Source organism: Thermobia domestica, chromosome 5 (genome assembly GCF_964235325.1).
Source record: "Thermobia domestica chromosome 5, izTheDome1.hap1.1, whole genome shotgun sequence".
In the NCBI taxonomy this organism is placed as follows: domain Eukaryota; kingdom Metazoa; phylum Arthropoda; class Insecta; order Zygentoma; family Lepismatidae; genus Thermobia; species Thermobia domestica.
The window spans coordinates 70911052-70983140 of NC_137458.1; positions in this window are offsets into that span (position 1 = coordinate 70911052).

A 72089-nucleotide genomic window follows, 5' to 3' on the forward strand; every position below is an offset into this window, starting at 1 on the left:
CCGGACATCCAAATCAAATCTAGTTCATTCGATAAACCTAACAAAGATATGTTCATGCACAAAAAATTAGGTACCATGGACAAAGGAGTAAGTACCTGGGGACCATTAGCCCTGTTAGTAGAAAGAAGGTCGTACACTAGCAGTGAAATAGCTAATGCATCAACACTGTTCATTGGAAAGTCATGGATTATAGTTCATTCTCTTCAGCATGAAACAAGCTTTCCTGAGGTGCTATGACTGTACCAAGTTTTGTATTAATACATGGAATAGATATGAGGGAAAAGCTTAGATAACAATACACATTTTTCACTCATATTTTTGGGGCCGCGGTGGCTCAGTGGCAGTTCGTGGCTGGTAGCCGAGTGAGCTGGTTCTCGGCGTGGTTCGCTCGAGGTCACTGGTGTTTCTTTCGAGCAGCTACTACTGCTAGTGTAGTGTGTCGATTCCTCTTTCTTGTGTGTGTGTTATCTGACTGAATTTAATTGTACTTTTCACCTGTTCTTATTATTATCACATAGCATTTTTTTGTTTTGTTTTGTTCTTTTGGAATCCAGTTGTCTGACTTAAGTTCGATATGAACACGATTCGCCTCAATACACTTCGTATCAGTTTTCAAAGTGTGGTAAATGTGCCGACTTCTATTATTTTACATGAGTGGATTAGGGATACCTTTGGGTTACCGTTGGAAACTGTGCTCAGCATAGAAATGGATTTTCCACGTAAGCTATTATATATTAAATTAAAAACTCAGGAAGATTGTGAACGCATTTTAAATGAATTTACAGATACTGTTAAGTATTCTGATGCGGTAGGTTCGTATAACCTACCTATTGATTAGGCTTCATATTTGATTAAATTGGTCCGCATTCATGCGGTTCCAATGGAACTTTCCGATTTACACCTTAAACAAGTTTTTCTCTCCTATGGGGAAATTCTAAGTCTTACCGATGAACTCTACTCTACTGGACATTTTTACCCGGTGCGTACCGGGCGGAAATTACTTAAGATCGTCCTCGAAAAGAACATTCCGTCATATGTCACAGTTCATGGTCTTCGTTTATGGGTGACATATCCTGGACAAATTAAAACTTGTGCGCGATGTGATAGTGATCAGCATTTGATTTCGCAATGTGATAAACGACTGCCTAAACGTGCTCCTGTGACTGTTCCGGTTTTTGGAGGTTCTCGACTACCTTCCGAGTCAAATTCCCGCTTGGCTCCGCCTCCAGTGCAACTTAAAACTGTTCCAGATGTTACTAACTTCAGTGTTTTTCCTGTACTTTCTACTTCTTCCCTAGTCAAGACTATTAGTGCTGATGGTGATGTGGAAAATACCCCTCCCTCACTTAGTATCCCTGGAGCTCCTTCTTTAGAGAAATCTTCTGTAACTATTTCGCCTGCTGATGTTTCCAGCAAAGGTGTGATACTACCTTCTATTACTTTTGGATTGAATCAGGTAAGTTCGGATAATACTTTAGAGGCTGCTGCTGCGATGTCGTTAGTAGTGGACTCGTCTCTTTCAACGCCCTCAGTGAACGTTTCAAGTGACCACTCAGTACATGAACAACACTCTGCAGTATCTAGTCCAGAACTTGTTACCTCTCCTAGTGTTTCTGTTATTCCCACCACAAATTTGCCTAGTGTGATGAATGTTGAGATGGTACCTTTGGATACGTCGAAGAAAAAGAAACGCCCTCTCCTTGACAGTAAAGCTCCTAAAGTTCAGAAAGTGCTTGACTCATCTCTGTCTGATGAACCTAGTATTGCTCTCCGCACGCGATCTAAACAACTTTCGCAACCACAGGTGCCCCCTGCATCTAATGAACATTCCTTTTCGTCCAACCAAAATGCTGAAACGCCGTCTTAATTTTTGGTTAATTTTTTTGGAGTTTAAATTTTTGCGGTGTGGTAATTTATCTGCTTCATGCATAGGCTTTGCATTTTGTATATTACTCCCGTATGTTTTACATTTTTACTTTTCTATTTTCCATATTATGTATGGTGTTAGGATTGGTACTATAAACTTTAACGGACTTTCTTCCGCTACAAAACAGGATGCAGTTGCTGCCTTTATTAATGCTAGCTGATTGATATTTTGTTTGCCCAGGAGGTTAAAATTACTGATTTACACGGTTTATATAATTATACTTTTATTAGTAATGAAACTGTAGCAGGCACAGGTACTGCACTTATTTATCGCAATGATTTACACCTCGATCAGGTTTATAGTTATCCTGATGGTCGCATTATTACTGGCAATTTGGAAACTATACACCTTTGTAATTCCTATAGTCCATCTGGCTCGCAAAACCGTATTCAACGTAATATTTTTTTCAGCGATGACGTTGCTACTGAATTGCATGCTGGTACTCGCTCTATTATTTGGGGAGGTGATCACAATGAAGTTCCCGGTTCTCAAGATTCCTTACAGAACCGTACCCCTTCCACTAATTTGCTTCATGTTCTTACTCAATTTGGTCTCGTGGATGTTTGGCGTCATTTTCACCCTCACGACCCGGGTTATACGTATGTTCATTCTCAAGGAGCATCTCGCATCGATGCTTTTTTCATCTCTGCATCCTTGCTTCCTCATGTTCAAAGCATAGAACTGGTCCCAGTCTGTTTTTCTGATCATCATTCTGTTATTTTAACTGTTAATTTACCTGTAACACAATATCTACGAAAATCTTTTTTTTTGGCATCTTAATACTAGTATTTTGTCTGATCCATCCTTTCAAGCACTTCTTCGACAAAAACGGAATGAAATAAGTAAGCAATCTTTACGTAAGCGTAACATTATGCAGTGGTGGGACTCTCGGGGTAAACCTACCCTTAGACGTCTCTGTCGAGACTATTGTCGTGAGCGAAGTAAAAACTTTCATGAGCAGTATAATTATTATTACCGACTTTTGCATGAGTACCATCTTGCTTATCAACAAGGGGCTCCTGTTTTATCACAAATTAAACAGGTGAAAGCTTTTCTGTTATCATTACATCGCACCAAGTTATCCGGTATTAGTGTGAGGAGTAAACTTATTTCGAGTCAGCCCACTGAATCTCCCGGTCTGGTTCAAGTAACTGCTGAAAGACGTCGGGGCAAACAACGGCTAATCGGTAAGATTCAAGATGAGGATGGTCGTTTATGGTTGGGAACCAATGTTGCTCCTTGTTTTACCCGTTATTATACCCGTCTTTATAGCCGACATCCTTCTTCTCCGTGCCCTGATGATTTGTTTTCTGAGTTGACTCCCTTAGAACCTGCAGCTCAAGATGTTTTGAATGCCCCTTTTACTGAAAATGAAATCAAGCATGTTATAATGACCACGCCAAAACATAAATCTAGTGGTGTGGATGGATTTCCTTATGAATTTTATCAAACTTTTGCTGATATTTTTATTCCTTTTTTACCGAACTTTTTAATGATTTTCGTGTCAACTTACGTTTAGGGACCTCTCTTACGCATAGTATTATCGTTTTACTTCCGAAGCAGTCTCAGTCCCCTTGTGTCACTCAGTACCGGCCTATAAGTCTTACTTGCTGTGATTATAAACTTTTAACCAAGGTTCTTGCCTTTCGTTTACGTAATTTCCTCCCAAATATTTTACATTTTGCCCAATTTGGTCATGATGTCCAACACCCCCTGTATTTGGCACTAGCAAATATTCGTGACACCATCGCTTTTTTTGAGCGTTATCCTACTCGCGCCATAGCAATATTAAGTACTGACTTTTCCCAGGCGTTTGATAAAATTGATCATGACTATCTTTTCCGTGTTTTGGAAGCATTACATTTGGGCACCAGTTATTTTAATATGCTCCGTGCTCTTTATCGAGCTCGTACGGCACAATTGAAACTTAATGGAGCGCTTACTTCTTCATTTCGGCTTGAACGTGGTCTAATCCAAGGGTGTTCTTTATCCACCCTTTTGTATAGCATTGCAGTTATGCCTTTTATTAGTAAAATTTATCGTGAAATTGATGGCATTTGTCTTAATAAGGCGGTTCTCAAACTACAAACGTACGTTGATGATTTTAGCTTCTTTTTTCATTCTCAAAGTGACCTTGATACGATTCAATATAATTTGCACTTATTTAGTCAAGCCTCAGGTGCGACCCTCAATGTTGAAAAAAACAAATTGTTATGCCTTTCCGACCTAGCACATACGTGTTTTGTTTCCCCCTTCACATCTGTTTCTTGTCATAAAATTCTTGGTATTACCTGGTATCCATCCGTTAAACATACCATCTCGGTAAATTATAATCTTGTTGTTTCAAAGTTGGTTACTTTATTCTAAAACTTTTTATGTTGGTTACTTCAACAAAAAACAAGAAATCTTACCCTTTTTGAACGTGCCACTTTTATTCAGGTTTATGCTCTTAGTCTTTTATATTTTATTATGCAACTTTTCCCGCCCTCGGTTGCTATTCTTAACAAAGTAAACAAACATATGTTATATTTTCTTTGGTATCAACATACTCTTCGGGTAAATCGCCAGGTAGTTTGCAGTCGACCTTCTGTTGGAGGCCTTGGTATCAAGGACATTTCTTTACAGGCCAGATGTCTTTTTCTTCATAGAACCTGTAAACTGCTTTGTGTTTTTAGCAATTCCTTTTCGTCACAATACATCATGCGCTGCCTGAGTCACGTGACGCTTACTGCTCCTGTCTCCGTTCATGGATGGTCACAGACCTATCCTTATTTTAAAACGGTAGTTCTCGATATTGCATATGGCCTTATCGCACGGGCGCGGCTTGAAGATATGACCGTTTCACAATTATATCAATATTATGCTTCTCCCTCTTGCGTTCCGCTTATAGTACGTAAATTTCCTAATAATAACTGGCCTCAAATTTGGCGTAACATTGGTTCCCCAGTTTTATCTTCCCCCTTACGTTCGCTTTGGTATTTATTGGTGCATAACTTATTTTTAACAAATGCACGAGCTTATACCCTGGGCATCTCCCCTGCTTCCCTCTGTCATATTTGTGGACAAACTGATACCCTCTCACATCGTCTTCATACCTGTACTAGGATATACCCTCTTTGGCAAAAATATACTCAGATTCTTGCCAGAATCCTTCGCAATAGTACCGACTATATAACTTGTGTCAATATGATTTTGCGCCCCGATTTTCTTTTCTTCCCTCCAGTTAAACATAATTTTGTTGTGTGATTGACAATTACAACGGCTGATCTCTTTCTTCATCTTTCTACGGATTTCTCCCCGGATTTATACATTTCTTGGTTATCTTATTCTCTTTTGCGTATACCTGTTCCACAACGTCATCGCTGGTTTGCTCAGTATTATCAAGCGATCTATTAATTTTTTTTTGCTTTAACTACTGGTATGTTTATTTTTTGTATTTCTTGTTATTAGTTGCCTTTTTCTAATTGTTATTACTGTAACTATTATGTAAGTGCTCAATAAATACTATTAAAAAAGTGATAGAGCGTTCACCTCTGGTGCTAGGGGTCCCGGGTTCGATCCCAGCTCTCGCCAAGTGAACTTTGTGGTGGACAAACACCGTGTGCGTGGGTTTTCTCGGGGATCTCCCGTTTCCTCCCACTTTCTTCTCTCCACCATTTCATTCATCATTCATCATCACCGTCTTCTATAGCCTAACCGGCATAACCGTGGGACGTAAAACTCAAAGATTTCATTTCACTTATATTTTTACTTTTTATCAATACAAAACTTGGTACAATCATTTCCTAATCCCCATAGTACTTTTAGAGATACATTTGGATTGTGTGCTTTTACCCAAGGCCAGTCCAGAGGGGTCCAAAGTTGAAGGAAGGGATTTCTAGAGGGAGTTTTCCCAACATTATTCCAATTTTCCTTGTTCAAGTACGTTATGGGCCTCAATATATAGCACCTCTGGAAAGCTTGTTTCATGCTGAAGAGAATGAACTATAAACAATGACATTTTAATGAACAGTATTGATGAACAGTGAACTGATAGTACATTTCCGCCATTTGAGATATTAGTAAAGAAAAAAATGAAATGAAATCTTTGAGTTTTACGTTCCACGGTTATGCCGGTTAGGTTGAAAGAGACGGTGATTATGAGAAATGAGTGAAATGGTGGAATGAAGAAAGTGGAAGCAAACAGAAGAACTCCGAAAAAATGACACAAGCACGGTGTTTGTCCACCACAAAGTCCACATGACGCGACCTGTATTAGTAAAGGAGTTTGACTGGAGGTGCAACACATTCTTTGGATTCCTGGAACTGATTGCAGAAAATCTCTTTTCTTACTTATTACTGTTTTTATTTCGTAGCTCATGAACGAAGGCACGGTAGCTTAGTGATAGAGCGCTTACCTCTTATATGTGGGGTCCCTGGTTCAATTCCCGGCCAAGTTTATGGTGAACAACATCGTGTCCATAAATTTTCTCGAGATACGCCCATTTCCTCCCGGGTTGTCATTCTACCGATTCTTCCATCATCATTCACTTAACTTAATCCTTTGAATAATCCACCTCCCTTAGCCGAAAATGCATTCTGGTTTGAATAGAGGACCAAAAGAGCAAATGACTTTTTTCTCTGGGATAATGTATTTTTTAGAACGCTAAATCGATTTTAGGGAAAAGCTTCTCAATATCTAATTCACGTTTATGGTCTATAATGAACAACATTAAAACTGAAAAAGGTTGATTTCTAGCACTTCCGGTTTCAATAACAAGTATTAGAAACAACCTGACTCCTAACTTTTGATAGTTTACATCCTGATCAAAATTCGTGGTGATCCATTAAATAGTTCTTGACATTTTTGACTCCCGGTCGGAGGGACAGCACAAGGACAGAGTAAGTATATAAAGGAGTATATGGTAAACTAAACTGTTAAATAGTTAAGCACACACCTTGATGGGGAATCCCCGCTTTTGAAGATAAAATGTGACTCCTTGAGATTAGCTTTACACTAGGAGCTGTGCCTCCCTCTAGCTTCATTTTTTGATTATTTGTGCACATACATCGCGCCGTCTGTTTTCTATGAGTTATTGTTATTGAAAAGCCGTCATCGTGTGATTATGAGATTACTATCGTGTGTGGTTTTGTTCGTATCTTTTATGATCGTACTATACGTTTTGTACATATAATTGTGATCGAAATGGAGTACGAGGAAGAACAAAGAAGCGTTTTAGAATTATTTAGAAATGGTTGTAAAATGGTGCTCGAGGTTATGAGCAGAGGAAGCTTCAAAAGTTTGGGCAATCCCCGTCACTGCATGTGGTTTCGTTCGAGAAACTCTATGCAGTTGTTACAATTTCAGCTACCTCAGGTAATAAGGTTTTCCGCGCACCTACAGTAGAAATAAGAAACTTTTACGTCCTTAAGAAATAAATATATTAACATATCTGCAGCAAAAATGATTAAATAAACACATTTAAAGTAGAAAGTTAATGCCAGTTACTCTCAGATTGAAGGAATCCCAGTACCGCGAGTGGATTTGATGCAAATAGGGCGCGTGTGTCTGAGTATTAAAAGTGTGCAGCTAATGTAGCACAACTAACTACACAAGTTATCCAGCATGTGTAGAATGACCTGTCTCGACAGTCACAGTTCAACGAGAGCTCTATAACTTCAACATTTTGCGGTCAGGTTGTAACTTCGAAATCCCTGATCGCTACTGCTAACGCGGCAACACAAATAAATGAATTAAAACATAAACCATCGATAACTGGGAGAGTGGTCCGATAAGTCACTCTTCTCCTTGATTCTATCTAATAGTAAACCGGATTCATGTAGGGCGGACTCTCGAAGAGAAGGATTCTATGCGCTGTTTATTTCGAAGTGTTAAACATGGTGGCGGACCTTTGCTAGTGTTCCATTTGTCCTATTATTACTGTCAAAGAATAAATTATTCTAGTGATTATGACTTCATTTCATTTGCCTAAATGTAAACGTTATAAACGTCGTTCACCGACAAAGATGTAGACTTTCCAAAAATGAAACGAAATATTTCAGTGTAACATCCCATTATTATATCCTTTAGGCTAAGGGAAACGATGTTTAAGGCAGGGGTATGACAATGTAAGAATTGGTGGGATGAGAAAGTGGAAGGGAATGGGAGTACCCCGAGTAAACCCATGTACACGATATTATCGTAGACTATGAAGATAACAATCGGAAAAGGTACAGAGCCAGACCTGTTTAGATGTAACTTGAACATCAATATAAACTTTAATATCTTCTCTGGCTCGATCAGTTATCTGATTTGAACATTATTGAACATTGTTGTACATCAGAGACGTCATTCGGGACCAGAGGGGGAGGGTAATTGTATTCTGACTTAGAGATCTATAAATATTTTATCTAATAGTAATCATAAAAAACTTTACACTATACTTTTATCGAAGAGTTTATCCCCTCCAAGCTGCAAAGAAAAACCTAAAATGATGCCGCTGTTCTACTGTCACTTTTAGAACAGATATCGTAATCTGGCGTAGATATCCGTCCGGCGAAATATCATAATCCATAAACAGTGACTCGACTGTCTGCTACACTAAAAGAAAAAGAAAAAAAACAATACACATCATAATCTTCAGGACCTTCCTCGTAGATAGGCTGTTATCGTACGCACCTTTGTTGTGAGAGATCCGGGTTCGATTCTTAGCGGTTGTTCATATGGTTCGGATTCTATGTAAACTATAGGTTCATGTCTTTACATAGCCCCACTGCTGACAGGGACGCAGAAACCCAAAATCAAATAAAATCTCTTCTGAAAACGATTCATGAATTGTGTGCCTCAATTTTGAGTGAAGTACAGGCTATAATGCAGGTTAAATTTTTTTTACCGTTATTTTGATAATTATCTGTACTCTGAAAATGCGTAATACAGGATACTGACGTATTACGAAAATAGCAAAAGTATAAGATAACAATTGCATTACATTTTTATATTAAGGTATATTAACTATGCTCTTCATAGAGTGTGTGTATGCTTCTTAACAATCATCTAATATAAATATAGGCCTACTTAAAATATTAAATACAAATATACAGTAGTAATGAGACTATGGTAATGTGATTCATGAGTGACTATTTTTTATTTTATTTGGTGATTTGTTGAAAGAAATCAAGAACGCTCGTACTTTCGATTCAGAAAGCACATTGACTATATAAGGAAAGACCAACAGATTTAGATGACAGATTCTTTTTTGCATCAGCGATTCAAGATTTTTTTCGTGATTATCTTGTTCTTTCATATCTTTTATAACAAAGTCGTTCTAAGCTAACAATACATCCCATTAGAAATAAACTCTAATGGTGTCTGCCCTTTCTTCTGTAAACTAGAGGAAGAAAGAAAATCATCTAATCATACAATTCTGGAGTATGTTTCCAGTTAAAAGAGCTGGAGGGATACGCACTTAGTAGATTTTCCTTCTTTTTCACCCAACGAAACCCATTTCTGCCTCTGCATATTGCCTGAAGCTACTATGAATACGTTTTGTCTCCCTAGGAAGAAGATGAAATTAAAAAAAGAAAGAAAGAAAAATCTTGAGATGAACAAGACCTTTGCTTGGATGAACACAATATTATTTTTTATGCTCGTTCAAATCGTAATTTCATACATGGAGGATTTCCTCCGTTTGAAAGTTCGCCCTGTTTCTTTCCCTTCTTTTGATGCTCTAACTCTCCTCATCAGGTTATCTATCCTCGTTCCTCTGCAATTTTGCACAGTCTCTGTATTCAATTTCTCTTGCTAATCCTTCTTAGCCCTGTATCCACTCTTCACGTATTGTAGTATTTATTTTAAAGCTCAATCACATTATGAGCTTCTACTAGTGTTGAATTCCTACGCTTGTTTATGAAGTAGTACGTATCACTACCAGAGGTATGCACTTCATTAGTAGGAGTTTATATATCAGTGTTAGAAGCCGAACAACAATGAAAACAATTACATATATATATATATATATATATATATATATATATATATATATATATATATATATATATATATATATCATTTGAAGTACTCACAAACTACCTCTTTAAAAATTGTTGTAGAACTACAGCAGGATTCTGAAACATGGATATTTGGATAGGGCATATATTAGTTCCTAAGTGAAGTCTTGACCCGACTACGGTAGATCCCCCTCCCCCCTTCTCCTTTAGCCTAACCGGCATAACCGTGGGACGTAAAACTTAAAGATTTCATTTTTTACGGTAGATGCCATAGTTTTGGAGCTATGGACCTTTAAAGTTTATTTTTCGTGTTTTTGGCAGCCTATAACTCCGAAAGGAAGCATTTGTGCACCCAAGTTGGTATATACTTTTTGTCTTATCTTGGTGTGAGGAATCACCTCCCAATCGTTGTCGGTGTTGTTTTGAAACTCTCTCTCTCTCTCTATATATATATATATATATATATGTATATATATATATATATATATATATATATATATATATATATATATATATATATATATATATATATATATATATATATATCGGGTGTTCTAAAATGGCGCCCACGGACTACAGAGCACTAGTCTATAAGTCAAAATAAAGAAAGCGATATACTGTACCTTTCGGGTCCTCGTCTAGAGGTGCAAATTTCACTATGTGGTAACGTTGTAGGGAAATAACTATAGAGAAGATCCACCAATTCATCAAGTAGTTACATCGATTCTTTCCAGATGGAAGTTAAAGCCGATATACATTGTCACTAGTACCATTTATTAGCGTAACTGCTTATCGCTGTAACTGTTTGATGGATTCGTAGAGCAATGCAAACATGTGAATATCTCCATAACTACGAGCTATTGAGCTGAGCAGGTAATCATCATCTTAAACTTGTTACTCTATATTATCCACAAATACAGATTATATACTCTTTAAGTGGCAGCGCAAAGGATTTGCCTACAAGAAGTGCCATATTTCCGGATACTACAATAGGATAAGTGGGTCCTATTCATGACGTATGAAACTACTATCCAGCAAGTAACCGAAGTTCGTTGACAAAACATCCATATCAGGTAAGGACTTTTGGTTTGTTAACTATGGTTGTATAACTACAAAAGGGATTGATTGTAAGGATAAAATGGAATTTTTTTAAAAAAAATAGTCTCAGTTTAGTGACTCGTGGTCATGCCCTATGGGCTAGAAAGATGTATATTTATAATATTTAATGATTTGAACGAATTAACTCAATAATGATGTTCGAGAAAATGGAAGTATTTCCCGAAAAACATGGACACGGTATTTCCTACCGCAAACTCAGTTGGTTTGGGATCAAAAGTAGGATCACTTGCAGTAGAGAAGAACACTAGCTCATAAAAAAGACTGCTGGCAATGTGTGTTAGCCAATAACACGTAAAAAAAAAAAAAAAAGATTCTGTAACAAAAAAAGTTGAAACGAGTGTATTATGAAAGTAGAGTAAATGAACTTTCCTGACGGGTAATGGTAAAGGTAGTACTACAGAAATGCGATGATAGGCACCCCACAAAGGACCACAAGATGGACTGTTCAATTATGCTAAGATCAGACACGTGAAATGAGTCCACTGGCACCACTGTCTGACCTCTTTGAATTCCATTCTGTATAAGCCTCTGAATAATATTGCAAAGTTGAGTACCTGTCCGTTAGAAGTGAAATGAAAAACGTCTCAGATTCTGCTTTGAAACTTTTTGCCATTGACCTCAGTATACCGATGGCATCGAAAATCTCGTGTAGCCTTGTAGGATCAAAATATATCTAGTATTTCTGACATTACTGCAGCAATTACAATACCATAGGGGAAGAGGCCTTTGACTATTGTGATAGATGTTTCGTACGTTAAATGTTAAATCTCACCCCACACAATGAAATCCAAAGTAGTTTTGTCAAGTCAGTGTGGTGATCAAAGCACAGCTCTACCACTGCAATGCAACGCTCTATGAATATTTCATTGAGAAAGTTTCTTGCATCCACGTAAAAATGTGCTGGTACATCGTCGTGTTGGAAACACATTTCCTGCCTAATTGCTGATGACACACTGTAAAAATTCCGACAAGAAATCGTGTTGAAAGATAAGGCAATTGACATAACAAACACGGGTAGGCAACAAATAAGAACCTATGAAATGGTCCTTCAGTATAACACATCATACATTTAATAAAAACTTATGCTGGAGGTGTTCCAAAATAGTTCAGTGCAATTCGACAAAAAAGAGAAAAGCCTGACATCAAAAAACAAGACGAAACCTCCTCTAAAATGATCATCACACCCTATACAGCAACTCAGAGGAAGTCCCAAATATCCCGCGTCGGGTTTGGTCACTATGGCCGCCATATTGGATAGGCTATTTCCAATACCAAAAGTTTTCGAGGAGACCTAGCATTCATTTTAACTGACTATAATACAGGCTGAAAACACAGAAGAGATACGGAGCATACCTCGTTGAAAAGATATTTAATTAGTTGTTCCTACTCTGTAAAAATATGGAAGTTTTACATTTTTCCGAAAGGGCAAAAGGGAAATTCTACAAAATTTCCCAGAACAGAAGTGAAAAATTGAGTTTTGAGATTTTTTATCACAACATTGTAGGGAGAAGAAAGAAGAAAAAATCCAAAACCTTTTCTAAAATGATCATGATACTCTATTCAGTAACTCAGAGTAAGTACTTAAAAAATCCCTGGTCGGGTTTGGAAACTATGGCCACCATATTGGATAGCCTATTTCCAATTCGAAAGTTTTCGAGGAGACTTAGCATTCACTTTAACTGACTATAATACAGATTGTAAACACTGTAGAGATATGAATCATACCTCATTGAAAACATATTTAATTAGTTGTTGTTATTGTGTAAAAATTGAGGAAATTTACATTTTCCCAAAAGGGAAAAAGGAAAATTCTACAAAATTTCCCAGAACAGAAGTGAAAAAATGAGTTTTGAGATTTTTTATTACAACATTGTATGGAGAAGAAACATAAAATATGTATAAAGTTGTTGGCTACACCTTTCTTAGTAAAACATTAAAAATACATAATATATTATCTTCTAAAACCTGGAATTTTGAAGATTCATATAATGAATTAAATTCTCCCTTCATCCATATTGTAAGATTTTCACCTCTGCATCCACAAGTTTTGAGTGAAGTTATCAGTGGGTAGGTATTTGCAGAGACTTCAATAACCTCTACAAACTTAAATATTAGCTGGTTTGGAGAAAGGAAGAACAAGAAATTTCCGATAATTCCATGGAAATTTTAATATATAGTCTTTGCATGTAAGAATAGTCGGAAGAAATTAACATGTATCTCCAAACATTAGTTAATTCTTTTTCAATCCAATTCCCAGGTTGATAGTTTTTCTAGTGAGTGAAATATTGATAAGTTTTTAAATAGAGCATACTTATTCATCCACTTAGTCATCCTATAGAAGGCAATGACAAACCACAATGGGTTTACTTTGCCATAGGAACCTAAGAATTAAAGACCTGCATTCAAGCAGAACATTACATCGTAATTATCATCAATTCAGCTAATGATCCTGTAAAGCTAGAGTATATTTTACTAAAACAAGAACTCACGAAATTTGTAAAACAAAGTCACTTCATAGTTAGACAAAGTGAAAAGTTTTGGTGCTGAATTTGGAGTGACCTGACAATTGAACAGACTTTGATGAGAGCTATGAAAAGTAGTGGTAGCCTAACGTGGGGACAAGGAATCTCCTTATTATATGAAGGAGGTCTAATTAGAAAAGGTACAAAATCATCAACAATATCCGTTTTGCCCTGAACTTCGACCCAGAAAATAACAAGGGGTGACGCAAAACAGGGTGTATTCTACATAGTTGATGGTGAGTATCTCTTGCATCGTGTTGTATTGCAGTGTCCAGCCACGTTCAAAGAAATAGGTCAGCAATATACTGCATGCGTTGTTACACATTACAGAAAAAATCTCGTCGTTTTTTATGGAAATAACGAAGGGATAAGGACAAAAGATGAGGAGTATATGCGACATGCAGGAAAGACTTGCCACGTAGACATAGAATTAGAAGACAATATTACTGTTATTGAAGGGGAGACAAAATTTCTCCTATATCACGGCAACAAAATGAGATTCAGCCATCTTTGGAGTAAGTATCTCTACAAATCAAGATACATGGTACTCCAACGCCAAGGTAGATGTTGATATGCTGATTGCAGCCATGGCTATTATAGATGCTAAGAAAGGCCCTAAAGTTACTTTTATTGGTGAAGACAATGATTTATTTGTTCTTCTAGTTGCTCTTGCTCCACCTGACACATCTTTAAAAATGATTATGTACATGCTCCAACTGAAGATAAGGATGACAATATAAAAGACAGTTTTTACGAAGAAGTGGAACGGATATTTGACCAACTCCCGCGATACCATATGAAAATTCTAATAGAGGATTTAAAGGCGAAGATAGGACGAGAGGATATTTTCAAACCGACTATAGGGAACGAAAGTCTGCACAAGAAAAGTAATGACAACGGTGTTAGACTCGTGAACTTAGTAACATCCGAAAATCTAATCGTGAAGAGTACAAAATTCCCACATCGCGACGTTCATAAATACACTTGGACATCACCAGACGGAAAAACACATAATCAAATTGATCACGTTTTAATAGATAGAAGAAGGCAATCTAGCATAATTAATGTCCGGTCGTTTAGAGGGGCTGATTGTGACACTGATCACTACCTGGTAGCAGCAATAATACGAAAGAGATTATCGTTGAATAAAGGAAATATTCATTGACAGAAAACGGAGAGATTCAATTTAAAGAAATTAGAAGAGAGCCAGGTAAGAGAGGAATATCAGATTGAAGTTTTGAATAGATTCTCGGCTTTAGAAGATTTGGAGTGCACTAGTGTTGAGGATACCAGGATTGAAATTAGAGATAGCATTAAAATTTCAGCAAAAGAAAAATTGGGAAACGCAGAAATACGTAGGAACAAACCTTGGTTCGACCAGGAATGCATTAAACTAGCAGAGAAGAGAAAACAGGCAAAATTACGCTTGCTACAAAATCCGAATGAAATAACTACACAACATTTCGCAGATACCAGGCGGGAAACTTTTAAAACTTTTAGAACAAAGAAACGCGAATTTTTGAAAGCTAAAATTAAGGAACTTGAAGATAATAGTAAAAATAAAAACATCCGGGACATGTACAGGGTTTTCATAAAGTCTGGACGGATTTAATTTGCTTATAATTTTCATAAAAATGCTCATAATGAAATCAAATAAAGTGCAAACGGTAGCGGAAGGATTAAATTTTTAGTTGGGAACATTGTTAGATAAGCGGCAACTCTGAACACGTTGAGAGAGGGCAAGGAAGGGCAAGGGTCAGTTTCTTATGTTCTGTGGTACGCAATGTGTTCTGTGGTACGCAGAGCTAAAATAACCAATTCTGGTGTGTCGAAAGTTCACCAAAGAGTTCAAAAAGCCGGCTGAAAGCCGGCACCGACTGAGAGTACAATCCGAAAGTGGCATGCTAAGTTCTTGGAGACAGGAAGCGTCCTGGACCGTCCTCGAAGTGGGAGGCCGCCAACATTCCAGCGCCGCCTACGCGAATGTGTGGACGTAAATGGCGCCCAGTTGGAGATGTGACGGTGAATGAACATAGCTGGTGCCGATTACAGGTAAAAATTTAATCCTTCCGCTACCGTTTGCACTTTATTTGATTTCAATATGAGCATTTTTATGTAAATTATAAGCGAATTAAATCCGTCCATACTTAATGAAAACCCTGTATAAGAGGATCAGCGAATTTAAGAAAGGCTATCAACCTCGTGCTTATATATTAAAGAAATCTGACGGTACAGTTCTCACTGACACGGATAGCATCTTAAATAGATGGAAAGACTTCATTGGCGATTTGCTTAACAAGCAACCAACAACTAGTGTGCGTGGAGAAAAGGAGATACACACCGCAGAATCGTATATTCCAGAACCCAACTGAATAGCAGTAGATACCGCTATAAAGAAATTAAAGAAACACAGTCTCCAGGTGTAGATAAAATTCCGGGTGAGTTAATTTTAGCTGGAGGCGAAAAATTGTGGAACATGATACACAAACTCATTCTCCTTATCTGGAACAAGGAAGAGTTGCCACAAGAGTGGAAGGAACCAATCGTTATTCCAATTCACAAGAAAGGCGACAAAACTTACTGTAATAATTATCAAGGCATTTCTGTTCTGTCAACATCCTATAAAACCTTTCAAATATTCTATTAGCAAGACTGGCCCCATACGCAGATGAAAAAATTGGAGATTATCAGTGCGGATTTAGACGAAATCTATCAACTATCGACCAAATATTTACCATTCGCCAAATACTCGAAAAACAGTAGGAATACAGTAGCCCGGTACATCAACTATTTATTGATTTTAGAAAGGCTACGACTCACTTACGAGAGAGACACTATACAACGTTCTTATAGAACTTGGAATACCGAGAAAGCTAATTAGATTAATTAAGATATGTTTAAATGAATCCCAAAGTAAAGTCCGGGTAGGAAAATTTTTGTCCACAAGCTTTCACGTCGAGAATGGCCTGAAACAAGGAGATGCGTTGTCGCCATTATTATTTAACTTCGTTCTGGAATACGCTATAAGGAAAATCAAAGATAGCAACCAGGGCCTAGAGTTGAAAGGTATTCACCAGGTTATGGCATATGCTGATGATGTAAATTTAATAGAGATTATAGAAGAACGATAGAAAGAGATACAGAGATCTTAGTAAACGCTTGCAGTAACTTGTGTTTTGAAGTAAATGGAGAGAAAACTAAATACATGGAAGTGAGTCGGGACCGTAATACAGCAAATTATAAATGCGTTAAAATATTAAATAATACTTTTGATAAGTACGATTCCCGGCGGCAGCTCAAGTGGTTCCGCGTTAATCAGTAGGTCCACGTCTCATATAGCCTCGCTGCTGAACGGGACGTTAAACTCAAATCAACTCAACTCAATACTTTTGATAAAGTGGATAGTTTCAAATATCTATAATCAATATTAACAGAGGAAAATCATATCCACGAAGAAATTAAATGTCGGCTAAAAGCAGGGAATTCGTGTTACTATTAGGTTCAAAATCTCTTGTCGTCGCGAATTCATTCGAGGAATTTGAAGCTTAAAATATATAAATCTATAATCATGCCTGTTGTTCTATATGGATGCGAAACATGGTCACTTACTCTGAGGGAAGAACATACACTGAAACAATTTGAGAACAAAATCCTGAGACGAATATTCAGACCCGAGAGGAACGCGATTGGGGAATGGCGGAAACTTCATAACGAGGAACGTCATAATTTATACGGTTTACCCAACATTGTTAGGGTCGTCAAGTCTAGGAGTCTTAGGTGGGCAGGTCATGTAGCTAGAATGGAAGAAAGTAGAAACGCTTTCAAAGTCTTGAACGGAAGACCAATCGGAAAACGACCGTTAGGAAGACCGAGGCTCAGATGGGAGGACAATATTAAGATGGATCTCGCAGAGATAGGAATACAAAGTAGAAACTGGATGCAGTTAGCTAAGGACAGAAGTCAGTGGAGAGCTTTTGTGAACGCGGCATTGAACCTCCGGGTTCCATAGGCCATAGAGTTAGTTAGGTAGCTAGTTAGATGCCAGTCCAGTGAAGATTTGCCCAGACAAGATTCACCATATTGGAACTATTCAAGATGATATAGGTGATGTGAAGGACTTCCTTCTTATTGTACACGGCTTCACATGATGCGATTCAGTTTCGTCAATTTATCGAAAAGGCAAAATCTCTGCTTACAAATAGTTAAAGTAATAAGGAATCTAGAGAGAAACTAAGTATTTTCAATAATTCTCGAGTGTCAGCTGAAGCTGTGGCTCAAGCTGGTGAATCTTTCTTTCTGTCACTGTATGGGTCAAAAGATATCGGGAACTTGGACATTTTATGTCATCAACTATATGAGAAGACAATTGCCAAACAGCCTATAAATTTGCAGTTTAACTTAGTTGTACTTCCTCCTACAACAGGAGCCGCTCGTGATCATTCACCCCGAGTCTTTTGTCAAGTGCAACAATGGCGTGGTGTTAACATGGACACTTTACGCTAGGGTTTGAAGATAGTCAATAGTTATCTATGTCCCATACCAACTTCGAAGTCCGCTGCTCCTGAAGACTTTCTACATCTTACCTAATGTTTTTTTTTTTTTTTTTTTTTTTTTTTTACACTGACGTCTCTGAATGAAATTCTGAGTGCTGGAGAAGTATGTTAAAATATACTTTGTATGGCATGGAAGTACCAACTAAAACATAGAACATGAAGTTGAAATGGATGGAGATTTGCTAGTTCCCGCAAAGGATATCGAAGAAGAGATATCCCAAGTTGCCAAATATCCTCGTCTGGAATAGATTCAAGTAAACGTAAGTTACTTTCAAATCAAAATATCTAAGTTTGAAACCTTTCCATAATAAAGAATTACTTTTTATGCCTTTTCCAACCTCAAACATTACGAATTTTTATACGTTATTAGACATGATTTTTTTCTTCAAAAATTTTGTACACACTTTAAATTCTTTCGACTAATCTGGCTTGCTAAGAATAAAGCATTTTTCAAAAATCCCTCAAATTATTGGATTTTTCCCTTTTTCCCTTCCCCAAAACAGTCAACATCGGGTTTTATAAAAGATATTGCTTCTTTTTCAAATGCATATCCATTGATAAATTCAGTCAAAACTTGTGGATGGAAAGGTGAAAATTTTTCAATATTTGGACAAAGGAGGAATTTAACATGAATCTAAGTTTACAATCCCAGGTTTAGAAGGCAATTATGTTGTGTATTTTTAACGTTTTACTGAGAAAGATTTAGCCAACAATTTGCACATATTTTATGTTTCTTCTCCCTACAATATTGTATTATAATAAGGATAAAAAAACAAATTTTTCTCTTCTGTTTTGAGAAAGTATGTAGAATTTCGATTTTCCCTCTAGGGAAAGTGAAAATTTTCTCAATTTTCACACAATAAGAACAACTAGTTAAATATATTTTCAATGAGGTATAGTTTATATCTCTGCTGTGTTTCTAATGTGTATTATAGTCAGTTAAAATGAATGCTGGGTCTCCTCGAAAACTTTTGGAATTGGAAATTGGCCATCCAATATGCCGGCCATAGTGACCAAATCCAACGCGGGATTTTTTTGGACATTCTATGAGTTACTGAATAGAGTATCATGATCATTTTAGAAAAGGTCTCGGATTGTTTTTATGTTTCTTCTCCCTACAATGCAGTAATAAATGTCCAAAAACTCAATTTTTCGCTTCTGTTTGGAGTAATTTTGTAGAATTTCCCCTTTTTTCCTTTCGGGAAAATGTAAACTTCCAAACTTTTTACACAGAACAACTAATTAAATGTTTTCAATGAGGTACGGTTCATATCTCTACTGTGTTTACAACCTGTATTATAATCAGTTATAGTGAATGCTATGATTTCCACGAAAACTTTTGGTGTTGGAAATAGACTATCCAATATGGCGGCCATAGTGACCAAACCGGACGCCGGATCTTTTGGGACTTCCTCTGAGTTACTGTATAGAATATTTAATCATTTTAGAAAAGATTTCGATTTGTTTTTTGAATGTCCGGGTTGAGACCTAATTGCACTGTACTAAAAGAATAACATGAGGATATCGTCCCACCCATGACTGTTGTGCCTGTTGAACACATCTGTTTTCGTGTATATTGTCTCATCGATCCACAAAAACAAAGTTGGAAAGTCCGATATAGCAACAGCTTGCTGTAGAAACCATTATCATAATTCCTGACCATGGAAAAAGTCTTCCTTCGATAAATACTGTACCGTACACTACTTCAATGTGTGCAACTCTTCCTTATTGAGGGTGCGCTGAACATTGGTATCGTGAGTGTTTACCGCCCAGATTATAGTGCGTGTACTAGTATCAAAACGTGCCGCTTTCAAAGCAAGTATACTAGTATTCTTTTCAAACTGATCCGTGTGCATTGTACGAGGTCTAGTCGAAGCCGTAAAACAAATCTTGCCTTTCTCAAAGAAGAGCATCATATTGTTGAAAAAATACATGATACGGTAACCTTCGATTCTGGAACCGTTCATTGTACAGTCACTTCGCATTCAGGCTGTTACCTCGTTTCTCTCCATAAATGAAGTACAAGTCTGCCAGCTCAGACGTAGAGTAGTTCACCATTGTGACTAGTGTAGTAGATATACGTATTTTACAACAAGAGATCCAGAGGTGTGTGGTACTGTAACAATCAACAGAGATTCACTGAATGTCATTTTACTTCTTTTCACAAAACTACCTTAAAAAACTGTCCATAATACGTTGGCGTCCTTCTATGCTATTTAAACCACTCCACTACAAGAAAAAACTGACGTGAAGACACAGTCTTCAGACGGAAAGCTCCGGTGTACCTACATGTGTTTTGTACTGCTATAAACGTCCCGTAGTCGCAAAAGGAAGTGCTAAAGATAAACGTAATTAAGGTCTAGTTGTGGAAATATACATATGTTTAAATATTACTTTGTGAGACATAGTTCTATTTCCATGTCAGAGAATATTAATCAAAATTTTAAACTAGTGAAGAATTGTTTAAAAACCAATTTGAATAAACGGGGAATGAGATTGATGAAAAACTGCACATTGAAACACAAATACAACAAAAACTGCATATTAAAACATTAATGTAACAGACACTGCATATTGAAATACAAATGCAACAAAAAGTGCATATTAAAACACAAATGTAACATAAACTGCATATTGAAACACAAAAGCAAGAAAAAATGCATATTGAAATACAACGGAAAATGAAAGTTAGTGTGAAGTCTGAGAGAGATTTGGTTTCATTAAGCTACACAAATGATAAGCAGCAATAGTGAAGAAAGGTTATTACAAAAAAAGGGAAAAAAAGAAAAGAAAAGAAAAAGAAAAATCTGATGGGGATCGCTGGCAAGATGATATGATAGAAAAGGGTCGTGATATGAAATAGGTTGAGAAAACCTGCGTGATGGTACAATCAATTATCAAATAGGATTGGGTCAGAGGAGTGGTACCACTGAGCGAATTTATAAGAAAAGTATTATTGATATTTTAAAGGAAAAAAATTAAAAAATCATAGTATTGCAATACTGAAATTGGTGAAAACCTAGCTTTTATTGGTGAAATAAATCCAACATATTGTTAGTACATTTCTTGCATACACTTGTAATAAACTGTATTTATAAGTAAACTTTCCTGGGTGTATTTCATGTTTAACTTATGGTAATACAATTTAAATAAAAGTTATTATATATTATTTGGTTAATAATATTAGGAAAACTATACTCTGCTAAAGAAGTAAGGAAGATTACACGTATTTTGTCTGCTAGATGTTTTAATTTTGTCCTATAGATGTCCACCGCTTCCACCTAACGTTACAATGTGATACTGCTATCACTCTAGAATTCTACATCACCTTTGCTTCAATACAAATATTGGGATATGGTTGGTCACTATTAAAGTCACCTTTACCCGTGAACATGTTAAAGAATTGACTGCAGTTATTGTGTGCAGCATTGGACAGATGTTCTAACATTACACTGTAATTAAAGGCTCACTAGCATGATCCCAATAATAGATTCGAGTACAGTTTATTTTGACGCAGAGAAGGCATTATTATTATGTACTTGATTTTCTGAAAAGAAGTTTTATTTTCCTTGTTTAAAAATATCAAAGGTTACGCCTTATCGCAAGTCAGATTTGTAGGTATCACGAAATCTTTAAAGTATAATTGATTGATCACTTGGATAAGCATATTTTAGTGATAACTCTGATGAATTTCACAAACGCTTGTATTGGATTTTAAGTTTAGCGTCCCTTTCAGCGATGAGGCTATGTGAGACTTGGACCTACAGCTTAACGTGGAATCCGAAACACATCAGCTCCCGCCGGGAATCGAACCCGCGCCTCTCACGTCAAAGGTGTGTATGCTAAAACTACTACTTACACATGGGGAACTCATATACACTTGGATATACTTACATATCATCATCATCATCATAGCTATTCCGTCATTATTGGCAAGTCACTTGCCACAGCTGTGAAGCTTCCATGCTCCACAGTCTTCATCTAATCTATTTATCTTCACATACGATTTTTCTGTTTTGATATCATCCATTCATTTTAGTGTCCCTATCCCTCTCTTTCCTGCCACCATACACTCTAAAATGTCCTTCATGATACATTTCCTTCTTAACCAAGGTCCCAACTAGTTTCTCTTCCTCTTCTTAATAATATCTAAAATTATCCTTTTTTCCTCCACCATTTCTAACAACCTCACATTCGTTTTCAGCTAGACCCAGCTAATTCTCTCAACCCTTTTCCACACCCACATTTCGAAAGCTTTCAGTCGTCTTTAATCATTTTTGCGTAATGTCCAAGTTTCTGACACATACAGTATCTAATCATACAGTTAAGAATGATGTACTTATCTATGATCAATCTTAAATTGAAGCGCTACTTCAGAAATCATTGATTCCGAAAATAATGTATTTTAAAATTGTTAGAGAAATAAAAAAAGGAAAAAGAAAAGAAAAGAATGAAATTATTCCTCAGTGCGTTTACTTGAATAATTTTGTTACTTTTTTCTTCTCACGCATGACAACCTTAACATTTTAATTTCAAAATTACACATTATAGAGTCTACTCATTTCTACATGTATTGCACTTGAAAAGTAATAACATTCTCGTGAAATTTCTCATAGTTTTTGCAAAGAAATGAATGATTTTAAAAAATGAATTGTACCCTGGAAATATATATTGAACTAAGGTATCTGACTCGTTTACTTTCATCAATACGATGAGAATCTAAATAAGAGCTCATAATTTTAACACACACGTTGCTTATAGCTGGTGGAAGATAAATATAACTAATTAACATACTTGGGTATGGAAGTAATATTTTTTTGTTTGCTTTTGTTGTAACTTACAATGAAACATGAAGCTATGATTACTTTACACAATAACCAAAAATATTTCCTTTTTCCACTCTTCCTTGTTTTCATGCTGCTTCATTAGTTGACGTCATCAGTTACTCAATTCTGAGAACTTGATTCCAATTAATCCAATTAAGTTTCGTCAAGTCAGTAATTTCACACCATGTCTGTCATAATGTACTAATCAATTCAGCAAAACGCGAGAAAGATAGACTTAACATTCTTTTACCTAGTAAATGGATAACAATGTTTCAGTTGTAATTAAAACTACTGCTGTTTCTATATTGTCACTATCTATATTCATTAGTGTAAAGTCCCTTTAATACTAATTATTCAGAAAACTGGTATTATGTATTTATGCATATTCACATCAATATTAATTAATGTTTTAAGAGTTGAGTCTATATCCAGAACGTACTATAATCATAATATGTTCACTAGGAATGTACCAATATATCGGTATCGGTGATATCGGCCACTTTTGAAAGTATCGGTATCGGTATCGGCAAATAAACACCGATATTTACCGATTTATTTTCTGAACTATTTTCAATTTCTTGATATTAAGAGTGGCACTTATATTTTCTCATTTCTTTTAGACTTAATGTTGATCTAAATTATTATTGATAGTACAAACGATTTCTTTGTGCATGTGTATGCCTTTGATTTGCACTACTCGTACTCAACTGATATTTTTAGTCCCTCGATGCGAAAATACTGGTGAAGAAAAGACAAAGGTCATCAGTCAGGATAGCAGACTCAAGAAATGATAATCCTCTATCGTGATGAAAACAACATGCAAATTAGTTTTCCTTTAGGTGTACAGCTTGTGAAGAAATATTGTAGTGCTCCCACATCATCAGGTGAAAGTGAATGTCTCTTTAGTATTCGTGGACATATATATGATAATTTAAGAAGTAGAATGAAACGTGAAACAGCTGAAGCACTTATATTTCTTCATTATGATTTGCGTTTACTGAATTTCAACTACTACAAAATAGAGTTAGTGTAACAAGTGATGTAGCAAATTACTAAATAGTGTTCGAATATTTCGAAACTACTACAAATGAATAGAACTCTTAAGATAGACTTTTTAATTTGTATTTTTACTAACTTTTTTTATAAAAAACTTTAATATAATATATAATTTACTTCTTGTTATCTTTTATGTTAGTTTTTCAAAGTCATGCAGTTACAATCAAGTCGCTTGTTATATTTGCATTTACAAAAAAATATAATTTTACAATAACACTAATAACAGAATTAAAAGAAATTTTTTATCGGTTTTTTGGTATATCATTTCTAATGATATAGTTTTTATGCGAGACTGGTGTGTTACAGATTTCCTTGATATGATGAACAATCCTTTTGTAAAAACTATGAATTCCAAAAAGCGAACTGGAGGTTAAGAATTAATTCATAACAATGCATATAACTGTTGAAAATATGTAAAATTTTCACTGGTTAAATACAATTAGTTCTAAATTTGATAAATAGTTTTAGAGTTTTCGACTTCGCATAGATAACTCTCTTATTTTCTTATGATATACAGAGCAACATCTGATTCATCACGCATAATTTTGTAAACAACAAACGGTAGTGTCCGTTTTCATTATGTGTATGTAATAGGGACTAGTAAGTACAATGTAACTATCCAAGTACATTTTCACTCTAAACATCAATCACTGACTCTTTAATTAAATTTACTCTACAATTAAGTTTCCCTATTTGCTGATATTTAGTTCATTTCATGTGAGCTGAATTAAGTTGAGAGGAAATATATTTTTTGTGTGGAATATAAAATTCTGCTTTTTGTCTTTGTGTGCTAAATTTCGACCTTACGCTATTACGATTTTGATCAATTCATTATTCTGAAAATTCCTGATAATATGTAAGAAACGTGTCCAAAAATATCGGTATCGGCAGTATCGGTCTTTTCAGTATCAGTGTTGGTACCGGTATCGGTTATCGGTAAAAAAGTGGTATCGGTACACCCCTATCGTTTATTATGATCGAAATATTATGAACGAAATCATAATTTCAATCAAGTATTTCACAAATCTTTTGATTCAATCATAGTTTGAGTCTATAGCCAAAACTATGGTTGATTCCAAAGATATGTGAAATACTTGATTGAAGTTATGATTACGTCTTGACTATTATGACTTTATACTACGATCATACTTTCAAACAATTATTGTATCCAGATCTTTGTGCAATATTTGATATACTAGTAAATTGTCTTAAGAGCTATATGAAACATTTATGAAAAATCTATGATTGGTGCAAAATCTTTCGGAATATTTATTCAAATTCATGATTGAGTGTAGACCTCTGTGAAATATTTGACTTAACCGTGCATTGAATTTAATCGTTGTTTTATGATACTTATATAATTAAAATTAGACCTCCAAAATATTTGATTTTGTATGATTGGATTCCGATCTCTTTGAAACATTGATGGTAAAATTATGATTGAGTCTAAAGGTTTGTGAAATACTTGATTGGAATTACTTCATCTCGATCATTTTGCAATAGTTGATCCAAATGTATGGTAGAGTTGAGATCTTTGTGAAATATTTGGTCTAACTGTAGAATTAGATTCAGAATCCCTAAAAATGTCTATTCTAAATGTATATATAGATTTTGACGTCTGTGAAATATTTTATCTAAATCTGAGATTCTCTTCAGATTAAGATTGATATCAATGTGAATAGTGGTGTACTGTATATGAAAGTTTACAAAATTGGTGGTGAACTTCATGTAATTAACTAGATCTAAGACCACATACTCTATACTGATTTACGTTGCTTTTTTCACTTTGTGTAAAGGGAATTAGCAACTGAAAAACTTAGATATAAGTTCCATATAGATATAAGTTCCATAAAATTTAAACTTCGATCAATTGTAAGTTAATTTGGCAATACGATAGTCGAAGAGGTGAACAAATGATTAATCACGTGTTGAAACGTGATGCAACAATTTGCTTAAGTCAAAACACCAAATTCATGTCATTTTTATGCTGTTTCTAACGTTTAAGTTTAAAACCGTTGGTTGAAAAGTAACTTGCGAACAGATGACAATGAAAATACTTTTAGATTATTGACTATCCTTGGAATAAGTCTGAGAAATTTCACAAAGATAGTGATATCACAGGAACGAACTTTATTGCTTCAATTACACTTCCCTTATAATGCAAATTTATTTTGTATCAAACGGAAAGTTTGAAGCCAACATTGAAAAATATATGATTCTATTGCACTATTATTTAACAATACATTATTTACTAAACTTGCTTAAAACTTCACAAATTATGAAAGCAAAGGATAAAAAAACACATTTGATATAGATTGAACCATAAGACAAATATTCTTCCTTAACAGACCAAACATGTTTGACTGGAGACTATGGGATTGTAACGTTAATACCGCAATAGTAGTTTTTTTTTAAATTAAAGTGTTATTTATTTCGGGATAATGATGGATCTTTCCTATAATATAGTTTGCTTTCAAGGCTACAGAGTATTTATCGTGATCTAAAACAACTCTCGCGAGCTGAACAATGTCCTATTGTGGTGCTCGAAGAGCAGGCAATTTGTGTAACAGCTACGAACCTTTGAGCAATTAAAAATTATGGCGTTGGTATGCATCAATTAGAAGATGTAGTGGAAACAGTGTAATGCTATTGCAACCAGTTCCCCACACTACAGAAAAGAGTGTAGGAAAACAGGAGATCCTCGAGAAACCCCACAGACACGATATTGTCTTCTAGAAGCCAATTGAAGCTTGTAGTGACGGCAGGTGAGCTATTCTTCGAATGCGGCAGCGATTACAGATCTAGAGTTCGAATTAGGTGGGGAACTCAAAGCAGGCTTATTGAAAAATAACTCTAGCAAATGCAGCACCCTATTGAATGGTTATAGGTACGTCGTATGTAAACTCTTAAGCCCAGGTTCAGAAACCTTATCATAGAGCAGATCTTTTCTGTAGAGATGAAGAAAGGTTTGTTAGAGAGTAACAACAAGAGTGAAAAGCTAAGAAGAGGTTTTCTCATGAGGGATTTCATACTTCTCCTATTGGGTTATCTGTCATGTATATCTAACGTGAGAGTCGTCAGTATATTGTACCATATTGCAATCATCACATGATATTACAAATGAATCAGTAGTTTTGAAAGGTTATGAGTCAGAAAATGACAAGTTTCCATTGAGTACACTTTGCTACTAATTGCTCTTAACAAGTTGTTCATTTCGTACAATGGCTAGAAAACTACTTTTCTAAACAAACGTCTAGCAGAATTTTTGAAAACTAAACAGTTTTTTGATCGATTTTCTCATAACTTTACTTTTAAGATGCATGACCTTTTTAAAACACTACTGTTTCAAATAATCCTACGGCACAACAATTCTTCTTTGTACACAAAAATGTCATGAGTTTTCGTCATATCTCTTTCGTAATTGATACTATATGATAAAAGGTCTGAAGATTACAAAGATCAACCATCAAGAGGTTTATTACGTTCTGAATGTAACGAAGTACAATAACAAAGTGTATCTTATTTACAGTTTATAGGAGGAAAACAATATTACTATAATAATGAAGAACAAATATAGACAGATGCAAAAGACAATGGAAGGGAAGTGTAGGCGAATGTGTACAAACCACAACAATCATACATAGAAGAGCGGGTATCACATTTCTGCTTCTGCTTCATATCAAAGGTGACCGCTTTATTATAGAGTAATCATGCTGTACGTAATAGTTGTGCAGTGTACCATCCAAGTAAAACGTATCATTCTCTCATTTTGTCATGGTAACAGCAATGCTATTGTGAGTCTATTTTCAAAATCTACTATTTTGAGAATTTCATGGCGAAACTAGTAATGAGATGTTTAGTGATGAGCGCAAGAGTCTTGGTCTTGCAGTTTTTGCAAGAGTCTTGCATGCAAGACCAAGACTAAGACAATACCTGCAAGACCAAGACTCTTGGGCAAGAGCCTAGCACAAATACCGATACTACTTAAATTTTCTTTATAGAATGTGAAAAGGGAAAAATCATTACATCTTTCAGTTGAATTGTTTGGCTTCAGTGAAAATGTGTTCCGAGTAGTTTATGCAATCCGTGTGAGTCGTTCTGCTTCTGTAGCATATAGTTACAGTATGTCGCTTTCTGAATCACGTGTTTTCTGTAGTTATTACTCGTTTTCAAGCCACACAGGTGTCATTCTAATCAAAGTATGTTGCACACAAAGAAATGTGTCATTGGTGCTGGATTATGATGCATTTCTGCGTTTCTAAACATTGATTATAAACGGGAAATCAGACACTACTCTACGTGTGTGTGTTATCTGGAATAAACTTAAACCTTTGACCTTCGAGCTGATAAAGTTTGTCTTCACGTCCTGGGATAAATATAGCAAAAGAGGGATTTGGATTGTTTGCCTCGGGCAGTCTGCTGACGAAGCGCCACAAACGTCCAGTAAGAAGGAATTTGCAAAATAAAAACCGCAAGTGGCGAGAGCAAAAGGTAAATTTCTTGCGTACTTAGAAGTTGTTGCTGGAAGTGGAGAGCATCCCTATGGGTTATTCAAACTATGCAAAAAAATTGAAGAATAAAGTGACAATAAAAAATGAAAAACAGAAACACTTCAGGACTGAAAAAATCTTTTTTCAGTGCATAGGAACGAAGCGCAAGAATAATTTCTATTAAAGCAGCAGTAAACTCAAAATATTAGTTTTTTTAAACCTGGTTTGATTATAATCAATATTGTTTTAATTTTTCTCTCTTTTTGGCTAATATTGCTAACCATATCATCATCATCATCATCATTACTATTCTGTCATTATTGGTAGGTCACCTGCTCCAACTGAGAAACTTCGATGTACTGTGATCCTCATCGTCTCTTTGTCTTGACGTAGTAATTTTCAGTTTTAATACCTTCCTTCAACTACAGTCTCCTCCGCCTCTCCCTCTCTTTCCTCTCACCATACCCTCTAACACGTCCCTCATAATACAGTTCCTCCTCATCCAATGTCCAAACCAGTTCCTCTTCCTACTGTTAATTATATTGAAAATTCTTTTTTCTACCCTACTGCTACTATTTCTAACACCTTCTCATTCATTTTCGTTCAATCAAGTTAATTCTCTCCCTTTTTTTCTCAATGTCTACGTTTCGAAAGCCTCCGATTTTTTCATCGCTTTTGCGTAATGTCCATGTTTCAGCCCCATAGAGTACATATTAGAATCAGTAAAACTAAACCTCAGTATTTCATTGGAAGTTTGTTCAATACAAAGATTAGCTAATCGAAGTTGAAAAAACTGGTATTCAGTAATATGTACCGTCTTGATTTTCTTTCATGCGTCTCAGGGTAACCTATCCAGTTTGAGAACCAGTCGAGTAATGGATCTCTTAAAAATATAAAAAGATTACGAAACGGTGTGATTTATGTTATAAGTAGTGAAGCGTGGACTCCCATTGCAAAACAAAAATAAAGGTCATTGCCTATGTTGTACACTATCATCATATTTACACGAAGGTAAACTATATTGTAATTAAAAACATGCATTGTATTTCCGTTACTATTAGCGCATTGTAGAATTTATTATCTCTTATATAGAGAGTAAAATTTGCCTATAAAAGCATAAGATTTCTTAATGCAAGACTTGCAAGACTCTTGCAAGCAAGACCAAGACCAAGACCAAGACCAAGTGTTCGAGTGCAAGACCAAGACTAAGACCAAGTCCATCCTAAGTCCATCCCAAGCCCATCCGGGTCTTGGTCTTGATCTTGTATTTGCTCATCACTAGAGATGTTAACGTAAAGAAAATTACTATCATTGCTTAAATTATAATATTATAACTTTACAGGAGATGCCTGTGAATATTGTGGTGTATTTCAACGTTTAGAATGAGCGATTACATTCTCGTGATTAAGAGAATAAACCTTATTTTTCAACTTACATCTATTTGTTTTAACTCATTCTGCTGTTCTTTTACATGAGATATGTCCAGTACGCACGTTTAACTTATGACACTAAAGCAGATGCAAAAGCAAGCCGGAAGAATTTAAGCGAGGCATTATTAAAGCTAAATGGAGAAACAACAGAAAGGAATATAGTCATGTATATTAGTAGTGTTTATTAGTCTAATGTAAAATACAACATAACTAGAATACAATTACGTAGCTGAACAATAATAATAATAAAACTGATATGGTAAATACGAATATACATATATAATGAACTCATGGTAAGGTAGCATTATTACAACAAGAAAAGTTTTACACATTGCATTTCATTCGTACCTTTTACGCTTTACATTTCTCTTATATGAACACGGTTTGGAAATATTGTACTGCAGTATGTAATATTCTACCTAGTAAATATAATTGTTTTTCGTACAAAAATAAATTAGTTCATTCCTCTTTATAATACTTCATACTCTCTTTGCCCATTGGTAGAATGCAATTTGTTTAAGTTCTTTTAATTATATATATATATATATATATATATATATATATATATACATTGTTAAATTTTGTTGAAAGTGTTCAATGTTTAATGCAACATTATATTCTTCCTCATCTATAAAGAAAAAGTTATTTTTTCAAGGAATATAATTTTATGAGAACTAGCTATCTGAATCAGATGGATAGGTCTATATAAAACAGAAATATCGAACTCAGGCAGATAAACTCAAGCATTAAAACACGCATACGACAAAATATGTATCGATATGTATCCATATATGATACACAGACAAATACACAGAAAGAGAAGGGGGAGAATTAAAGCGTCCACGTACGACATATAGGAGAAATGGATTTTCTCTTATTACGTAGAACATGTTTTAAAAATGACAATAAACTGCCTCAATACTATCAATTTAGCTGCAACTGAATAGCGAAATGTATACGAATATCAAATCATTATTTATGACTTGTCCATAAGCACGAATATATACGCAACGTAGAAAGCAGGCAGTTTCGTTATGTGTGACAAATACGTGAAAGCAGCCATACAAATTAAACAATCAACGAACTCCCACAGAGGCAATTTCCAGCACAGTATATATATATATATATATATATATATATATATATATATATATATATATATATATATATATATATATGTGTGTGTGTGTGTGTGTGTGTGTGTGTGTGTGTATGCATATACGGGCATGCATGTTTCGAATTAGTGTGCACATCGTGTAGGTCTGTGAATGAGAGTATTTAGCTAGTACTGAATTTATGAGAACAGTTTCCAGAACCTAAAGCCATTCTCGATATGATATGAATATATGTACTTCTAGGGAATCTGTCAAATGATTTAGAGAAATAACAACAATATAACAATAACAAAAAAAATAACAAAAAATGGTTCATTACGATGAATGTTGTTTACTGAACGATATCCCAAGTATTGTAGCAACCCACAAGATGAAAAACCACTTGCAAATATTTTAGCTTTCAGTTTGTTAGTTACAACATTTTTTATAGACTTATTGTTTCCGTTTAGCCTTTAGCCTGTTGTATACTATACGTTAGAATCAGGATTAATTGGAATATCCAATCGTTTACATTGAACGATTTTAATTTGAAAAGGTTTTCCTAAAAACCACCCTAAACTCTATATATTTGTACAATTATTCAAGGATTTTGTGTAATTATTCAAGAATTGTAAACAGGGTTTATTATTAATACTGTCTTCTGCACTATTTTGTTTTATCTCTACACATAGGTACTTGTAACGTGTTTACAGAAAGTATATTTCTTTATAAAGAAAAAAGAATATAGTGTTAAAAGCACGGCCGTGCCTTGGATATAGCACCAACAGTGATCACCCAAGGTCCCCCGAAAAAGGGAAAAATAGTTAGGACCTTCAGGGTAAGTTTAAAATATCTAATTCATCTTTAGGATTTTACAGACATGATGAAGCACCATTTTGTAAGACAGTTTTATGACTCTATTTTAATTGTATTGTGAAGTGCTCTCATACTAATAAGAAACACAAAACCACTCAAAAGTTACCATGAGGGGGTAGGTGTAAGGCAAGTTCCGACCATCCTCCTACCGATTAAATGTTGTATTCAGAATGTTTTGGTTCTTCTACGCTACGAAGACCTTCTTCGAGATGAGTTTTGGCATTTTTGTGATTGCAGCTTTGCTCTGATGAAGATATATTCTGTTCCTTCATTTCCACATACTTTCAAAGCAGCGTCTGACACAATTTTAGCCATTCTTTCAACAGACTATGAGTGATTTGGAAAGCAAATTAAAATTCATTCTAACATCAATTCTGAATTTAAATTGTTTTCGGTTTGTTTTGAAGACAGACCTTTCGTGTCTGGAAGGTAGCCGATATTGGTTGAGGTCCAGTCGATGCACTTATACTATTCCTTTGCCTTAAAATTCAGCTTTGCAACGTGGAACTGAAACACTTCATTGATCTTTTCCTTCTTTAAATCATGACCATTGCTACTAGTAAATTCTCGGGATGGTCGTAGTATCCATTGGTCTAAATACTGAAAGCGCTGTCTTTCATTAGGTTATCAAAAAGAAAAATTAAGCGTTGAACTATCTTCCACAGATGTCTATTTGCATCTTCGCACCCTGGCTGGATCCTTATACCAAACCATACTGGCACATAAACTCATATCACGTACTGTGCGAGGTATATCAGTTCTTCGTCTGGTTTCGAAATACTAACGTACAATTTTGGAGGTAGTTGTGATCCATCTGATTTGCATAATAGGGTTGATTTTCTGTTTTGAAACCCTAAAGGGCAATTTCCGCTGCTCCTCCCGAGAATTTAGTGATGTGATATGAGAATCCACGTCCCCAAAACACGACAAAAAGAGAAGTACAACTTTTCTACGCGAACACAAATTGTGTAATTGCGCGAAATTTACAACTAATGAGGAAATATGAAGAAGAGTTCCTATGGTCCGTTCCTCACATATGGAAAAAGAATAAGAAAATAGTGGAAGGTATAGGAACATCATCTTGCAGGGATCATGTGGAAGTTTGTAGCGACTCTGGACGAGGCATTTCTGTCGAAATATGATACGAAAAAGGTGATCTTCTATCGCCCCGCCATTCGAAAGGTCGTTTTAAATAGATACTTGATATGTGGAAAATTTTCGCGCTGCTTTACGAGTTGTGATAAGTACTGCTATGAAGGCAAACTTGTGTTACGCAAAGTGGAAGTAGAAGCTAAAATCAATGAAATATATTAACAAACGATCACTTTGCAGGCCACGATATTCCATCTCTATGTGGCAACGACACTCTCACGTTGTCGTTCACAAGAGGAAGGCATCCATAATTTACGTAATTGCTTTTACAAACATTTCTCTGGAATCCTCTGATGAATTTCCCTCGTTCGTTTGTGGGATTCCAATGTTGAAACTTGCGTTGGACCATCAACAGTCACACACACTCGATAGTCTTTTTGGAAAGTGTTTCAAGAAGAATTGAACAGACTGGATCAAACTATGTTCCAACGCAGTCTCTTTTAATGAAAGCAGAGACGACGGACGATAGCTAGCAGACAGTCCGCACATTGAGCATATACGCCATGCATCATGGTATTCATTAAATTAGAAAAGATGCGAAATTTGATTCGAAGAATCTGAAACAACTTACTCTGTAAACACTTAATGAAAACGATAATCATCATTAGTATTTTGCCATTATTGACAAGTCATTAGCTGCAACTGCGAAGCTTCCTTTCTCCACAGCCTTCAGCTAACTTTTTCGTCTTTTTCTGTTGCGATATAGTTCGTCAACTGTAAATTTCTTAGTTAATAATAATAATAAGAAGAAGAAGAAGAAAGAAAATTTAAAGAACGCTCTTTGAGATATAATGCACATCGACCTACTTATTTTAAGAGATAAGTTAAATCTTAATGTGATTTGATGTTTAAAAAACATTCTGTCATGCAAAAATTGTTACTGAATAATCTTGACTTTCAGAGAGCAATAGTAATTTTTATTTTCTATACAAAGCCCATTGAGCAAAATATTCTGCAATATACTTACAAGGGATATATGTGATCCGTGAAAGTTAGATATTTTTGAAAATTGGTACCCTGACTAATCGTGGATCGCTAATCATCGTGGTGATTATCATTCAGTGCGAAAATGTCTTGTTTACCCGTTATGGAATACATATACCAAGCAGTGACCGAGTGAGGCTGTGCCAAGTTATACCCCAAAAACGCCAGAAAAAGGAAGAAAATGGAAAATGTATATAGGTAAGCTGATACCTATTACGGGAGCAGGACGCGTGACGAAGAACACTACAGTAGTATTATACAAACAGTGTTGACATCCTCATACAAATTTATACTTTTTCAGATATAACGTATAACATTTTATGGCATTAAAACAATTGACATAAAACGTGAAAGAAAATAAGCAAAAGATGGGTTTTCATTGTTGCCAAATAAGAGACATATGTTGCTCTAAAGTTGAGAAATTATGGGGTTCGTACAGAGAAATAAACAATGTACAAGAAGAAGACTGCAGAAAGACCAAATGTATACTAGAGAGTAAACTACAGCATGCAGAGCATTTATTGACCAATGGGCTTGACAGGGTTCACCGAAAAAAGGCACTGGTAGAGTTGTAAGAAGAAGAAGTTCCATCAGACATTATGCGGAAATGTGAACAACAAGTCTTCCTGTAGAGCAACAACTCCAAAGGCGTTTGTATCGAATCGATATCTCGAACCGTTTTCGAGAGCTATAATACAAACTGTCTTGGGGTTGCAATACTGTATAAAATTCTGAATGCCTTCCAAATCACAGAAACGAAGGCGTAGCGCCTGACAAGAGTACAGAAAAACTGGCAGAAAGGTAACAAATCTGTGACAAGAAAGTATGCCAGAATCGATTCGCAAAGATAAATGAACTGTGATAAGTGTCAGTTGAGAGTATAGGAAACTTATAGTTAGCATGTGAGACAACGATGAAGATAAAACACACTGCATTTAGGTTATCAGTAACATACAGGTGCAAAATACTTTAATATAATACACCAATATATACAACAGAAAAGCCACAGATAGTATGGCAAAATACGTACATTTTTCGCCCTAGCCACAAACTCAACATGAAGTATCAAGCCCGTTAGTCACTGGATGCTGTGCAAGCTTTGGTTTACTCCCTTCTGTACATTTGGTCCTTCTACAGTCTTGTTGTTATACATTTGTTCGTTTCATTGTACAGACCTCATAATTTCTCAACTTCAGAGCGTCATATCTCTCTTATTTGGCAGCACTGACAACCCACTTTTTTCTTATTTTTCACGTTTTATGTAAATTGTTTTAATGTCATAAAATGGTATTCGTTCTATTTGAAAAGCTATAAGTTTGTCTTTGTATGGCAACACTGCTTGTGTTGTGTTCTTGGTCTCGTGTCCACCTCCAGTAGGCATACGTTTTCGGAGTATAATTCGGCGCAGCCTCACCCGGTCACTGCTTGTTATATGTATTCTACGTAGCGTGTAAACAATGCATTTTCGCACCAAGTGACTATCACCATAATGATTAGTCATGGTACCAATTTTCATAAATATCAAGCTGTCATGGTTCCCATACGTCCCTTGTTAGTCAACCTTGTTCTCTTCAATGTATATCTCCTAACTAGCGATAAGTCCTGCTAAAATCTCTTCTATGACTGAAAAGACGATTCTTGTCTTATAAGCACCAGTCCTTTGACATGTGTTAAAATCTAAAGCATTAATAAAGAAAGCTCGTATATTCGACATTCTTAGTAGCTGCGACTAGTAAATTATATAGAGCAATATTTGCTACGAGCTTTTATACATATTGAAACTAAACTGTTATAAACCAAAATAATTATCTACATTATAAACTTCATACGGTACTTGTAGCATTTCGTTAAAACTGCCAGTTTGTTATCAAGCCCAATATACCACGAGCTTTATATTTCCCTTTCAGAATATGTTGGAACTATTTGCTTCTCTCTTAAAATAAATGTGTGATATGCTTCATAATTCTAATCTTTCTACATGAATTATCTCAGCATTAAGACAAAATAGATAACAATTTCAATTAAATCACAGGCTTATTAAAACATCGACTCTCTTCTGAATATTCGTGTTTTGAAAAGATATATTTCAGCTTGGTTGCAACATTATAAGCATCGATTGCATTAGGATTTGAAACGTATATGTCCAAGGGAGAATTTTATCAGTACGTGGGTTCTGAGTGATGGATGTAAAGAAACGAAATCATAGACGACGAGTCAACAGGGCATAATTGAACTGTTTTTCTCCGTCAGTTACAATGAGAGTAATAGACTTCTAATGAAAATCAATAACATCCTTCAGAAAATCCAGAATGTAGAAGGGTTAATATAAGTTTGATACAGTTCTCAAGAATAAAAGTTGTAATCTTATCGCTACAATATGTAGATTGATATCTTCAAATCTTTTATACGTATGTATAAATTATTAGTGAATGATCGCCTGAGTGATATACAAACCCAATATACATTTGTTACTTGTTGGATTATATAACAATAAGGATATTATTACCAACTTGATTCCTGACTACAGTGTATTTTTACGTTCATTTCTGAAAGGACTCGTAATTAACTAGTTGTTGAGCATGCTTGCCCCTAATTGAATTTAATTTTCATCAAACAGTGTTATGAGGCTTAGTATTACGGAAGGAAATTCGTTAGAAGTCCTGGTGCCAGTAGAATAAATGTACCGTAAACCTCGCTTTTCATCTTGTGTACATATACTGACCAGCCAGAATCTTATGACTACCTACTTAGTATCTTGTATATTCACCTTTGGCTCACAGGACAGCAGCAAAAAAAATTGCCATGAAAACAATGAGACGTTGGGAGGTGACTGGAAGCATCACGTAGCACATTTGCAGACACAAATCACTTAATTCCCATAAATACCGTTGAGGGATCTATGAGCTTGGATCTGACATTCAATGACATCTATAGGTTAATATACCTATAGGGGCTCAAAGGGGCTAAGATCGAATGAGTTTGTTGATCATTGCAGCAACTGAAATTCATCATAGTGCTCTTCAAACCATTGTGGCACTGTGACAAGAAGCGTTGTCCCGCTAAAAGACGTCATTCCCAGCTGGAAATGTGGCCGACATAAGTATGTCTACATTATGAGGAATAAGCTACCGATAGCTAGAAGATGTCATCTGAATGTTCCTCAAACTACAATGTAGCCATCACTGGCCTGATATGCACGTCTTGAGCAGCTGTTGCCCTGGAAAACAACGGATTTTCACCAGATCACCAATGTGATGAACGTAGTATCGTGATTCATCGGAGCATGAAACGATGTGCCATTCCTCCGCGGTTCAATACCAATGTTAACTGTCCATTTCAATCGTTAACGATGATACTGTGTGGTACACGTGTGGGATATCGGCTGCAGACGCCCATACCTAACACTCTACGGTGAACCCAATGAAGAGGGCGACATAGTAATTAAAACAGAGAAAGGATGCCCGCAAGGATCAATATTAGGACCCCCACTATGGGACATAGAATTACAACCATATTTGGAAAAAATAAACAAAAAGCAAGAAGTCGATAAAATAGTGGCATTAGCCGATGATGTCGTAAATAACATCAGGAAACAGCCGAAGGGAATTAGAAGAAAAGTTAAAAAAGAAAATAACAGAAACACTTGAAGAATGGAGTATGGAGAGTAAATTAAGGATATCATCAAAGAAAACCAAATATCTAATTTTCGGCACAAAACTACAAAGAAATCCGACTATAAAATTAAATGGAGTAGAAGTAGAACGAGTGCAAAGCACAAAATGCCTTGGCATAATGCTAGATGATAGACTAAAATTTGACGAACATTGAAATATATAATAAAAAGGGGAAACAGTGTAGCGAATAAATTGACCACTATTGCAAGAAACAGATACAGGCTACCATTAAAATTACTAAGACTATACCAAAAAACTATTTTGTCAGCTACCATGGCATTTTGTCAGCTACGCATCCAGCGTTTGGATTGATAGACTATTAAGAAATAAGACCTACAAAAACCAAATCAATAGACCACAAAGAAACCTATTAATCTGAATGTCTGGAGCTTTTACCACTACTTCGCACAGCGCACTCTGTATAATCCTTGGTATTCAACCAACGAACTATGTGTTATTGCAAAGGGCAACTAATTACTGGTTAAAAAAGAAGAGAAAAGGAAAATTAGAGAAATTTTTAACAGGTATCTAAAAGATGAGAAAGAAATCAATGACAACATAATACAACTATGGGATAAAGAGTGGCAGGAATATAGTGGAGCGTAACGATTACATAGAATCTTTCCTAGCATCGTCGACAGACTACAAATAAATCATTTAAATCCAACATATGGATTGGTTCATTACCTATCAGGCCATGGACCATACGAACAACACCTCCACAGAATCAAGTTAAAACCCAGCCCAATGTGTGAATGTGGAGAAGAAGGAACTCCTGAGCACCATGTCATGTGGTGTCCATTATTGGAAGAAATTTTAGAACTAAGAACTCAAATAAGAGAAAAACCGCTGAAAGAAATAATGGAAGTAGAGGAAGACTGCAAAAAATTGGAAAATTTGACAAATGAATACTCCTAACTAAGACCAAAAACTTACAGAAGAAGAATAGAACGATGAGTGCAAGTGGAAGAATGTGTGAAGAAGTCCTCGGACGGGAGAAAGGACTCCTGGAACCCAAGCACTGGATCACCGTGCTTTCGCCGAGAACCAGAATGCGTGCTGCACCTCCAGCCTCTCGGTTTGGAAAGGAACTCCGGTGCAAGAGTGAATGTTGCGTGAGCACATGAGTAGAGGTGAAGCGAGGATAATGTCTCAGAGAGAAAACATAGAGCAACTCTCGCCAATAGGACGGCCCGTCGCGGGCGTGCCGGCCGAAGGATAAAACGGACCAGGGCCTGCACTAAGTGCTCTGAGTGGGCCCTGGACCTCAAGCCAGCACAAATGGGTGGAAATTGGCATTGATACGCAACTAAGAACGTTAAAGCATCAAAGCAAAAGTAACAGGAAACGCTTATATAGAAGCATAAGAAAATTAAAATGTTGAAAATGTGAAAATTTAGATAAAAGTAAGTGTAGTGTGTGTGTTTTGTAGTGTAAGTACTAGTTGGTGAAGGTTAGTGATTTCATCAAAAGCAGTCAGTGTCAATATCTGTAATGAGTGTAGTGTAGTGTTGATGCAGGATAGTGAAAAGAGGTAAAATACACAAGTGAAAAGCCAGTGTAAACAGTGCAAATGTGAAACAGAACACACAGGAGAGAAACGCAGGCAGAAACCAGAGAAACCAAACATACAGAGTGAAAACCTGAAGAAAAGAAGAAAGAAGAAGATGACCAAAAGGTAAACATCAAAACACAAAACATATGACATACAAAACAACACAACCGCAACAAACTCAATAAAACGAAAAAAAAAACACAAAAAATCTTACAAGACTAGAAATGAGAGTAGAGTTAAGCAAATATTAAGCTGCTATTTTTGTTTCTTTTTTGTTCGTTTTCTAAATGCTTTTTTTTTTTGGTCCAATCCCTTATTTTGGTTTCACGTCCTTTTCCCCTTCCCTTTCCTTCTTCAAAATTATGAAATAAATAAACCTAAAAGAGAAATCATTCGCAATGATAATACTTCGCCGGTTTTGAATGCTCAAGACACCGGCTGACAATAACGCAGCTGAGCGAATGAAGAAAAAACTCTACGGTGAACTGTGTGCTCAAATACCCTCATCTTTTGTCCACTATTAACGTATGCTAATAATTGTTGATGTTAAAGTTTGCACTCCATTCTATTTTACCAATCTCGACAGTCTACATCGTACGATTTTAATGAGTCGTGGTCAGCCCATGTCTTGTAGTTTGGTGTTAGTTTCACTGTCGTTTTCTCACCTTTAGAAGACACTAACCACGGCAGGTAGCAAACAACCGACAAGTGGTACTACTTCCGAGATGCTCGTTCCAAGGCGTCTGGTCATCATAATTTTGACCCTACCAAACTCTGATATATCACCGGCCTTCCCCATTTATACACAAGCATCATATCGACTAATTGAGTGTGATTTTGCTGTGCTGCTTTCACCGGTTCAATGACCTCGTTCAAAAAATAACGGTTGGGTATAATGTTTTGGCTGGTCATTGTATAGAGAAAACTATAATATATTTGAATAACTTTTCAAAGGTATATATATATATATATACAGGGTGAGTCAAAAGTCCTTGGACACCTCCATAAGTTTGAAAATCGACGGGAAAGTAAAAAGTGATGATGGGAACAGAGGTTTGATGAGAGGTCGCAACTTTTGGAGTGTGTCATTCATGGCCGCCATCTTGAAATCCGCCATTTTGGATTCAAGTCATTTTTTTAAATGGGAAGGGGTGTGTGTGACACATCAAATAACACTAGCTTGAGCTCAAGAATTTAGTGGTGTAATTTGTTTTTTTCTACCTTGTACAGTTTAGAAGTTATTAATGTTCAAATGTGGGATATTACCTTGATACTGAATGCTACAACATATGTTCTACGTGTTGTCCATCCCGTACAATGCACAACTGTAGTCGCCGCAACCACTCTGACTGCACACAGAGGAGAATGTCTCCTGAAATTTGGTCACAGGCTTGTTGGATGCGTTCCTCCAGGTGTCTCAAATCACGGATTGCCTCAGCATACACTATCTGCTTAAGATGTCCCCATAGATAAAAATCAAGGGGTGTTAGGTCAGGGGATCTGGGCGACCACTCCACGGGACCACGGCGACCAATCCATTTCCCTGGAATTTGTTCATCCAACCATTCACGGATACCAAGTCCATAGTGTGGAGAGGCTTTATCGTGCTGAAAATAAGATGGGAAAATGCCGTCAGCGTTCAGTGTGGCAGGAAACACAAGGTCCTGCAGCAGCATCAGATACCGTGGTGCAGTTAAAGTGTTGAAAAGTAGCCCAATTATGCGGGTGTCCCATATGCCACACCACACTATTACCTTCGCTGGACTATGTTCTCGACTCGGGTAACCCCAGTTCGGATTTGCATCACACCAGTATCGAAAATTATGTCGATTAACCTCCCCGTTCAAAGTGAAATACGCCTCGTCGCTGAACAGTATGCCCTTGGCAAACGCATGAAAAAATATATAATCTATATATGTAAAATGAAAGTCACTATGTTCATGAGTTCGTACCTCTTGAATCACACGACCGATCTCGATCAAATTTTCCACATAGTTGAAGTTTGATCCTCTGATGGTTTTTGTTATTTCATTATGACGGTGTAACTTAGGGGGGGAAAGATGGATAAAATGATCGAAAATGATCGATATTAGTGTGGAATCCAAAGTTTTCGGGGATGCTGAGAGACGAACAACTGACATTTCCAATGTCGTTTAAATCCAAATTCAGCCCCATAACTTGGGCGAGGGAGAGGGGAAGACATATATATATATATATATATATATATATATATATATATATATATATATATATATAAAAGTGACAAAAAATGACCGATATTAGTGTCGAATCTATAGTTTTCGGGGTCGATAAGATTAACAGTGACACTTCCGATGCAGTTCAAATCCAAATTCGAAGAACAGTTATACTTCTAGTTCCTTATAAATATGAGGGATATTCGAAAAAATTCTATTATTCCCCCCTCCCCCCCCCGCAAGAACGTATATGAGATTTACGAAGTAGGCATATTCCCTCTTTGTTACGCAGCTAACGTGCCGTGCTGTTCAGTGGGGTCAATGCAGTGTCATCAGAAGAAAGGACAAGCAGAGGGTTTGTGTCTAATTGGCATAGAAAGTAGAGATCTTAGTTAAATGAGAAATGAACAGTGGGAGAGCAATTTTTTGTGCTGACAATTACAGGAACAATTATGTCAACGATCTTGCGAAATAATAACTGGGAACACCTGAACCACTTTGTTTATTAGCACAAGCTGGCATCCAATGTAAAAGGTAAGAAAGAAGGACAACACTTCACCACCATCAAGGAGAACTTTCAAGCAGCTGTACTTATATCCTTTCATGCCCAGTACACAGTTATATGAACATAAGACAATAAAACTTGTGAGGTAGGTAAAGTTAATAAGTATGTGCAAGAACTATGTTTTAAAATGTAATAATAAAGCATCTTTCTGTTCATATCATTGTCTTGAGTAAAAACCTCTGCAAATAGCTAATTAAGTACAATTTTTCTAACTATACCTCGTATGCTGGAGCCCTTCTAGTAGTAAGGTAATACTGTACAGTCCCTAAAACTAGACACTCGATAAACCGGCAGTTCTGATAACTCCGCCACATCCTGGCGGACCGGGAAATAAGAATCGTGCGCAGACCCGTTCATGGCCATTGCCCGCGTGCATGTGTTCCCTCTTTATTTCATGTACAGTAAAGACTATATGCTTTCATAAAGTACGTACTTTTCCTTTGTTTAATGGTATTTTGGCAGTTTATTCTTTTTGTTGTACTCTCAAGTAACCAATAAATACAAGTACAATACTGTATTTTATGAGGAAATACTCATTTCTTTTTAACCCCATTACCGATAACCCGGCATTTTCACAAACTCGGCCATCTTTCGGTCCAAATTGGGCCGAGTTTTCTGGGCTCTACTGTAGAGCTAATTGATTCCGATACAAACAATTTTGTTCAGCCTTCCGTTGCCTTAATATTATTATTATTTTTTAAAGCTCCAAGCTCTTTCTGCTGGTCTGGTGGCTAGCGCGCACAACTTTGGTACACGAGATCCTGGCTTCGATTCCGGTTGGAGATTCTTGAATCTTGAACTCATTGTGATGAATTCGGAACACACTTTAAAGTGTAGGCCCTCGTCCCATACATATTCTGTGTTGAAAGGGACACTAAACCCCAATTCAATGAAGCAAGAAATGTTTAGGTCCAACCAACGGCGCCGACTTTCCAAAATTTATGTGGGTGCATATCAATGGTGGGACGTGTTGTTTGTTTTCAGAGGAGTCTCGGTATGTTTTGATTCATTTCCTTTTAGGTAAAATCTTGTATGAACACTCTCATAAAGGGTTGTGCTCGATTCTATTTCCAATATAGGCAATAGTTCTCTCTTTTTTTTTTTATTGCGGAGACTGCCTTTGACTAGGCCAGAGACAAGTAAGGAAGAGGGGAGTGTATTGCTTAGTTATTTTTGCACAGAGACATTTGAAACATACAATTCTGTTTTAGAGGTTAGAAATGTACCTTCCATCTCAATGTTTTAATAGCTTATTATTTCTTGATAATGGCAAGTGAGAAATATTTATTTTATTTTGTTTCTATCAACTAAAAATCTCTTATCAAGATTATTTGTGTGCGTGCTGGAGCCCCGGAGCACCAAGGTCGCCGATTTTGCTGTAAATTTGGGGGGGTCATTCAGATGCAGAAGGTATATACCGGATATATATAAGGATTTTAAGACAACTTGCACTCAAATTATGCCAAATATTGTATATTTATAAATACAATAGGGGGCCCCACATCAGCTTCGGGGGGGGGGCCCGGGAACCCAGGCCTCCCCATGATCGGCACAGGGGTGTCATTTAGGGGGGTAGGGAGGGGCATTTGCCCCCCCTGAGTTTGAGATGTATGTAGTTTTTATCAATAGAATAGTAGTAAATCAGTGAAAAACGCGAAATTTTACTTATATCAAGGGGTCTTGCCCCCCCCAAGCAAAATCTGAAATGACTCTCCTGGATCGGCGCCCTTGCCGAGCATCCACGTAGTCGGCGCGCATGGGTCCAACTTACACAATATATGAGTCAACTCAGAAACTTTTTCTCAATACGAACCATTTATATTCTTTATAACATAATAAGTGGAATAATAAATAATGTGAATATTAATCTTGATAAAAGTGCAGAAAATGTAAGGTTCCATAAAAACTTTTAGTTCAGACACTTCAAATATGTTGATAGCTTTCCCCTGTAGCTAGATACAGTATACGCATTTATATAAGTTGTTTGTAAGATGTTTGTCCTTTTAGTTTGCCTACAATTTCCTTTACTTCCACGCCATCTATGAGATTGTGACATTGATTTTATCAGCACGAGCGTAGCCTACTGTACACACGTCAATAGAACTCTACCTGCTTCCGTTCCCAAACTACTTCCATGTCTGTTTCATCAAGATAAAACACTCTCATCGTATATGAGGAAAGCGAAATTATTGTCATTTTTTTGTTCATGAAAAATGTATCTCTTCCACACTATTACTACTACTACTACTACTACTACTACTACTACTATATTGCTAGTGCCATAGAAATAAAAATGAAAGAGAGCAGTATTGGAAAAGGAAAAAGCCAACCAACCAGCTGAGTAAATGGCATACATTCATCGAGGATGGGAGTATCAAAGCACGAGTGAGTGATTGTCCGTGTAAGTACGTGTCAGGTTTCCTTTATGACGTCATAAGTCGATTCACCAGTCTTATTCTGTGTCTTCGCGTGTCATTGCTTTGTTCGCTCCAAACACTCCCGTTTTCTTTCGTTTGCGTTTTTTTCTTTTCTTTTTTTTTCATCCCATTTCCTTATCATTTACATTCACTTTACGTGTCACTGTCGTTACGTATTTTTCCCTGTCTTTTCCTTTTCAGTCCCTTCCCCTTCCATTTGCGATAAAGTTACTTCTTCTTCTGTATTTTTTATTCATTTTCTTCCCTCTTTTTACTTTCTCTTTTTTCAACGACAAACATCAAAAGTGCAGAGGGTTTGTTATTTTTGTCACTAGATTTTTATTTCTTTTCCTAAAAGTAATGAGTTTATCATTGATCCTAAAAAAAATACATAGTTTGTTCAAGTTTTTTTTTTTTAAACGAACAAAAGCATAAGTCAAGCATTTATAAATCAATATATTTAACAAAAATTAATAAGGCACTGAAATTTATATACTGTACTTTAGCAAAAGATATAGGCTATTAAATATTGTTTCTTTCCTATTTAAACATACGTCTGCTTCTACATTTATGCCAGACAGTGACAGGACAACCCGCTAGAAAAATGTATACATTGTTTATCTATATATACATGATATAAATATGCATATAGTTGATGCTAGTGATCTACTATTGCCATGGGGAGCATGCTCTCGACCGTTCGGTCTATTTAATGGACGAGTTCCGCCAAACGAGGTACCCCGCCCGTAGTTCCTCGATACTGGTATTGTATCCTCGTGCACGTGGTGCACCGCCAGGATTTGTCTCGTAATCGTGATTCGCCTAAACGATGTAACCTCCATTCTCTGAAGGAGTGAGATACTCCACTGCGCGGCCAGACCTAAGTCCTTAGTGCCTATCAGTTAACCTACTGGTTGAGGCAGACTGCTAGCGAGCCAGTTCTATCATGCTCTACAGGCATGGTGCCCGAGCATTATAAGGCAAGATCACCTCCCGTCCGTGTTCACCGTTACTTAGATTCCTGGGATTGCTTCCCACAAGCTACCGAATCCCATGGTATGACCACAGCCCGGCAGAGTCTAAACCAAATCCCGGGTTCCAGGCAGTGCCCGAGGAGGCTTGTTCAATACCGGCCCTGCCTACCTCTATCGTTCAACTGGCAACCGCCTCGTCGTGTAGAGGTGTCAAACACACGTCGAGATACTACCGTATCTCATCCCGGACCCAATAGTACGTGTTAAGTCACCATTTGAGTTTGGTGTCGGCCCATATCCTACAGAGTTTCCTCCCTTTAGCGGAATCAGCACCGTTACCCAGATTCCTGGGATTGGCCCCTCCGTCACCTTCGTTTGGTCCCCCGGCAGGCAGGAATCCAACACTTCCCCACGGTAGGGTCGTCCAAGTAATACGGGACTTCCTTTAATTACGGTAGAGGTACACCGTACATTACCAGAGCCAATGACTGATGTAGACCGTTTCCTCAAGTCAGACATTGTCATTTGAGAGTCGTGTCTCCCCTGGTAGGTCCGCCCAAAGAATACGGGGCTACCTATTTTTAACATGTTTAGGTACCATGTACACGTTGTAGCAAAGCTACTTGTCCGAATCCCAATGGTAAGTGCAAACCATCATTAGAAAGGACACCCACACCATTCCTTCGGTAGGGTCGTTCAAACAATACGGAACTACCTCTAATCACGGTAGAGGTACACCGTACATTACCATACCCAATGGCTGATGTAGACTGTCTACCTTTAAATACAATGGCCATTTGGGAGAAGCGGCTTCCCTGATAGGGTCATGGCTCCTTCATCCAAGGAGGCATCAGACAAAGGAAGAACCCACTTCCTCCGCGCTCCTGAGGTACGGGTATGCGTTAGGATACTAGGTATCCCATCTCGGACCCAAGAGAACGCATTACACTCTCTTTGAGGGCAGTACCTACATCATCCCCCCGGTAGGGCGCTGGATCCGCCCATACTCTTGGACACACCAGCTACCCACTCTTTTTAGCGTGTTGGGGTACCACGCAGTCTTATCTCCCGGACCCAAGGCCACGGCCTTATTGCTCATTTCGGAGGATACCCGAAGGCTCACCTCCGCTGGTAGGGGCGGCAGTCAGAGACTACCTACCTCATTGAGAACGTGTATGAGATTACACGTACTCTCCCAAATCCAATGGCACGAGTTGGTCGTCCATTTCGGAGGATGGTAACCCTCACTTCCACCAGTAGGTTGTTATCCTGATTTGCATCGACAATTAGAAGACATTGCCAGCTTTTAGCAAAGGATAGACAAGAGTGAAGCTTGTTCCCACGCTGCTCCCGAAACCCTATCTCCCCCTGAGGGCTACCTGACCTCCACAAGGCATGTGACCAGGCCATACACAGGGGGTTGTGAATTACATTTAATCATTGTTCGAACGTGTGTTACAAACCTTCAAGTAAGCATATGTTTACAACAGATGTCCAAAATGTTGGCCGTTGTTTTGGACGCTCGAGAAGCTTCGCCAGAAAATTACAGAGTCATCTGCATCGGTCTTCATTGATACATTGACTGCTGTATCTTCAGCGACCGCTCGTCGTTCCATGCTCCTCGAACTTGTCAACAATGCTTTTGATTGTTGGACGGGTTGGTGGTTCAGTACTAAACATTCCTCTCCACTGACGCTGCACTTCGATAGCATTCCCAAACCTTGTAAAACACTTCAAAACGTACTTACGCTGCTCGAACGCGAAGCGTGCTCCTGCCATTTTCTTATCTCTCTAACCGTGCTGACAGTACCGACATCTGTTGAGCGAAAAACCGTACTAGAACATAATTTTAACTGAAAACAATTGACAATACCGACATCTGTTGGGCGAAAAACTTTACTACAACATGCTTCAATTTTAGAATAGCCAGTATCTATATTAAAATGCTAGATTTATATGTTTGTCTCCAACTCCAATCCTTTCGACAATGAGACAAACCACAAGTGCTAGTAATGTGCCGTTTCCACTGGTCGATTCCAAATTTTGCGTAGATTGTCCAGTTCTAATTGAATACTTAAAAAACGTGGTAGGTTTTCCTTATTACATTTTTAGGGGGTACACTGGAACTATTGAAATTTTAAAAATTAAAGCATCATATCCTATGAGTTATACATCCCAACACAACAGGTTTTTATATAGGGGTTCTATATCTCTCAGGCATTTCTTTCATGGCTAAATGATAAAGAAAAACGAAGGAAGATGAATCTTTATTGTTTGGAGTGTTTCATTCAATGAACACCATATATTACTGACATTATAATTAATTGTGTGTGTAATGTAACACTGATCATGCGTGAATTAGAAACTTCAACCGGAAGTAGGCTCAAATCTTGCAAATGGTGAGAGATATTTTTAAAAATATTTAAAAATCTCTTTACGGTACCCCTTTCGATTTTTAATGAAGACTCTTTCACTTGTGACTCTAGGGAAACATGTACAGATGTTCTGAAGAATGACAAGGAGATTCCTACTCATATGTAAACGATGCACTGTGTAGAGACCGCAGGTTCAGCTAGTCTGTATATTAAAATGCTAGGTTTATATGTTTGTCCCCAATCCTTTCGGCAATGAGATCTCGAAAACCACACGTAGTAGAAACGTGTCGTTTTTGCTGGTCGATTCTAAATTTTGTGTAGATTGTCCAGTTCTCATTCAATTTTTTTCAAAAACTGTGCCGTTATTGTTCAATTATTTTAAGGGCCGTTTTGAGCCGATAAGATTAACATTGTTAAAAGCCGAAACTACTATGTTAAGCAACCAGTACAGAAGTTACGTATGCCGGGTTGACGGACATTGCAGGAACTTTGCTTAAATCTGAATGGTAAAACCTGTTGCATGCTGGCAACTTCAAAGGCCTAAAGAGACCGCAATAAAGCGAACTTGGATTTATTAGGAAAAAATATTCCACTTGATATCGTGTCACTTGATACAAACTCACTCCAATATCTATACATAGCAATTCACTTCCTTTGTGAGTCTCCTATTCTTTACTTATGTGAGTAAGGAGACATGCACAGTGGGAAGGAGATTTATGGTCATAACAGAACGATGCGTTGAGTAGACAGTGCAGGTTGAGCTACAAGCCCTGATACAAGATGACGAAGAATGTATACATGTTTCTGGCTGGCTGTGTATAATATATAAAAGAAAACAAACAACTAAAATTGGATTAATGATGAATCTAATTACCACAAGTACACATCTTCCTTCCATAGAAAACGAAATTACAATGTTTTATTTTAGAGAAAATATGACTTAAACAAAATCAATAAATGCTCATATTATGTTTCCCTAGCGATTAAGTTAAGTACATGTTATACTTCGTCTATTCGATTGTGCAAAATCATAATACAGCTTCGTAAACAGAGATAAGATGTAACAAGTTATTAATTTATATACATCAATACCGAATCAGCAAGATGGATTGATTTTCTTATTCGATGATCATCATATGAGAGTATATCTTTATGCAATTTTATGCTAATAATAATTATAACCGTTAATAGTTAATAAACAATTAGTCCTTAAAAACATAGTATGTGCTCAAATAATGCTGCACTAAATGATACATTATATGATAAGGAAGGACTTGCCTCAATATCTTCAGCAGTGTAAATTGGTACTTGGTTATCCTGGAAATTTCATTATTGTCCGAAAACAGCATTTGAAATTTAGAATAAACATGGTCGCTTAAATTGTTCACATTACTACTGGTAGTGATGTGTCATGTGAGCGTAGTCACTGGATCCATTCCATCATCATCATCATCATAGGTATTCTGTCATTATTGGCAATCACTTGCTGCAACTTACAACTTACAACAGACATAATCCACGCCAATCTCTTTGTCTTCAGGTACGATTTCTCTGTTTGATATCGTCCATTAATTGTAGTCTCCTTCGTCCCTTCCCTCTCTTCCCTGTCACCATACCCCTCTAGCATGTCCCTCATAATACAGTTTCTTCTTAACCAATGTTCCAGCCAATTTCTTTTATTCTTCTTATTAATGTCTAAATTTGTTATTTCCTCCCGATCATTCTAAGATCTCATCCTTTGCCCGCTCGACCCACTATTTTCTTCATTCTTCTCCACACCCACATTTTGAAAGTTTCCAATTATATTTCATCAATTTTGCGTAGTGTCCATGTTTCTGACCCATGCAGTACAATACTCCATACGAAGCATTTTATGAGTCTTTTTCTCAACTCTTTATTCAAGGCCACACAAAATAGTATTTGCTTTCTTCTAACGGTTTCTTTCGCCATTCCTATCCTTCCTTTTACTTCACGTTCAAATTTCACATCATTACTAATAGTGCTACTGCCGAAGTATCTTGCTTCTAAATTGACACAGATTTCTTTGTTCCAATCACCATGGCTTTCAAGCAATTATTTTCATCCCATACTCTTCACAGCTCTTCCTCTAGTTCTCTGACGTCTTATTGATTTATTTAATGCCAGGATAAATTTAATACCAGAAAATTGTGGTACACAACATCACAGAATCATCATAACCACAAGAGAGGAAAACTGCATTTATAAGGAAAATTCGTAGATATAGGCTAGAAGTCACTGCGCCTCTGACGTCTTATTGATTTATTTAATGCCAGGATCAATTTAATACCAGAAAATTGTGGCACACAACATCGCAGAGTCATCATAACCACAAGAGAGGAAAACTGCATTTATAAGGAAAATTCGTAGATATAGGCTAGAAGTCACTGCGCGAGAACTGCATTCTGTGCTGTGGAACAGATTTTCTCTATTGACTTGGAGCCAGGTCAGCCTAGATTATGTGTAGGTACTACTTATCCTTGTACGTATGCTCTACAGATTTTCTAAATTCTGAGAATGCTCAGTTTTTCTCCCCATATGTTTATTTTAAGCCAGAACGAAAATCTAGATCTTATACACTGGAATTGGACTATGAGTGCCGATTCACAACCAGATAATTTTTCAAAGTACATAACAATGATTTTCTGTATCCATCATCTGCCAATGAAGGACACACATGATTTTCGTCAAATTGCAACTGTACAAATTATTCCTGACTCAATATTAAAATTTATATGTAGCCCGGTTCAGAAAAAAAAATGTTGTCTAATGCAGAATGCTCCTAAATTTTTAGTATAAAAATCAGCTGCTTTTTTCTCAGTACATGCTTCACACCTGTTGAAACACGACCTGTTGTTGGATATCAGTGAAAGAGAACTCATTAAACCATATTACCAGTTTCCTACCATCGGCCATCCAATTTATACTTTCTCGGCATTTTAAATTTCCTCCGTTGGTGATAGCAGCACTTTGGAAATTTTGGAGTACAGGGTATGTAACTTGGATAGAACTGAGATTATTGAAACAGATTGTCTCAGGTGATGCATTCTGCCAGAGAAGAAGAGGCTTTTCTCATCTCCCAAATACACTACTAACAAGTACCATTCGGTCAGGAAGTGTTCTTGATACCTCAGCACCAAAAATTGATGTAGCCAAGGCTTCCTTAGAAATTGATTGTACACTGCTGGCTCTATTGGATTAAGATAGACTTGTCTCAAAAAATAGCGACCAATAAGTGTCTTTGGACCCCAAAGTGTTCTTAGTATCCTAGCATCTAAAGTTGATACAGGTAAGGCCTCCGCCGGAATGGATTACTCTCTGGCGGAGGCGGGGGCCTTATCTTCTAAATAGGCAACTAACAAGTACCATTGGATGACGAAGCGTTCTTGGTGCCTCGGCGCGTAAAGTTGGTGAAGGCAGGGATTCCCCAGAAACGGATTGTATATACAAGTGCATGAAACAGAAATATTAAGTGATGGAAAACTTTGGTGGAAAACGTAATTTTATTTTGCCTTTGTGCTACCCACAGTAACCTCCCATTTTTTCAAAGTCCATGTAGTTAAACTCTAGCCCTTGTTTGGAAAAGAATTGGTTTCGATGCTGTTACTGCCGTTCACCTACACACACCAGTGAAAAGTATCACTCTTATTGTGATAGACATGTTGTAGTAATGTGTATAATTTTATGAATAACTAGTGTTCCATATAAATAAAGTGTTCTTGAGAAGTACATTCGGAGCAGTGATAAAAGTGAGACTTTCTTATATAAAATAAAATAATATTTGCGCTCATATGAAAATCAGATTCCAGTGGAATTATTTTTAGCGGCGCTAATGTATTATTCCCTCACTCTTCTGTTTCAAACGTAGAAGGCGCAGTGTTTTTAACGTCACTAAGACTCAGAATATGTAACATTGACCATATTATCCAAGTGAGTGGATTAGCAGCCAAAATCTACGCAAAGAAGAAAACAGTTGTTCACAACGCAAAAAGGGGAACCGCAAATATAGTGGCTAAGATATTATATTCATTTCTACAGGGAAAAAAAACTACGGAAAGTAATTACTGTAAAATGAAAAGTAGCAAAATCATAAAAGTAATTCCTATATGTGAATAAAACATGAGTGTTAATTATTTTGATTCGAAACTATTGGTGATGTCATTGTAAATTTGTATTTCTTTCAACGACTTCTTCATAGATTTTCTTAGCAGCGCAATGGATTAGCAAGAAAACTAACTCTTTCTCTTTTGTAAATGAACTCCGTATGCGTACGCAAATCAGGGCCCAACTTTTAAAATCAATTTCAATGATATTCTTTCTCAATATTCTATGTGAAAATAAGTAGTCTTGAGTGAAAATATATTCTATGTATAAGTGATATTAATTTTAAATTTTATTTGAGTAAGTACTAAGTTTTTTTTTAAATTGTCTTCGTTTTTACAATGCAGTGAAAATTCATTTTTCTGCTTAACATTAGTTCCTCGTATTTTTAATCGGATGTAATATGTAATCAAATTTCCTAAATCCCGAGGTTATTTTGAGACCTCTCAAAGAATATGACCCAGGGCTTACCAAGGATACTTATTTCTTTTATTTTATTTTTCCTTTTGATATTTATTAACCGTTATGTGAATAAACATACCTAGTAAGAAGATATAAGTGGTTTTCTGCACCGAACCTCGGACGAGATATTGAGTTAACTTCCGTATATGGGTTTGAATCACGGAACATACTTTTGAAAATGGTAAATCTATCGTAATTGTACTCGGCTTTGCTCGGACTAACAAATATTAAGCGACTCGGAAGTGTTCTTGGTGCCTCAGCGTGTAAACTTGAAATAAACACGGGTTAGAGCAATGCATTGTACTCTGCCGGCCCTACCAGAGGAAGATAGACTTGTCTCATATCCCATATGGGCGACTAACACGTGTGGTTGGGTCTGGTAGTGTACGTAGAACCTCAATATGGAAATTTTCAACGAAAATTGAGATTAGAAGCTTTCTAAAAATTAGCATTTCAATTTGGACTCTAGCTCTTCCCTGGTTTTCGGTGAGTTCCCAGCAATGGGCTGAATTGTGCAGGGTAGTGGTCATTTGCAAAAAGTAAAATGTTCCTTAATTCCCCCAAAACGTCACTGGAGTAAGATTTCTGTTTACTAGAGGGAGCTACCTGTACTGGTAGTAGCTATAACTACGAGATTAGCCTTGATCCATCGCAAAAATGAGCATATTCATCATCTTTTTTCAAAAGGGTTCTCCGTGTTTTGCATGTATTCTCGAACAAGCAATTACAAGAAACAGTGCAAATACAGATCTCTTTACAGGCATTAGGTTGGAACGAGTGAAGTTTCGTCCTAAAGTGCGTCATTTTCAAAGGTAAATAAAAAAGAAAGAAAGATAAATAGAACAAAGAATACTGTAATATCTGATTAATCGAAATAAACAAGAAAAAGAAAAAAGAAAACTGCAATTTCTGATTAATCAAAATAATCACCTGCAACCACACACATTTGTGATCGCTCAGCTCATGCAAAGGAAGGTAGAATCTGTGACACCAAGTACTTTTCAACTGCACGTTACATTGCCTTCATGAAAGATTTCCCCCTCAAGAAGTGCTCGAGATGACGGCACAGATGATAGTCTATAAGAAAGGCATCATCAGAATATGGTGGGCGACTAAGAGTTTCATACCACAAAGTTCTTGTCGTGTGAACTGTTGTGTGACATGAGAACACCATGTCATTAGAACATGTTTGGATGCTTACAAGCAAAGTTACGGTATATTTTATGGAATTCAGCATTATTACGATCTGCAAGGATAGTCTAGTCTCTACGAAGAGAGACATCATAGATCAACCATACTATAGATCACTATACTAGCAACTAGAGCTTGTGGTTTAGGAAACCGTCAAGATTAAAATTACCTGACAGTTTACGACTGTAGTAACAGATATATTTTCATCAAAAGTGACAATGCAATGTAGGAAACTTTCCTGGTTATTCCGTATATTACGAAATGTTACTCCTCCAGACGGTGATTCTTGTCAGCCGGTTATCAATTCATATGTCATTCGTGAGTCTACCCATGATCTTATATGTCACAGAATATTCAGCTGTAAATGACTTGTTTAGACATTCTCTTTCATAACTTTTATGTGACACCTATCGAGTAAACAACCCGATGTAGGAAACTTCTGTAGTTTATTCCTTATGTTAAGGGAACTCCATACCTCCAGCGGTGATTCTTGTTAACAGGTGTCAATCCATGTGTCACCTTAAGACCATAACTCTGCCCATGAGTCACAGAATATTCAGCTGTAAATGACTTGTTTAGACATTCCTTCATAACTTTATGTGACACCTATCGAGTAAACAATTCGATGTAGAAAACTTCTGTAGGTTAGTCCTTATGTTAAGAGAACTGGACACCTCCAGGCGGTGATTCTTATTAACCGGTGTCAACCCATGTGTCACCTTAAGACCATAACTCTGCCCATGAGTCACAGAATATTCAGCTGTAAATGACTTGTTTAGACATTCCTTCATAACTTTCATGTGACACTTATCGAGCAAACATGTCTTTTGGTCTCCGAGTGGAACAACACTTACGTTAATTATTGTTGTATTTGTCTCGTAGTCTGAAATCTGATTATTGGCCTTAAGAAAAATTTAACTTCAACGTCCTGAATCAGTTCTGTTCTGATAATCGAATTACTAACTTTGCATAAAATATAGCACGGTTTCAAACTTTCCCACTACATTGCATTCATTTATTAATAATTATAAAGACAAGTATATAGTATTTTGAATATAAATAATTATATAAAAAAGGAAGAAAATTCTAAATTCAATGTAGTTTAACAAATGTCAACTTCAACTTCCTGTTATATAAAATAATTTAAAAGTTCACTAATTGTAAAATAAGATTTTTGAATGTGCAAACTTCAGTGAGAAATGATTTGTATTGAAACAATATAAGTCGGATGGACTATTTTAAGGAAAATAAGACTAACATATAACGTTAGTCTAACTAAGATATACGTTCATAAATGTTCAAGTACCTAATTCAAATATAACGATCGAAATAGATAAGATCTGTAAGCAGTGTAAGTAGAGTTGGATATGCTTTAGACGTTTTATTTTCGTCATGCGCAATTTTAAACCTCTTGTTCTCTCTTAAAGGGAATAGAACCAAGGAAGACAGAGTCAAAATTATAGAGCAGAGACCCTGAGCCTTTCTTAGTTCTAATGATAACGACTTACGCAATTGCAGGAAATGTAACCAGCTGCTTGTGTCCAAAGGTTTGACGTGGCCTTAGTGTATAGAAGGGGAGAAGGAACAGTTCCTTTGCTGGAGAATATGAAACGAGGTGGGGGGATACAACACAAGGAGTACGAGAAGAAGAATTTGGGAAGGTACGGTGTGGTAGTAGAGGTAGGTACAATGTGACAGTTCTGAATTCAAAAGCCTTCTTCCACCCACCACCATACTGTTTCCTTGCATATCTCGCTTCCCCTTTCTCTTCAACCTTCGTGGTTTCTGCCCTGACGATATTTTAATTTGCGCTCTCACTGTCGACTGCTTGGCATTCATGATGCTATGTAAAAGCTTCAAATGAGATTTGGTCCCATGGCAGGGGATTCCTTTGTGCTGAGGAAATCTGACAAGGCGGGGAAATATGGAGCTCGCACTGCTCTCTGAGAAAAGAGAAGGGGCAGGGATCTTTCTTCCACGTTTTTTTGTGGGGCCATGAGAAAAAAAAGAGAGAGAAGGAGCAGACAAAAGCAAAAATGAGTGAGCGAGTGAATGAATGAATGAACGAAAGAAGATAGAAGACAACTTGAGACAAGAACTTACGACTCTCACCACTGCTACAAAGATATCAGCTCTCATTGTTTTAAAGTTTCTGCCGAGTTTTCTTAAGGTAAATGTACTTTTTTTTCGTACTTTCTAAAGATGAAACTACGTATATACATATACATATATATATGAAAACAAAATCCACAAACTACTCTACTCAACAACCAAAAACTATTTGAAAAACAAAAGAAAGGCGAAATCAAGGGAAGAAGAAGAAGGAAAAATAAAAGAAAATCCCAGAGTAATAAGAAGTAATGCTTGCTCCCCGTTCTGATTTACAAAATAAATGCAACACATTTGTTTTCTAGTTTCTTGAGGAACAAAATGGAAACTCCTTTTGTTTTCTCCTTCCAAAAAGTTCTTAAGACTGGCAATCTACTAAAACGTACCTTCATCTTTTCTTTTTTTTTTTAATTTTCAGAATATGAAAAGATGATTAAATATGTTAGTTACAGTTGCTTCTTAAATGAAGATTAAACAAAACTAAAACTTAACCCGTTTTGTTCTTAGTATCTGAATATTTCATTTTTTTAAAATGAAACTTTTTCTATCTGTTTAGTAAATATGAATCGTCCCACAAAAACAAGAGAAACTTAGCAACTTACTAAGCAAAGTGCATCTATATACAGTATTTGCGTATATAGTTGAATAAGACTGTACAAAATTCATGTCCTGTTTTTTGTTCTTCTAATTTCATCTAGAAATTATCAGAATCTCTCCACATCACAATAGTTCCACGGAAGGTGTGATATAACAAATCCTAAATCATATTTACCATTGAAGTAAGTACATAGTATAATGACTCGTTTATCTTTAAAAGTTCCTAAATACGCTATATTATAATAGTACAATGAATTTATCAATTTATAGTTTTTATACTATGCATCATGGGGCGGGGCAGTCCAGCCCAACTTAAAGTCTATCCCGGGAAAATGGGGAGGGGTAATGTTAAAATGGCCATCCGGTCGTAAAAGCTATGATGAAACCACTGTTATGAGTGCTCTAAATAAAATTTTGAATAGGATCATACCAATGAGCGCAAGGAATATTCTCGGTAGAACTGTAAGAAAATGTTCCCTTGCAGAAACAGAGACATGAGGGTTGAACAGTGCTCTATTGCGAGAAAAAACTTTGAAGCTAGCGTCAGTATAACTTGATTCGATTATCTGTAAGAAATTGGTCAATCAAAGTTCCTGGTGACAAATACGCATGAAGAATACATTGTTTAAGTTCGTCTTTAGACTTCTCGTTATTCGCTAATAGTATTTTAAAATTTTAAAAAAGAATTTTTGATATATTTGGAAATCCAGTATATTGCTACAATTTGTATGAGGGGAATTCAGAAAGTATCACCCTCCAAGGCGATACCTTTATTTGTTTTACAGAGAGCACTGATATAGGTATCAGTGGAAAGCTTGCAATGTCAGCTACAAATGGTGGCATCATTCACCAACATAGTCCCCATTACGGGCAACACCAACACAAAGCAAGGCTTCTTATACTGTTGGCGAAGAATTGTGGTGGATGCTGGCGACACTATGACCAGACTGCTGCTTTCACCTCTGCATTACAACTGTAGCGTTAGCCTTAAGGTGGAAAAGAGCCAAAAGTCGCAGGACGCAAGGTCCGGACTATAGGCAGTATGAGGCAGAATGACAACAGCACTTTGCCAGCAGATGGGACAACTTTAAATTTTTTGGAGGAGGAGAGGCCATGTGGCGGTACTCCATCGACTGACGCCTTGTTTCCGGATCGTAATGGTGTATCCAGGACTCGTCGCCGGCGATGAATGTTCCTGGGCGCACAACCTTCCACAGCCACAAATTCAATGACAGCCCGCTGTTTCAACTGGATGTCAACTAGATGCATGGATTTTTCCATTACTCTGGAACGAGGAAAGATAGGAAGGTACAGGAAGTTACATTCTATAGCTTAAACATCAGTACATTAATGAAAAACAGTTCAGAATGTTTGCAATGTATTGGCCAGGTAGTGGGCTTGGAGGCATTACTTTCTGAATCACCCACATACATAATATTGTATTTTTGCTCCTTTTCTTCTAATAAATTGTTAATAAATAGATAAATTGTTCTTTGACTATGTCAACACCAAAGAAGGACAAAGAAAACGCAATGGCAATTTCCAATTAATCGCCAATTCCTCTTCTTTGTAGGACTTTATGTCTATCTACAAGATTTACTTAATAATTCAATAACGTCGCCGTTTTCTGCAGTAATATTTAAAATGCAAAATTATCACTCATTAAATATGCAACACCACTTTCTTTTTTGTTGTGTTCTTTGCACCCAAAAAGGAAGTTAAGATAGCTTCGTACTTTTCTTTCTCTGGGTCCAAGATGAAAGATGAAAAAAAAAAAAATCGGAATGTTCTGTGGTATAGCTTAGAATCTCATTCACAGAAGATTTTTGTTTTTTTTTAAAAAAAAGATATAAAGAAGAAAAATGTAGAGTATGAAAAAAGTATAAATAAAAGAGAGAAAGAAGACGCGGTTCCATTCTTTTATTGCACAATCTAACTTGCATTCCGTATTCCATAGCCTTAACTGAAATATTCAAAGTTCAATTTTTTCCCCCAAATGAAAGGTAACCTAAAGCTTCTTCTTTTGTCAGGGATTTCTTTTGTTCCGAAATAACGTGATGACCTTTTCCCTCTCTCTCTCTTCTCGTTCCCCGTTTTTTTCTTCCGTTTTTTCTCGTTCTTCCTCCGTGTTTTCCTTCTTTTTCTTCTTCTTATGATCTCCTTCACTTTCCTTTTACTTTCCTTTTCTCCCGACCCTTTATCTCTCTCTCTAATTTCGTCTTCTTCTCTTTTTGTTGAGCTTTACCCCTATAGCACCACCCAACCACTAGCAATATGCTTAATACTATAAGAGAATTTATATCGATGACGGTGTGACATTACATAGACAACGTAACAACTGAGGCTATATTTGACTTTCTCCGTTCCCCTTTCCCTTTGTTCTTGCGTTGATCATGTCTCCAACGGAAACTTTAATAACAGAATCTAGAAAATATATACAGGGTGTCTCAAAAGTCCCCTGACAGATGAATTCTGTTATTATCAGAGTTACAATAAAATGTAAGAGGAAAAAACGTCTCCAAATATAATTTTTACAATCTAAGAGAAGGATTTTTTTTTAATCGGACGAGCCGTTTGCACCGTATACTATTTATGCGCCCAATCTTAAATGAAAATGCAATGTTGCCTTTTATCTGGACCCACAACATAAGTGAATGAAGTTACTGTTTGAAATGGGGGTTGGCCAACGACACGTTAGCGTAAAAGACAGGAACTTCATTCATTTATGTTGTGGGTCCAGGTAAATGGCAATGTTGCATTTTCATTTAACATTGGACACAAAATGTGTATAGCCCAAACAGTTCGTTCGATTTAAAAAAAATCCTTCGCTTTAGATTGAAATCATTATTTTTGGAGACGGTTTTCCCTCTTACATTTTATTGTAACTCTGATAATAAGAGAATTTCCCTATGTCAGGGGGCTTTTGAGACACCGTATATAGTATCGCTCAGAAGTTTTCGAAGAGCACGAATTTTTGTAAGCGTCTACTGTGATCCTATTATTTTGACAGGATATCTTTCTTTTGACAGGATAGATTCTCTATGTTAGCTTTTAGAATACATTACAGCCATGATTAGGTGCACATTTCAGGGACCATTTTACCCTATGAAGGCAATAACAACGAGCCAGTTTGAGCTACTGGAGCTGTTGAGATGTAATTCCATGAACATTGTAATCAACTACAACACCTCCGGTCTGCCTAAGCACCACATTATTGTACAACAGTGGGTAGTTCTGGAACTCTGGAACAAACATTCTTTTCAAACTGGTTGCAATTGGGTACTGCGTGAGAAGGGTTCAATAATTTCTTTGAAACCATTCATGGTTGACAATGAATCTATTCCACGTTCAATAAGAGCTGTTCTGCAAGTTACGGATGGTCCCGTGTTGTATGAATCAGATAATTGTGTATTTCCATAATTGTGATAATCATCTGTATATTTATTAAATGTATTTATTTATTCACAAAGTTACATATTCACACGAAAAATAATTTTGCATTGAAACTTTAACAGGATGTAGCATTTAAAAGAAGTCGGATTTGTCGAATAGGAGGAATTCTAGACAATCCCTGTCAAGATGGCCTGCCTTTGGAATTCGATTCCAAGATGTTTGTGATTGTGGCACTCTAGTGTTAACTACTCAACTAGGGAGACAGGTTAACTGGGGAATATAAACAAATTAGAATTAAAATAGACTTGTTGTATTCTTTCTTATACTAAACTGCAAGTGTGAAAAAAGAGAGAGAAACAAAAGAAATTGAGGTGACAAGATGGAAGATCTATACATCTATTATTCTTCTAAAGATTTCTAACATTCAAATTTCTCGCGTAAAGGGTCTGACAATTGCTTTTTATCCAAGTTAGGTTTACTTGCTCCTTCTTCTTCCCATCGTTTGGTTCACTGAAAATTCAAGCAACAGTATGTGACGTCATAGTGCATGCAGTTAAAACTATTCAATTCATCTTCCATAATCGCTCAGTAATTTCATAAAATGTAGGTGATTAAGCACCTCACTTTAAAGTTCATCCGTCAGGATCCTAGCATTATAAAGGGAAATTGTATTTCGATACCCTAATGAACGTGCACGTAGAAACAACCATGTGCACGTGAAATACAGCATAACGTTGATTCTGATTGTCGATGAAAAATCCTAAATCTTAAAACAACTAAAGAGCTACAATTTTGCAAAAGTTGATCTTATTTCAACCGAGTTTCTGAGAATAGAAGCGTACGGTTGAACTGCTTAATATGAATTGAAAAGAAAGGAAAAAAACTGTACAACAAACAAGAAGAATCAGCAATAGCATTTATTTTTAAGGAGTCTGGCTTATCACTCAAGAGTACTTACCCTGTCTGTCCGTAGGGGCTACAGTAGCTCAGTGATAGAAACCTACCTCTGGTGCATAGGGTTCCTGGTTCGATACTCGGCCAACTAAGTTTATGGTGGACAACATCGTGTCCTTGGCTTTCCCGTTTCCTGCCACTTTCTCATTCGATCAATTCTTTCACCATCGTTCGTGGACGTTAGACTTTAAGATTTCATTTTTCTCTTTGTATTTCCTTCTGGGAGACAAAACAAGTATCAAAGGTAACCAAGAAAGTTATGTCGCTTTTTGTGGAGGTCTGTGTTCAATTTATCCTCACATCCTGAGTTGAATGCAAATAAAGATAAGGCAAAGAGCAGTTGTTGGTGTGGGTATATACAACATACTACCTGGTTTTGGCAGTTGAGTTACACAGTGAACTTGCGTATGAACAGAGTGAACATGGTACCTCCACAGAGCGTCATGAGGGCATGCATACTGTACAAGTTTAAACAGGACTCAAATGCCGCTGCAGCGAGGCGGAAGATATGTCAGGCCTTTGGTGAGGGTCCGTTACTATGCGGACAGTGCAACGGTTGTTTAACAAGTTTAAGGGCAGTGACAAAAAAACTCGAAAACGCACCAAGTGCCAGAAGAACAACACATGTACAAAATTAAGATCTTCAAGCAGTAATTGAGGCAAACAGTGGACAGACATGTGAGGAACTCGGACTACAATTCAGTATGAGTGAAGAAACCATTCGGCAGCACCTCCATTAATTTGAGAAGCACTACAATTTAGGTCGATGGGTCCCACATGATTTGACTGCGGATCAGAAGGCAACGCGAGCAGACACTGTGTTTCTTTGGTGTCACGTCTGAGGAAGGATTCATTGCTGGACAGGACGTTGATATGTGATGAGAAGTGAGTCCTGTACGAACCTCCGTCATCATTGGTTAGCATCCCACGAAACGGGACCAAAACAGGCGAAACAGCACTGCACCAGAAGAAGGTCCTCTTGTGTGTTTGACAGACTGCTCGCGACATCGTGCGTCGGGAACTGCTACCAGCTGGTCAGAGCGCCAATGCAACTGTGTACCGTCGGCACTTAAGCCGTGTTCAAGAAAAACTCAAAACTCTGGAGCCAGCACCTCTTAATCGCAAAAGGGCCCCAACGCTATGCCATATGACAACTCTAAGCCCAGGTGGCTAGGATGACCCGAGACACTATTCTACGCCTTTTATGGGAAACACTATTGCATCCACCATACTCTCCGAAAATTGCACCTTCCGATTATCACTTGTTCCATTCCTTGGATAGTCACCTTAAAGGACGCCAGTTCAAATCCCTTGTAGAAGTTCAAAATGCACTTGATTTTTTTTTTCAACTTGCAGCCCTAGACACTTTATGGTCACAAGTGTCTCACAAATATACTGTATAGCAACTATATAACTTTCATAGTAATATAAAACTCTTAAAACAGTTAACTTATTGGTCAAACATTTTTTGTTTGTTTGTTTGTTTTAGGGAGTTGACAATACAGCAATAAAACTAGGATATCGCTTTTATCAGCTAACTGAGTGTATTGACTCACCCGTCAGTAGCTGTAGTGAACGTTGGGTCAGCAGTTTAGTAGATGACGCCCCACAACGCTTTCTGATCAGTGATGAGTATGGACTATGAAGTCGTTTTGAAGAAGTTTAAGTTTGTAATTTTAAAGTAATAATGAAATGTACCCAAACCAAACAAAACGTAAATCCTTGCAATAATAATTTAGAAAAGAGAAGTGTTCCAAATGTTGATTTATTTTTCTTTTGCTGCCCCTTTGAGTTCTGCGGCCCTAGCCAGTTTGCCTTGTTTCCCTACGCTGGATGATCATGATTTACGCAGTTGATCCGAACCATGTATTCCGATAGGTGTTAACATAAGACGGATTTCCCCTTGATTATATGCAATCCGACTGTACCTAAGTGTTAGTTTGGTTGCATATCATTCAGTTACTTTCAATGTTCTAATCAAGCTTACTTCACGTGGTTAAGAGAGAGTAGAAAGCGCTCTGCGATAATTATCGATAAATATTCCTACCGTTATCATGCTAGATGATCTCGTAACAATATTACAACACGTTAACCTCTTATAGGCATAAAGCACTCAGATATCGTCAATGCAGCTTCTCACATGATAGAACAACATTGGATTAAGTAATCAACGTTCACTTGCTTTTAAAAGAATGAAACAAAATCTCTCCCAAACCTCTCCAACACTAGTTTCTTAAACATTTCTTCTTAAGCAATAGCTTCTTATACATTATGAAAGCATTTTTAACTGAATCATCGCATCAGTGCAGTGTGGTCTAGCTGAGGTTAAGCTTGGGCCTATATACACAGTTACGCATTTTTTTCATTTTCTAAAGAGATTGGTCAGGAGTAATTCTCTTAATACTTTAAAAAGAATATACTTTCGTAAGATAGTAACTTTAGTATACTGTATATATTAGTACAGTACAAAAGTGGTTTGTTCTTATTTTTAAGAGCTCTTGGTTTACTTATAATCAAATTTAGAAGCAAAAGGGGCGAAAATTGAACAAATGACTAGTTTTCGATATCTGGGTAATATTATCGAGAACATGAGTACGAATAATAAAATTAAGGAAGAGTGGTAAAAGGAACACTTAGAAAGAAGAAAAATATATTTTGCAGGTCCTTAAATAACGTTAAGGGGAGGGGAAAGCTCATAAAACGTATAGTCTACTCTGTTACTGTGCATTGCACTCTATTAGGCAGCAATACGGACAATAAACAACAATGTAAAAGAGAATGGAGACTTCCCAAATATGGGTGTGGAGAAGAATTGAGAAATTTTGCTTGGCAAAATGAATGAAGACATGTTAGAAATAGCAAGGGGGAAATAATTTTAGAGAATCGAAGAAAAACTTGTTTGATCATCGGCTGAGAAGGAACTGTATTATGACGGATATGTTACATGATACGATGGCAGGAAGGAGAGGTAGAACTGAAAAAGGATACAATTGATAGACGGTACTAAAACAGAAAATTTCAAATTGAAGATGAAGAAGTTGGCTGAAGGCTAGTGTACGAAGGATGAAGTTAAATTTACATTGAAATTGCACCATCCGATCATGATGTACTGTCCCGTAGTACTAGTCCACTTTCCTATTCCGTATTCAGTTTCATACACAACTTTATTGATTTAAAAACGTGATTTACTTACAGTATGAAACATAGCTAAACAAGTGTCAGCGAGCGAAGGGGGTTAGAAGTCCCACAGGGCTAGTTTTGTTCTACTTTCCCAAGCTGTCACTTACGTACATAACACGGTACATATAGAGACTATTGCGTTTCGCTTTATGCATTTTATTTTTAACAAGGAACATTTAATTGGAAAGTCGACTAATACCAAGTGGACACGATGCAACTTCAATGTAAATTTAATCTTATCCGGTATACGAAAGCTTGTCAATTTGTGGCAAGTGAAGTACACCAGTAATGGCAGAATACCTATGATGACGATAATGATTTGCTTTCTTAAATTGTAAAGAAAACGTTGTGGTTTATGTAGATCCCACGCACTCGCTTGTGTGATTTCATCAATGTATCTACTTAAAACTTCATACTATAATAAATAATACACCAACCAGTAAAGTATACTATCAATTTAAGTCATCTACTCTGCAAACTAATGCACACTTTGTTTGATTTTCTGTTTCCCACTTTAACAAAGTAATGTCTTTTTCTCTTCCTTTATTTCTTTTAAACCACGTTTACCATGCAAGATGTAATCCAAACTTCTTCAAACTGACATGTATACGTAGAGAAGGAGGCAGGGAAGGGGGCAGAGAGATGAGAACTCCTTCATCCCTCCTCCGAGAAAGAGGTTTCTCATCTCCACGAATGAAAACCACGATTGTAACAAGGGTAAGTGTCTCGCGGCAACAACCAAAGCACTGCAGTTGGGTTGAGAGAGTGGAGTCAGGAAGCCTCACTCTTAGCTTTTATGAAAGTAAACACAGCTACAGCAGGCGAAGCGAAAAAGCGCCTTCGAAGGTGATTCACAGCTCAATTCGTCAATGAGGATAATGTTGGGAAAATGTTATGGAGGAGTAAAATAAAAGACAGTGCACTTTAACGAATGCTGTCGACAACCGCGCTTTCAACTTTAGCTCGCAATCTATCGTTAGTTTTAGTGATTGAATCTCTTAATAACGTACTTCATTAAACAAACGTAGGTTGCTGATAATAATACTGACTCATGGAAACAAACTGATTGAATATTTAGTCACAGAATTCTTAAGCTACGAGGAAGAATCAATAAGTAATGCCTAAAGCATGTTTTTTTTATTATTCTTATTTTAATTTCAAGCGGATCAACAATACTTATGTCTGCAGGACTATGAATATCTAACTGTGTAGAAAATTTTGTCTGGAGCTAATGTCAGTCTTACTAGTGACTTGCTAGTGATAATGTAGCAAAAATAGTGAGTATTCTGCAATGATTCATGCTTCGGCAAATGAGAGTTCTGTAACGTCTGTGACAGAAACTAAGAGTGCAAATTAATGATCACAATAAGATAGTGGAGCTTGTTGAAGTGTCTGCCGGTCCGTAGCATACATTTCTAATAATTGGAAACGCATAATTTTAATCAAGTGACGAAAACATTCTGCAAATACTAACTGGATCATTCCGTTTCAAACGATCAGGCAGATTAGTCATGTATTCGATGAAAGATAGGACTCCATAGCAATGAAAATTTCCGTGCGGCAATAATAATGTTGTGCCGAAGGCACTAGGGAATGCAGAAGAATCCTTTGAAGGGGGTGGATTGCCTTCTGGACGATTATTGTAGGTTGAAATACGGAGTGTTACATCAAATCAGAATAAAGTATTATAATAATTTATATACAAGCATATACAAAGGTTGGCCGTCTCCACTACTCTCCCCGTGGTTCGACTATTGGTCCAAGATTTTCATAAATAAACAGGCTAGAGATTTGTATTACACTTCAGTAAATGCTTTAAGATAAACAAATTTAACACCAAATACTGCATTGCATTTACGTGCATGCAAAATGTGCTGAGTATTAAATGTACAGGAAAACAAGTGTGTAGACCCTATATATAACACGAAGCTCATTGACTTGTCGTCTTATTAACACGCTGGTTACAACTAAACTTTTCCTGTTTAACCGATCCTAGACACAAAAATATTGTCAATAAGTGCACAAGATTCGGTTGAAGCAACGTTGAGACTGTATGTTATATATTTTGCGAGGCAGCGTACACAACTTACCAAAGAGCGTTGATAGCCACATATCGACCAATATGTATCAAAGTTTTTGAAAGTCAACATTATCTTAGACAAGGAAACCAGCGCTTTGCTCGTGAAGCTATCTTTGTAAAATAGTAACAATGTCGTGACTTAACTTTGTGAATATTGCTGAAATGGAGTTCCATTACACATTGTTAGTCAAACACAAACGTTCACCGTTATACACTAACACGAAATCATAACTGTTAGTAATCACTCGTAAATATGAAGTCTTCCCCGTAACTTACTTGGAATTTCTGGGGTTTCTAATTGTGCAGCTATCTGAAGGACCAAATTTATTTTATAAAACATTAATGGTGTCCAAAAGAGGACCATATTCCGAGAAATATCATACTTACCTCTGAGACGTTATGCATTGCATAATCGTTATTCTCTTTCAAATTGTCCTGGACACAAATAGGTGCAAAACTTTGAACACGTTTTATTGTCTGACAGTTAGGTAAAAAATCTGTCACTACGTATATATTATATAATATGTCACCCAATACTATTTCAACAAAAATATTTCATTGAAATATGTTGTGATTTCTATTTCCCTTATCTCTAGCAATGTTCTCATGAAGTTTCGTGTTCCTATAATCGCTATGTTTCCAGTTACAGACAATTAAATAGCGCAGCTTTAGTTATAACCACCGTATATATATATATATATATATATATATATATATATATATATATATATATAGAGAGAGAGAGAGAGAGAGAGAGAGAGAGAGCGTTCAAAAAGTCTATACACCTGAATTGTCACATATTCAAAGCAACGAGAAAATTATTTTACTCAAAATTTATTATACTTTATGGCATAAAAGCACTATGTACAGGGCGTAGCATACACATACACATTTTAACACACATTTTCACAGCAAATGTTGGAAATGTCCCCCATGAGCCTTCAAACATGCTTGCACGCGATTCAGGTGTATAGAGACTTTTTGAACGCTCTGTATATATATATATATATATATATATATATATATATATATATATATATATATATATATATATATATATATATATATTAAAGAACTAGCAGAATACCCGTTCTTTGCACGGTTAGAATTCATTTCATTTTTGACATAAATGGCTGAATTTGGGTTTAAACGGCATCACAGGTGTCATTGTTCATCTTGGCAACCTCGAAACCCATGGATTCCACACTAATAGTGATCATTTTCGATCATTTTAAACTATCTTCCTCCTCCTCTCCTCTAAGTTGCACCGTCAAAGTGAAATGATAAAAGTCATTCCAGACCCAAACCTCATCTATGTTGAAACTTTGATCGATATTGGTCGGGTTGTTCGAAAGGTATGAAGTCACAAACATAGATATAAATTGTTACCATGTCTCATAGACGCACTAGATTCAAACAAAACCTTCGTCATTTTTCAGAACGAATTGAAATACAGTAGTTTATGTAACTATGACACAAAGTCAAAGTGTCATGTTTATATTTTTTGTGTTGTATTGTAGTATAGCGTCCCTTTCAGCACCGAGGCTATTTGAGACATAGGTTTCAAGCCATATGAGCTCCCACCGAGAATGGAAGCCGAGTACTCCACACCTAAGGCACGTACACTAACCTTATAGTAATGATTGAGTTCTACTCTATGTGGGACACAACTCAACTGCATTTTTGTAAATAAGAAGGCTGAAATCACACTTCATTTGTTTTCAGCATGTAGGATTGTTATTCAAACGTGTAAATCTTCCGTAATATCAAGTGTGATGTTTATATCAGTACAAGTTAAGCTTTATCCTACAACCGTTGAAAATTTGAAAACAGAAGCGATTTTTCACAGCAAAATGTTACGTGCTGGAAAAGATAGAACAATTTCAAGAACTAACCCACTGAAAAGTGCATGTTCATTTGACCATTCAAATTCATTTAAGTTCAAGCGAAATACACACTAGCGTCCTCATCATGTGTTCTTCCTTAATATACACGTCCATTGTCTAGAAGTTAACATTGCGCCCGCTTTACTAGAGCTTTCTTTCCTGATACAGACTAGTTCCACATTCATGTACTGTGCAGGATGGTAGGAGTGGTAGTAGAAATGCATGAAATGGAATTGTATCATGTACCCTAGAATACGAATAAGCTATCGCGTTCCCCAGAGGCTCTAATTTGCATTCGATTAGACCTCGTTCCCTTTCATCTACAGAACTTCCTCTCATGGTGTGTTAAAATGGGATTTTAGGGACTCACAGAAGGGAACAGAAGGCGTTTTAAATAGCTCGTTTAGAAAATGAAAAAAAAAGGTATTCCCTTGTTACTTTCTCACTACGACACAGCGATTTTTAATGACAGCGATGTTCATATAACCTATATATATATATATATATATATATATATATATATATATATATATATATATATATATATATATATATATATATATATATATATATATGTGTGTGTGTGTGTGTGTGTGTGTGTGTGTGTGTTACGTATAATTATACATGTCTTTAGAACATACAGAGAAAGAAAACCAATAATTATTATGCTTTGAGAGTCGAAACTTTATCCGGAAAATCGGATTTTCTTTTTTAAGCGGGACTAAAACAGACAAATTAGAACACATCTATTAGCAAAAATTAGAGCACGTGCAGATTTTATGGTAACTTTGAACTTGGAACAAGCATAGTAACGTTAGTTGCTTAGTTTATTAGTTCTATTTTTAATTACAATAACTACAATATACTAGAATCTTCAATAATACTGTGATAATGATTTCACTTCTATGGAAAATAGAACTGATGAAATATATATAAAAGAATTAATACATACTGAGCTTATTTATACTGTAACAGGTTTGATTAGTACAAACCCGAAATTTAGTGTCCAATAACTCGGGAATTAAAGGTTTCCGGGGGACGCGGTGGCTCAGTGCTAGAGCGTACACCTCCGGTGCTTGGGATCCCTGGTTCGATCACAGCTCGCGCCGTGTGGACTTTATGGTGGACAAACATCGTGCTCGTGGGTTTTCTCAGGGTTCTCCCGTTTGCTTCCACTTTCTTCATTCCACCATTTCATTCACTTCTCATCATCACCGTCTCCTTTAGCCTAACCGGCATAAACGTGGCACGTAAAACTTAAAGATTTAATTTAAAGGTTTCCACTTGACCAAATTCAAACTGTTGGTAGATCTGAATAAATTTAATACACGCGTGAAATTCTACCATGTCTAGGCATTTGGCTCTTGAGTCATTGGCTATCAAGCTTAGGATTTGGACTCCAGTAGCTCTAAATCTTGTACTCAAGTAACTCCCACTTTCAGTGATAAATAACTCGAAGACCAAAGATCTGCTCGAAGAGCTCATAAAGCTCTAAAACCAAACCAAATTTGGTCAATATTGAATAAGTTCTGTTAATCGCATTTATTGAAATATCTTGATTCCACTGACAATTGTGAGTTGAAGCAGAAAATCGATGATCAATAACTTGGAAACTAAACATCTTTACACCATAATATTTCATGCTGTTCGAATGACTATAAAACTTGTCAACATTTTCCACCATACCAAACTTGGTAAAGATTGGGTGGGTATTATCGATCATAAATTGGTGGTAATCCTTCTTAAATCCAAACCCAAATTTAATGGTTAATTACTCGAGCGTGGTTAGACTGTATACCATAATATTTCTTCAACATACTAAACTAAAAGAGGTCTAGTACTATACCAAATTTCGTCAGGACCAGATCAGAACCTTCAATAACAATACTATATACAATACCCTTTCACTAAGTTTATCACGGATCTGGTGGTCAATAGCTTAGGAACCAAGGAACTATATACCAAAATATTGCATATACTTACTTTGCTCTTGGTAAAGATCATGTTCAATATTGCAATGGGTTTCGTCGATCGCGTTCAATATTGTAATAACATGCACATTGTCCTATTTACAAAAAAGCAACACATGCTTATACTTTCAGACAACCATGTGCGTTCCTACTACGAACTACCACAGAGCCAGGTGACAAGAACACCAGCGTCACCGCAGCAATGGAGCAGTTATAAAAAAGAGAAAACCATCACTTCAAGCATCAGTCTCTGGCTGGTCAAGTTCCCTTCCTTAGCTAGCAGTGGAGCACTGCGAGAACCTTACCTAACCCAATCCTTTTAGCTTGCAGTGGAACTGTAAGGCACCCCTCTGTCTCTCTCTCTCTCTGCTTGTAGTGAAGCATTGAGAGAGACTCCTTGTTACAGAACCACCCAACTTGCAGCACCAGAACCACCCACTTCGTGATTAATGGTTGCCTGTACAGACTTAGCTTACCTCTACCCACTTACCACTAACACATATACTTCCAAACTATAGCGGAAGGATTAATCTACCATTTCCTCTTTTGATGAAGAAATAAACTCCTGTGAAATCAGTAAAGAGGATTGCGCACATTTATGGATGAATCCATGCTGCAGTAGAAGCATGTATGAGATATTTGAAATGGACAAACACAGTTAAATTCACCGTTATCCTTGAAGATGTTCACAGCTTGATTCCATTTATGAACTCTTGTGAGATGAAATCTTTAGTTGTGGATTACAAAAGTACAGAATTTCAAAATTCGCTTTCATTCGAGCGAGAGTCATCGTGTGGAGTATTGGATGGACTAAAATTACGAGGTGTATTCAAGTTATAATACCTCCATTTTTTCCCCTAGGACTGGTAACAGATAGAAAAGTGGCCTTTACTTTAAAATATGCAAGCACTCATTGTCAGTGTGTGAAGAGATGGCGGGACCCTACGGCATACAAAACTCTAGCGGCAGCGGTAAGGATGATGAGTTTTTTTTTTTTTTGATACGATACTCGTAAAATGGCGACGTTTTCATTACCAGAACAGCCGTGTAACCAATCGTTTCCTCTATTTGCGTGGTGTGACACCGTTTAAAATTAATCTCCAGTTGAGTGAAACATGTGACGATGGTGTTATGAATGTGCCTAATGTGCGTTCCTGGATGTGACAGTTCAAAGCGGGTAGAACGTCGTGTGACAACCAGCGTTGCCAGATCTAGCATAGTGATGTTAGATCTAGTATAATTTGCGTCTTTTTAGCATCTAGCATAGTGATGCTAGATCTAGTATAATTTGCGTCTTTTTAGCATCTAGCATCTTGCTTTTAGCATCCTGCCCAAATCTAGCATAATTTCAGCAAGTTTATTAAAAAGTCGCAAAACCTGGAGATGAGAAAGAAGTTAGTAATGGGAAGAAAAAAACGGCAGAAATGTATCCTGTCCCATTGATTCATACAATCGGTAAACCATACAGGCAGCCTTATTGTTCGAAGAAAGTTCGAAACGGCGGGAGGTCATCCCTTTACCGATACCTTTAGAGAAGGGGCGTGGGAATAAAAACAATTTAGTGTTTCTGAAAATGAGTTTTATTGCAGACGGTAGCTTCTTGATGAAACATATAGCACAAAAATGCAGGTGAATCAAAGGCCTTTCGGCATGTTTTTGACCCAGCCCACCCCAGAGATGCATTTTTTTTGGTAGCTCCACCCAGGGTTTTCTAATCCTTTCACTGCGAGGTCATTTTCTTTCAAAATATGTAACCAAACACTTTGCAATCATTTATACGACATATTTTTCTTTCTTTGTTCTTCTAAAAAGCCAAAAGCTGTGCGTCTGGCAATGACTGCACTAGTTTAGTTGTTACAAAGATTTGCTGCGTGAAGTATTGAGTTCTATCCTCGTATTTTTGCGCTCTGTGTATTTTAAGGTACGTTATCGCATCTCAACTTTGGTTTTCTTTTCTTTAAAAACTTCCGAATTAGTAATTATGAGGGTCTAGCATAATTTGACCGAATCTATCATAATTTCGATCAGGTTTTGGAATAATTCCGAGCTGTGAGTCTGGCAACTCTGGTGACAACAAGCCAAGATAATCTCGATAAGATAATATATAATATATAAGGTCAGATCCAGGATTTTCTGAGGGGGGTGCACCAATAACTACTACAACATTTAAACTAAATTTTATTTTTCTTAATGACCTTAGGCATCTCTGGTGAATCTTAGGTGAATCTTTTTGTTTCAACCTTCAGAAAATCGACTTGAACTATTGCTTTTTGCTAAGCTCTGTTTACTTTTAAACCTCAAACGGAAACATGACGGCAGAAAGGTTTGGAAAGTGTTGCTATCTTCACTGCTAGCTTCTCATTTTAGATAGTGTATAC